General features: G+C 37.4%; 1 protein-coding gene and 1 long non-coding RNA gene across 2 annotated transcripts; one reads left to right on the forward strand and one right to left on the reverse strand.

The window, feature by feature from the left end:
• Window positions 1–15,702: 15,702 nt before the first annotated feature.
• On the reverse strand, window positions 15,703–32,058 carry LOC129245511 (uncharacterized). The gene is made up of 2 exons (XM_054883708.1): window positions 29,706–32,058; window positions 15,703–16,014 (listed from the first exon to the last, which is right to left on the reverse strand). The coding sequence occupies exons 1-2, from the start codon at window positions 32,056–32,058 to the stop codon at window positions 15,908–15,910; spliced, it is 2,460 nt and encodes an 819-aa protein (XP_054739683.1). The 3' UTR covers window positions 15,703–15,907.
• A 33,074-nt stretch (window positions 32,059–65,132) lies between these two features.
• Window positions 65,133–67,324, forward strand: LOC129245145 (uncharacterized). Its single transcript, XR_008582400.1, has 4 exons — window positions 65,133–65,263; window positions 65,365–65,462; window positions 65,514–66,355; window positions 66,428–67,324. It is a non-coding gene; the product is annotated as an uncharacterized LOC129245145 (long non-coding RNA).
• Window positions 67,325–72,089: the final 4,765 nt, after the last annotated feature.

A 72,089-nucleotide genomic window follows, 5' to 3' on the forward strand; every position in this document is an offset into this window, starting at 1 on the left:
TTATACGCAGTTTTTCTGGATGTGGTAAGGATTAATGTCATATAACCCCTTACCAAATTTCAGTAGTCTAACGTAAATACTTCCAGAAATACGGACTGTTAAAAAATCCATTTGCATGGGAGGTGCCACGCCCCCTCTTTAGTTATACGCAGTTTTTCTGGATGTGGTAAGGATTAATGTCATATAACCCCTTACCAAATTTCAGTAGTCTAACGTAAATACTTCCAGAAATACGGACTGTTAAAAATTCCAGTTGTATGGGAAGTGCCACGCCCCCTTTTTCGTTATACACAGTTTTTGTAGATGTGGTAAGGATTAATGTTATATAACCCCTTACCAAATTTCAGTGGTCTAACGTAAATACTTCAAGAAATACGGACTGTTAAAAACTCCATTTGTATGGGAGGTGCCACGCCCCCTATATATATCAAAATATTTTTTAGCCTATGACCATCCCGGTAAGGTATCCAGTTCGTGTTTCAAATTTGGTTACGATCGGTTTATTCGTTTAGGACGCAAGTCGATCTATAGATACATACATAATTTGAATTTTATATACATATATAAAAGATTGAAAACTTTTACCACGTGCAAATATAGACTTTGAAGTACTCTAAAAATAATATATTTTCTTTTAAATCTACATGAATTGTATTCGAGAACATGCCATATAAATCGCTGTACTTCACAAATTTAAATTTTCCATTTTTTTGACAGGAAGTGGAGAGTGGGATATATTTGCCTTTGGATTCCTGAATGGTGTTATATGTTATTTTCCAATACTTTACCGTGAAAATCAAACGTAAAAAACTTTGTTGTTGGTCTAGTGCCACCACCTTCAATAAATGCACTTTGAAAATTTAAAATTGTGCTTGCACTTCCCTTCAAGAAATCATTAGTGTGGCAGCTCTACAATTCTCTTTGCTTTGTTTTCGTGAAATACGGCAAGTAATTAACGCATACGCATACGTGCGCATTCAGCGGTAGCGCGATAGTGTCAGTTACTGTTTTTTTTTTGTAATTTTCTTCATTTTACATTTTCTCTTAATGCGATATTCTTGTTTTTATTTCTTTGGTTTCAATTCCCAAGAGTTCCGTTTTCGGAAAAATGCGAAATGTTTTGCGTGTGCACCTGTTAAAATTTTTCCTTCATTTATTTTCTGTTATGAGCTAAATTTTCATTGCTTTTCAGTGATTTAAATATATTTTTATGAATGCGAAGTTGTTTTCATTTTCAATTACGAACCTAACCTCAAAACCACTAATTTCATGTGCATTTGTTCCAAATTTGAAGAAAGCAATTTTGGCGCAAATTATTTATTGTCTCATTTTCATTTTCTTCTTGTTTGTTCCACTATTGGAATTTGTTCCAATACCATAGTTTTCTTCCTGTTTGCTTGTTCTCTGATTGGGGTTTGTTTTGTGTTTTCTCTATTATGTTTTTGCACGGTGAATATACGAGCGAGTGCGTTCAGTACAATGGTTTGGCTACAGGGTTGCACTGAGATATTTATATATTTTCATTGTGAGTTAAAAAGGTGTAGGTCAAAGGAAACGGTTTTGTAAAAATAGGATTTTTTTGATAATTGTAAATGAACCGCTGAAGAAACTGCAGAAAGAAATAAAAGAGATACCAGAGAGTGTTCGTGCATGGGGGGATATGCAGATTTCAAATACTCAGACTTTTCGTCTCCCCGAAATTGCAGATCCCTTTAATTTTATTATGAGGAATGTCATGAAAAAACAATGTTAAATATGCAATAATTCTCTAATCAATTAAACTATAACAGGAGTTACGCAAACTTTGAAATCTGCTGCTTGATTCTACACCTTCTTAAAATGATATAAATTGCTATGAGATAGGTAAATTCATGTACACAATTTGCGTTCTCTTAAAATATATTTTCAGTCTTTCCCTCGTTACAGGCGAATTTATTCACCGCTGAAAGTTGCATTCATTACTTCGATTTTTAAATCTGGTATCAAGAATGATTTAATAAACTATATTTAAATTCCCCACTTGCTCAAAGCTTTTCGAAAAAGTGGTGTGAGATAAAATATACTTCTTTGTAAAAGAAATAATTGATCAGCATCAACATGGCTTTGTCTGTGGGCGATCTACCATTACCGACCTGGCTGAGTTTTTTCAATTTCGCATTTGATAATTTAAAACTGGAAAGATTTCTCTTCATTTTAAAGAGCGATGACCGAATTATGGCGTTCGTTGAATGTTAATAAATATAAAATCACTTACTTTAAGTCTTTTAATACACACACCGATTACGTTGTCTGAATCGTTGATTGCCCAAATCTGCAGATGCAGCTACGCTTCGATATTCCCAAAGGGGTTTGTGTTTTTACTTTATGTTGTGCGTTAAAATTTTTGATGAACCCATGAAACCATTACTAGGACTCTTAATGAAATTAAATTGTTCTTGATTTCGCCCTTCCTAGATCTCTATTTTTATCTCAGCTGGAATTAAATTACTTTTAAGCCTTAGCTTTAAATATTATTTATTATTATTGAACATTCCAACCACAAAACTATCTAATTTGTTTATATTTTCTCCTTGTGAGCTTACATATCTCAATTTGAATTTTGCGCATTTTCATTTCAATTTTTTAAATAGGTATAACCTGATATGTTCCCATAATCATCTACATTTTTTCATTTTGAATTTGAAAAGGTGCAGTAAAAATAGCGCTAAACAAAATACTCTATGTCACTTAAATACCCACCTAAGAGCTAAGTAATTGCTAGACCATCTCAGCACAGTTAGTACAACTGCGGAGAATTCCAAAGAAATGAACGAATAAAAAAAAAAAAATAAATATAGAGAATCTTACTTAAGAGAAGTGATGCTCTTTTTTAATGCACCGAGGTAAGCGATACAGCGAAACAAATACAACCTATCCAAGACGACATCTCTTTTCGTTACAAAAAAGGTTACAACATTGGGCAAGTAATAAGATAGAGTCAGAATCACTCAATGTTTGGCAAACGGTTAGTCGGGTGAAAAGAAGAGGAAGAAGAAAATATCATGACGAGTTGTGATTGGCGATAACGAAGTCCGCTCGTATACACGAAGCAAATGCGGTGTCGATTCAAGAATGATACTCAATTCGTCCTTGTGTCCATTTGTCTTTGCAAACGTACATGCATACATACATATGTTTGCACAAATATGGCACATTTAATGTTTTGGTAAGATTTTGATTTGGCTATTTTTTAATTTAGAGGGATTTTTTTATAAAATATTTTTAATATTATACTATAAATAGATATTTTGGTTTAGTATTTATAAGATAGATAACTTTATACTTAACACACATATGTAAATACATGTACAAATATTTGTATATACCCATAAATGCTAATAGAAATTTTTCCTCCACCAGTCGAAATTATTACTTACTCAATGGTTACAATCTATAATTGAATACTTTTTCATAAGAAAACTTGTCTCAAAACTCATATTATATTATTATTATTATTTACTAGAGCACCGACCAGGGGCGCAAAGTGCCGAAACAAATAAACTCCATTAGCGTCGATTTGTAGCTTTTAACTTTATCAACAGTTGTGATTTCTCGTCCTCTACGACGAGAGCCTTACGTGTTCCAGTCCCTCAACATTTTGCTGATATCAGTAGCAGGTTCGCGGATTGTGTGACCAATCCATTTCCATTTTCATTCGCGAATCTCAATTTCAATTGGGCTTTGACCACTTAGAGTAAGGAGCTCGTAATTCGATAGCCAGTTATCTGGCAGCAGCTAAGGGAGCGATTTATAAAAAATGTTAAGCAAAGCTATGGAATTAAGAAGAAACATGGGAAAAAGTAGAGGAAAGAAGGGCAGCAAAAGTACTCACTAATCGCGCAAAAAAACAAAGCTTCAAAAATCAGCGCTTAAAAGCATTTCTCCGAATTAAATATATCAGTTAAGCGTCTTTGCTGGCATGGCTAACGTATGTGGATCAACTCCAAGGATGATAGATTAGAAGGTTTGGCCAATAACTATGGTGAAAAACAAAAGTATGAGGGGAAATTCGGATGCTACGCCGCGGGCATGGCGAAAATATTTTAAAGTTGTACTACGTAGCAGACCGTTGATCAGCTCTGAGCGAATTTACTAGATGTGCTGACATCACTTGGGAGGAGCTTCACTAAATTTATCTTTGCGCAATGACATAAGAAGATACAAATCATCACAGCAATTGTTTAATTAAAATTGATATTTTAATTGATTTGCAAATATAGCTCAATTTATTTAAAAAAACACAACTTTTCACAATTGGCTAACCACGCAGCAGCATTCGCGCACCATTTCGCAGCTTTGCACGTTTGTATGCGCCGCATTCGTAAACAAATCAATGGTATGAGCATTGGCTGTGATGATTTTTATTTTATATCATTATATATATAATTGGCGCGTACACTCTTTTTGGGTGTTTGGCCGAGCTCCTCCTCCTATTTGTGGTGTGCCTCTTGATATTGTTCCACAAATGGAGGGACCTACAGTTTCAAGCCGACTCCGAACGGCAGATATTTTTATGAGGAGCTTTTTCATGGCAGATATTTACGACAAGCTAAATTTTGTTAAAATACCGGCCAAGTGACGTGGAATCCAAAGTTCCCCTCAAAAATTGTTTTCACCATATTTAACGAGCAAACCTAGTAATCTATCATTCTTGCGTCACGGGAGTATTCGCCAGGCGAAATCTGCACGATAATTCCAAATACATACATACATTCATACACTCGTCAAATCTGTCGTTCTTCAGACGGCAACGAAGTGACATTGTGTTAATTTTTTTCGTACATCACTTACACATTCTTATTTTTTTCGCAAACAAACCGAATCATAACTCTTGCCGTCACCCCGTCTGTTAAATTCGCTGAGAGCCGGCTAACGGTCTGATATTGGCCACACTATAAAAATCATTTCCCTATGGATCAACTCAATAGCTGAAGAAGCTGAAACTGCAGCAGCAATCAGTAACTTGAAACTCTAAAGCTAAATACACACCAGGCAACCGTTGCAGCAACACGGCCATGTTGAAGCAACCGTTGCCTCGTGTGTAGCTGTGTTGCCAAATGATTTTCGTGTTGCTGCAACCGTTGCCTGAAATATCAAATAAATTTGGTTTTTGGGATAGGTTGCTGCAACCGTTGCTTCGTGTGTATCATTGTTTACTGCCTTTACTCGTTCAGTTCGTTGAACACAAGCGAAGAAGAAGGTTCGTGCGGAGTAAAATAAAGTGAAAAAGGAAAAAATGGCAATTGAAAATAATGAAAATTATGTTAATTTTATTAACGAATATAAAAATTTGAGAGAGTTGTGGGATATAAGTAGTGAAAAATATAAAAATAAAAATTTTAGAAAAAAAGCATACGAACAATTAAAAAATGAATACAATAAATTTGATAAAAATTTCAAGTACGCAAAAGAGTTTTCTGTTTCAAGATACCGCAAAGTTATTGCCAGTCTAATTTCTGCTGATATTGCCTCTCTCATTATGGTATCTTGTTTCGTTATTTTGGCCTTTACGAAGTCCAACAATTTTCTAAACAGGGCTTCGTCCATTCTCATGTAATTTTTATAGTCCGCTGGCTCATTTTCCTTCAGTTCTTTCAGCAGCCTCTCGTTCGAAAATTCGATTTTTTTTAAAAGCCAATTTTTGGACCAGATTTTTTTTCTCTTCTTTTGTTGTATCTCTTCTTCCTCATGTTCGTACAAAAGTTCGTCAATTATAATAAGAGAAGTAATTTTACGCATTTCGTCGATCATTTAAAAAATTTAATTTTACGTATCTTCCGCTTGTACCTTTCCTGCACCACAGTTATACACAATACTGAGATTGAAGCAACGGTCACAAAGTGTTTCTTAAATAAAGGCAACACGTTGCTTCAACGGTTGCCCCGTGTATATCTAGCTTAACACCGCTGCGCTCGCAAGTTCTCCGGAGCTAAAGGTCATCCCAAAATGCCAATCAAAAATCATACCCAAACCGGCAAAAACTCTACTTACCTATGCTGCTGAAAGTTGTCCTTAAAAATGCCTTTTCACAAATTTTAAATAAAACACCCGATTTTTTGTATTTTTTTGTAATTAAATCAGTTACAAATAATTCTTTTTTACTGATTCTACGCGCAGGTGACCTTCTTTATTTTTTTATTAATTTCTGTTTTATGCGTCAACATTTATTATTAATATATAATCTTCATTATAATACGCAGCATTTTTTACTTTTGATTTTTAAGTACTTAGTGTTTGTTTTTCTTTTTATTTTTCTTGTTTCTTTTTTTTGTTTTTACTTAATTTAGTCATTAGCAACAGTTAACATTTAGAATTACTTTTGTGTGTGTCCGTTTGTCATTTCTAAGTTTTTTTTATCAGCTTTTCAATATACTGTTATTACATTATTTATTAACAATTACATATTAATTAATGCTAATTTAGAGATTTTCTCGATTCAGTTTGTTCGACACTTTAGCAGTTAGCAGAGTGGTCGTTTCTTCTTCCATGCAAAGATAAGTGGCCTATATTTTTTATTGTACTTTCCTACATTAGTTTTGGTAATTACTTTTGCTTACAACTCATTACTCACACTAGTTTTTCTATTAATTTATTTAACATTACATTTTATACACAATTCAGCAGCTGTTGCCCAGTTTTAGAACATGAAACTACGTTTTTGAATCATTTCGGCTTGTCTCTTTGGAAATTCACTCAACTAAATTTTCTGCTGTTCATTTTGCAATATTCAGTTATGCTTCACGCACTGTTTTGCGCTAACAAATATTTTATATACACACTTGCAATATTCAATAACATTCGTTTGTATACTTGTAATGATCCGTTTAATCATTGTCTTGTATTTTTATTGATTAATCTAAACATATCTACTAAATTGAGCAAAACATTGACAAATTTACAGTTATTTCACTTGCTTCAACGACTTCTAAGCTGTTATGTATTTTTGTTTTAATTTCTATTTTTTGAAGTTTACTTAACATACACACACATATACATATACATATGTGCATGTATGTGAAATTACATCAGCCACTACCATTTCGAGTACAAAGTAATAATATTCTTTTAATTTTCCAACAAAAATATTCCAAATTATTTTGAAATTTGATTCGAACATTTATTTTAAAGTTCACTATTTTATTCATTCGTTTATTTAAAGCTTTCAATTCAACACTTAATAAAATCATTTAAGTATTATTTATTTAAATACCTCTTAACAACTTATGGTTGTTTTAACATATTTTTTAATACTTTTATCCTTTATGGTTAATGCATTCAATAAGTTTTTAATTCATTGACTAATTCTTTGTATTAAATCAATTTATCATTATTATTTTTTTTAATATTAACAACATCTATTTACCTGTGCTCATGCCATATGTGTCACGCACTTTAAACTTTAATTTTTACTTTAAATTGTTTTTTGTTCTGCATTTCATTCTTGTTTATAAATAACTTTTATCGGTGACAGGCACAATCTGACGCAAACTCAAATGTCTGACTTTGCTTATTTTATACAATTTTTCATTATTTCACTGGTACAAATACAATATCTTCGCTGCTATGCCATTACTAAAAAATGGGTTTAAAAACGCAGTTAATATTCATATTTATATTTTATTGTGTCGCAATTAAATTCTCGCATTGCAATTAAAAGCAAATAATTTACTTCACAGTAATAAATAAAATACAATTAACAGGAAAGAACTTTCAACCACAAACAAAAAGATTTATAAATCTGGCAACTATGCGACTACGTGGCTTTATGGCAATACCTCTCACAATAGTCGATCATCAATAATGTAGTTTCATCTCTAAGCTCGTTCCGCCGGAAATGTCGCGTGCGTTCGAAAAGTAATTTTAAATGTTTGTTAGAGTGATTTGCCCGTTATTTAAGTGTTAAAAATGTGTGCAGTGCAGTTTAATTATGCTGGGGCTATATTTTCAAAATAAGGAAAAGCCTAACTCGCTACTCATATCGCTACTCGCTCTCAAGCGTAATGCAAAGCGCCGTTGGGAATGCGCCGTTATTTCCATTTGTTTCTTTGCAATGTTCTCGAAGAGCATATCATTAAATAAAGTGCTCGGGTGCTGGTTAGTTTGATCATGCAATCAAATTGCGCGTAAGATAAAGCGACAGATAAATGCACAACGCCCATCGATAGCGCTGCCGAGTCTATGCTGCCAACTTCCTTTGTAACAAGGCAAGGTTTAACTTTAATACATACATAATTATTTAAAACAGCTTAGTAGTGCAACGAGCGTGCACTTAAAATGAGAATTTACTTATTTTTGGACACTAGTGAGGGCCATAAGTCATAGCCGTGTTTTAGCACTCCGCTCTTATTCCTTACTTTTTTTGTTTAACTGTCTATGCTAAGCCTAAGCTAAGAGTTTATAAATTACATACTACGCTTGTCTTTTACACACGCACATACGAACGCTCCAAAAATAAGGTCAGCAACCAGTTTGCCGCAAAGTCCAATGTTTTAATTTTTATTTCTCTAATTTGAAACCGTCAGTATAAATGCTTAGGAATAATGGAATTACCGAAACTGAATAATGAACAAATCATTATAATCATGGTAATTGCAAGGGAGCTCTGTGTTCTACTCAATGACATTTTCTATACAAAAATAACTACTGTAAGCGGCTGAAACTATTGCCTTAAAACTTTAGAGCTTTTTCGTTAAAAATTTATTTGCTTTTAACTCACTTTACTAGCTCAATATGTATTGTAAACAACGAATTACGTTTTTCACTATAAAATAAATACTTTTTTATGACAAATACGAGAGTGGAATATAGAGCAGATTCAAAGAAATTTTTATGTACATACAAAGCAATTTAAATATAAAAAAATCATTGTGATTATAATTCATTACTTTTCCAATTTTAAATACAAAAAAAATAAAAAATTATTTCATTTGGAAAATGTTCGAAAAAGCTTAGAGGTGTGTAGCAATTTCGTGTTAGTTTTTGTTTTTGTTAATAACGAAATGTTTGGAACACGCTTTCGATAGTTCCGGTTTTATATCCAAAATACCCTCACCCTTTCCTGAATAAAAAAATCCAACGATAAATAAAAATAGTAAATTATTTGTAAAAACTCTCTTTAGTTAATAGAGCTCGTTAAGTAACTAACATTTAAAATATCACCCTGACTTTCGATACTTTAGTTTTTTCATATTTGAAGCGCAATTACCCGAGCTCCAACTGTTTTGCAAAAAAAAACAAAACATAAACTCAATTCATTGCTTTGAGGAAAATGTATTTTATATATAGATTTGACTACGTCTAGAGCTTAAGACACCCTAATCAAATATCTTCCTCACTTGTATACCAGTAAATACCACAATTGGCTTCAATGAAATTTTTGATATTTCATATTAATTGTCAATATTTTCCGCGACTCCTTTTAAGTGGATACTCATCAAAGTTGAAGCTTTTATATTACTCACACTCGGCCCACTGCTTTCTTAACTGGCGCTTTCAAACAGGCTGTGTGTACGGTAATATTTAATATTAAGTGAAGTTTTTCCGCTTTTTTGAACTCTATAAGAATTTCACAACTTCTTTGTATAAATCAGAGCTGTAAAATTTATTTGAAAATTGAAATGTTTATATGGGTTTTTTCAATAATAAAGACTAAATAATTCGCTTTCATAAGCCAGGAATTAGAAAACGATTACGAGTATAATTAGAGATAATCAAAAAAGATATAATAAAAAAATATTATTTAATTACTTTTCATTATTTTTAAATATGTCTGATCATTTATACAATTTCACTTTTAAGAGACGTACTTGTTTGTTTCCCTTATTTACGAAATTTTCTTGGAAATACGAGTATGCAATGAGATGCAAACAGTGAGCAAAATAAGTGCCGATATAATTCACAAATCCCTTTCACGTAGTTTTTTATTTTGTTTTTATAACATTGCCAGTTTGTCTAAGTGTGCCAAGCTGCGCTCATGGCCTTAGACAGCGCCCCAACCACTTCAAGAGTAGTCGAGTCCTGTAAATCTAGGCTGAACTATGTCGGTAGACATAATAGCCTGATGCTAACATGGGTCCCGAGGCACGTGGGTATCGCGAGAAACGAGATACCTGACTCTTTAGCCAGACTGGGCTCTGAGGCCAACTTTTTTGGCTCGGATCCCGTTCTGCCACTCCCTTCTGTAGCCATCAAAGCCACGGTTAACAAACGGGTTACTCTAATCCACAAGCGAGCTGTCATGTCCGACAGACTGTCGCCGTTCCTCCTGTCACTAAGCAGAGGCGACTGTAGCAGGCTGGTTGGATGATGGACTACTTTCTATGGGCAAAGCACATGGAAAAGGTGGGCATCTCAGACAGTGCTCTTTGCCCAGCATCTGGAGAGGAGAATGAGACAGCGGACCACTTTCTGTGCGTCTGCCTCGCCTTCGCTCGATTTAGGCTTGAGGTCCTTGGCGCTGATGTGTTAAGAAGCGACCACCTTTGCTCTTTGACACCACAAGATCTACTCAGATTTCTTCGGAGATTTAAAGAAAATTAAAAAGGGAACCCGTGTGCTGTACAATGGATTTCATTGTGTCTGAGTGCTGCACTTGCTAGCCTGTCCCGACAAAAAAAAAATTAAAAAATTAAAAATTAATCATATATAATTAAAAATAATAAAAAAACACTATTTTCGGAAAAATGATTGCGCTATTTTCTTTTAATTATAATCTGTTATAGGCGCTTATGCCCTTTTTGAGTATTTGGCCGAGCTGCTCCTTCTATTTGTGGCATGTTTCTTGATGTTGTTCCACAAATGGAGGGACCTACAGTTTCAAGCCGACTCCGAACGCCAGATATTTTTATGAGAAGCTTTTTAAACGCAGCAATACGCTCAGAAGTTTGCCATTGCCTGTCGAGGGGCGTCCGCTATTAGACAACAACGTTTTCTATCATTTTGTGTCCTATTCCCGCATTGGATTTCGAACTCGTGTACTACCGAATGTTAGTCACGCACCTACGGTGGCTGCCAATTATAATCTATTACTAATCTTTAAAAAGTTGAAATAATTGTAAATAATCATTAAGCGGTTTCTTAAAACAAAAATTTTCCAATCGGTTATCATTACAACCAATAATCATTATTTAACAACTCTGACATAGACATACATAGTTATGAGGAAATGATCGAATATGAGTGGTAAAAAGTGAGGAAATTTAGAAAATAGTCTGAACTAATTTATAGTGAAAAAGAGACCAGTACTAAGACTATTCTTTAAAAAATTTAGGCGTAACCCTAAATTTCAGCAGTTTCTTGGACCATGGAATTTTGAAACTATTTAGTAATGTACGCGGACTGCTTACGTGGAAATTGCTTTTCCACATGGTGAAAAGATGTTTAGAGGTGTGCTCTTTAACAGGCCGTTATTTGACTCTAAACGAATTTAACAGAATCAGCTGATGGGCTGACGTCACTTGGGATGTGATTACATAAAAACTGAGATTTAAAAAAATAACGCATTGCCGTCTGAACAACGACTGATTGGATGAATGTGTGAATACATGTGAAATGATCGAGCAGAATTCGGCTGCCGAATTTCCCAAGTGACAAGGCAGCTGAAGTTCCCCTCACTATTTTCTTATTCACCACAGTTAAAGAGTAAACCTTGTAAATCTATCATTCTTGGATTTTCCAGCTTAATTTTAACCAGCGCGTAAGTGCCCATTTACACAGGGAAACATTTGGAAGGAAAACATTTTGTACAGGGGAGAAGGACGGCCGCGGAAGAGAGAAGGGAATTTATCTCCCATACTGGCGACACGTTTTGCTCTTCTTATTCGTATTTTCAATCTTAAAGCAAATTTTGACATTTGCTTCATTCGTTTTCTTCTTTTGTGGGAGAAAGTTCTGAGTTCTGTGTTGGTTTTCAATCAAACGAAAAAAATCAGCAATGACAAACATCCGAACGCTGCTTGGGATATGCAGTAGTAGTAAGTAGTTTGCTAGTAAAACAGGTATATTTAAAAAAGTTATGAGACATGTTTATGTTGAATTCTAATTTTTCCCCCATTTCCAGATACTCAAGTTAATTTGTAGTTCATCTATATATATAAAAGAAAGTCATGTTAGTTACACTATTTATAACTCGAGAACGGCTGAACCGATTTGGCTGAAAATTGGTGGAGAGGTAGCTTAGGACCCGGATACGGACATAGGATACTTTTTATCCCATTCGAACGCATTTCCGTGAAGTCACTATAAAATTTGGTATAACAAAAACGCATCTGATATGGAATAACAAACCGCAAATGACAGCTAAACGTAATTTTGTCTATGGTTAAGTAGAAAATTTGATAATATAAATTTTGTGAGAAATATATTATATAATCACAGTAATTTGTATTCTCTTTGAATCATCATTATCAATGCCGCGACCAAGACGATCGAATCTTTCTCGACAAAACCGTAATGCAAGAAGGCTACGAAACATTGCGAATGAAACGACTGAAGAAGCACAAGGAATTTCTCGTGAAGAGCGCCGCGTTAGTATGGCTTGACTTCGTGCTTCTCAATCACAAGAGCAAAACGAGGCAGCCCGTGAAACGGCTCGGCTGGCAATGCGAAATCGTCGAGCGAATAACAGACCCCAACAAGTATTATATATTTAGTAGTTCAAACGAACGTACCACTGTTGAATCGCCAACAAAAAGAAGTTTATGATACATTAATGAAGGCAATTGATGATGGAAATGGTGGTTTATATTTCCTTGATGCCCCTGATGGAACTGGTAAGACATTCCTCATGTCAGTAATTTTAGCCACTGTTCGTGCGAAATCCAACATTGCGCTTGCAGTTGCTTCTTCTGGAATAGCAGCCACATTGTTAGAAGGATGCCGTACGGCTCATTCAGCATTAAAATTGCCGTTAAATCTTCAAAAAATTGATGGTATATCACAAGGTGCTTAACTAAAGAGTGCAATCTATCAAAACTTCATTGAAATACTTGATTAATAAAAAAATACCTTAATAAAATCAAAAATCTGCTTTTTTATTGTCTCTAGGGCGGAACAAAGTTCGTCGGGTCAGCTAGTTGTTTATATATGAAGTATTTTTAATTGAATTTTTTTTTATTCAAGTAAAGAAAAATATATATATACATATGTAAATAAAAAAAGCAACAAATTATTTATCATTCAACCAGTTTGCATTTCTCATTGAAATATTTAAGGAACTGTTGACTAACGTTCTTCGCTTTACATGCTAGTGGGTTGTAGAATATATCCGAACCAGAAGATGCTAAAGTATAATATTAAATGTCAAAATGTTGTTGAAAACAATTTTACCCGTGTGACAACGAATGAAACATTAAAAGAGAATTTCCAGTGTCTCCCTTCCAGATGTCTCCGTGTGTAAATCGGGACTAAGTGTGAGCTATTTGAAAGCAAAAACTTGAAAGTGTGGCTGTTACGTTAGGTTAATTTTTGTTTTGCCAGGGGCTTGTTGCGTTTCATTTCAGTTTTTCATTGTTATCGTTATTTATTGTTAATGGTAAACAATTTATTTCCTGCTACTTAGCCAACTATAACTAGTGAATATCGTATTTGTTGCACAATTACATTTACTACTCGTTCATTTGTGATACTACTACGTTTCAAACTTTCTTCGATTTTCTATGCATGATTTCGCATTAAGTTGTACGTATTTTTTACGTAGTGAGTGTCCTTGTGTTTCAATGTTTTAATGTTACTATTTTGCTTTTTGGTTTTATTTTAAGTCATTTTGTCGTTTTTGACTATTTTTAGCACTTAAAAAATTCGATTTTTTCTTTCATACAAATTACAAATTTACAATACATAAGTACACACAAATTTACGGCAGATAAACTTCTGCTTAGGATATTAGTTTGTTTCCATAATTGATATAATAAGTTATTACATGGTAAGTAACAAATAATTTGCTGATTTGGCTCACAAAATACACCTGCATCTGCTTGGGTAACATCCAAGCGCAACTTTAAACTTTTGCATGTAATTTTTAAATTTATTTCATTTCATTATACTATATATACAGTAACAATTCGAATACAATTCATTCTTCTTTCCAGGTAGGTACCCATTCGGGGGCATAAGGCGGCGGTTGAGGGTAACAATCAGTTGAGGTTGCAGGAGTTGTTCATCATTCTATCGTTATTTACAAAACCAATGTACACCAATGTGTGGGTAGTATTTACATACTTATGCAGGATTTCAACAAGTCAACATTTAAGGTGCACATATACTTACGTAGGAGTAATTATGCAGTACAAAAAAAGAAAACATAAAGTTGGGAAAACTAAAAGAAATAAAAAGAAAAAACCTATGAATTCACGACATCTGTACATGCATATATACGAGTATGTACATGACAAGCTAAAGAAGGAAAGAAAGCCATAGCGAAAATGCAGACAGTTGGCGTTAATAATATTGCATTACATTTTGCGTCGGCGTAGAGGCACTACTCATTACTCCTTTATGCTGTATTCTGTTATTCTTCCTTGACTTTGGGTGAGTGCCCTTTTCCAATTTAGAAATTTTGTTGCGAAAGAAAATGAAATAATATTATTTTTGTTAAGCGAGAAGTGCGTGCCCATTAAAGCGCCCTAAATAGTTATTCGATTTTAAGAAAAGATTTTGAACGTGAAATATTTCATTTATAACTCAACCACCGCAAAATGCCTAAAATTTCATTGTCCTTTTATAAAATTTGGTCCTAAAACATTTGTTGTGTTGCCGTTAGCGCTTAAAATGTGGAAATCCGACATTTTGTAAACATAAATACCTATCAACAGTGGATGAACGCTTTGTTTATTTTTAATAATTCCGTCTCCGTACACCCGCACCTACACATATGTATCTACACAGAAATATGCGTGCGCATAAATTCACTTTGTTGGCTACCAACGGGTTTAGCCGAGGCGCAACAATTTCCATTTTTCGTATTAGAAAATTCCTTTACAATCTATGATCAATCAACTTCCGCTTTTTGCTTGCAAATATTTCCCCTTGCTGCCTTGGAGGGCGCGCGTTAAAGAGTTGCAGCGTCAGCACTTTACTGCAGCACTTCATATAACGAATAGTATGTTGAACGAGGCTGTTACGACGCTAGCAGATGGTGCTGATGATGATGGTTATAGCGCTGGTGATGCTGTGCATGCGCTGTTTGCAACAAAGAGGGCAGGGAAATTAGTTTGACACGTTTGTTGCAGTATCTGCAGCATGCGGCAGCAAAGCGGTCGGTATGCCATACCAATAGCGCTACGATTTGTTCACATAGGTAACCTAACGAGGTGTGACGCTACAAAATTTGGGACAATACTGAAATTGACAGTTTTGATGGCATTGCCGTCTGTTGCTTTGGCTCTTGTTGTGTAGCCGTGGGCGCAGTGTGTGAATGTGGCCTTTTTACACCGTTATTTATATATGCTTGCGCTGCTGCACTCTCCACCGACTCCGCTGAATATCGACTTTTTATTGCTTTTGCTTCTGTAGGTTTCCCGATGGGCCCATTTGTTGCTGCATTGAATGTCACAAGTGCATGTTTGGAAAAGGTTGCCATGGATGAAGATGTTGCTTTTAGTGTTGTTGTTGCTGCTGCTGCTGCCACTGCTGGACTAAACATGCCACCTCTTCCACTAACGTCACCTTCATTGTTGCTATCAAAATTTTCATTGCTTTCGGCGAAACGCGCTAAAAATCGTACAAACGCGCCACTCACGAAGCTCAGTACAGTGCCTTTATTATGTAGCCGTTCTTGTTCTTGATCTTGTTGCAATGGCAGTTGTTGGTGGTGCAACAATTGTGGCGGAAAATCTAATTTTCTGCTACGCTCCGCCGAATCGCCGTTGTGTTATGGAATTTGTTGTTGCGCTAGCTGGGATGCTGCTTCCGTTGCGTTTTTGATAGAGCGCGCACGATCCAATGTCTCCTTGAGTAGGCGCTCACTTTCTTGGCGAACTGTATGAATACGAGAAAAACGGGAGAGAGGTAGAAAAAGAGAACAATGTTAGTTTAGGGGTAAATCATTGGACAAGGACTTAATGCGAGCGTTAGCTAGGTTAACCAAAAGTACAAAAACAAAACAAAAAAAAAAAAAAAAGAATTCAGCATCGTATCTTACGCATTCGAGCTAGTTTTTTCAAGGTGGGGATGTACACTTTCTTTAATCACAGTCACTATTTGTTGGTTTTTTTGTATGTAGCTTTATGTCTGAACTGCGATTGAAGTAAATGTCTGTTGATGAGTATTCATAAACTCTCATCAATCCAGACTATTTACTTTAAGCACAGTTTAACATGTGTTGCGAAGCGCATTCGAAGTTCTAGGTTCTCAAAGTTTCAAAGTAATTAAAAGCTGTTGTTCAAAATGAGTAGTAAAAGTGCTTAGAATTAAAAAGATATTGGCTACAGCTTATCTTACCTCATTTATGCTTTTTTACCATCGAAACTACCATTCTGTTTATTTAGAATGTAATTTCTTATGAATTAGAAACACTAATACTTAAAAATTTCCCACAACATAGTCTTAATGTTGCTTAACATTTTTTACATAGAGAGGGAGAAGTGCCTGTTGGTAGAGTCTGTTTCACCAACGAACACAAATTGTTGATTCTTAGGAACTTAAATACATTTTTATTAATCATTTACACACACACATACATAAATATATATAGTTAAATATCAAAAGAGAACGAAATACTTAGTTTCAACACTGAACAGAAAAGGGCAGGATGCGCAGGTTAAGGCGGCATTTTATGCATGTACTTTAACATTAACATTGATACAACCCCCAAATTATTATACCTATTATAAATGTACCACAAGTTTTGCTATTTACTTTTTTTTCAATGACTTTTTATCTTTAACAAAGACCACAGTAGAACAAGTTTACAATAAAAGTGATAAAAATTCGACAGACTTCTCTCAAAATTTTTAATCAGAGTTAAAAAAAAATTATGTACGCAGTCTTATAGCCCAATAAATTTCAATGAAAATTAAATAAATTTTAATGCAAGTATGAAGCCGCTCAAAGTTTTCGTTGATTTTTGATAATCTTTTTCTTGGCGATATTTCGTATTTTCTCCGAATACGTTTGTCGGCCGCCTAGCGGAATTGTTGAAGCAATACTACCATTCGGAAGTGCACAGGTCGAAGATCCGGGCATGAAATACCTAATGACAGAAACAGTTTTTTCTGTTACCGATCGCCTCTCAAAATCAAAATGACTGAGTATTAATGAGTATCTACTTATGTACGTACATACTTAGTTTTTTGCACATTACCGTTAAAAATACTCTCGCGTATCAGGATATCACAAAATTTCTCAACGTAGTGAGTGGAGAAATGTTTTAAGTACAGTTGTAAAGTATTAGTCAAAAATGGCAAAAAACCTAAAGTCTATTTCGAAAATTGGAAAGAAATGAAAAATAAGAGGCTAAAAAATAATGAGGAAAAATATTCAGAAAAAAATAGGAGCGTGGAATTTAAATCAACGAATAGATAATTTCTTAAAATACTGATGTGGGCAAAAAGTAAGGTGAATTTGGTTGTAAAATGAAAAATCTTTATTTATTCTTGTAATCAATTTCATCCCCTTCAAAATAATCCCCTTAATCGTAAGCATAAATCCAAGTCTCATCTCCCGTAATGATGCATTTGAGCTTGTCCTGATAGTCTGAAAGCATTGTTTCACATACATCAACGCGACGACTTTTTTCCAAGAAATTGAGAGTTTTCGGTACCAAACGAGATTTGACTTTTCGCAGGCCCAAATGGTCTTTCAAAATGGTTTTCACAGATCCTTCTGATATTTCGATCATATCAGTAAGGTCTTTAACAGTCAACCGACGATTTTTGAGCACTAACTCCTTCACTTTATTGACGTGTTGGTCATTTGTTGACGTCGATGGTCGTCTGGAGCGCTCCAAGTCATCAACACGTTCTCGACCCTCTTTGAAGTCTTTGTACCACTTATAAACATTTTTCTGCGACATGATGGAATCACCAAATACCTTCTGCAACATGCTAAACGTTTCCGCAGCCGAAATTTCATTCCGCAAACAAAATTTGATGGCACTTCTCTGCTCAATCAAATTAGACATTGTAAAAATCGAAAAATGCACTCTTGGTCGTTTGGTAAACACAAGCGTAAATATATTACAGATAATGACATTCACATGAAAGTTGGCCCAGATGTTATTAACAGTGCTGCCAACTCATGAAAAAAATAACTAGAGCGAAATTTTAATCCCACGAAGTTTGACAAATAAATTCACCTTACTTTTTGCCCACAGTAGTAAATCACCCTATATTTCACTAAAGTAGAATTATGCCTGTTCTAATCTTATAATTCTCTAAGTGTTAACAAGAAGCCAACAAGAAGCCCAACTTCCACGGACGGCGGCGGATATGGGGGTAGCTTGGGCTAAGGCTTACAAATAAGTTGGGTAGAAATGTTAGTTCTAAGTAAGCCACAATAAGGCACAGAAGTGCACTAAAAAATAATTTATATAGAAACCTCTTTAAAGCTTCTTCAGGATTTATATCAAACCTTTCAGTACATTTTATTTAAAAGCAAAGGGTCGCTAAAACTTTTGAAGCGATAAAAACTATTTGATTAAGACATAAGAGTATTTTCACGTGCTTATGCCATTTATCTTCATTTGCCAACAATCTTATGCAATTCATGTAATAAAATCTGTATCGTAAGCAACTATGAATTATGTTCTAACTCAAATGATAAACTTCCATGTTTGCACTAAGGGATTCCCACAAAACAGCATACACATGGCATTATTGTATTTGAACACTGCTCGAGAAGCCTAGGAGTTCGAACATATTTTAAAAACCCAAGGCAATAACGCTTCTAACAAACAGTCTCCTTCCTCTTTGCTGCGAGAAGCGCCTCGTTGAATAAAATCACAACAACCAATCAGAAAAATATCCAGAAAAATTATTTTTACTAATTTTCTATCTCAAACCGTTTTTGAACTTTGCATTTGGGTCATAGTTGAACAGCTTATGCGGATTATGAAGTCTAGAGTGTGCTATAAATAGTGGGAAATAGGAAAAACTAAGATTTTTTAGATTAAATTTAAGCAAATATTCGATTATTAGTGTCGAATGAGACTGGTGGCGCGGCCTGGGGGCTGTGGGAAGGGAGTTCTATCATAAAAACATGCCTATAACTTTCATTGGGTGAAAATATGAAGGTATAAAAATTTTTACGTCATTTGGTGTTCACGTGCGTGAAAATAAAACAAAGAGGAATGGGGGAGAAAAGTCGTTCGATTTGGGTGCAGGACTAGTTTAAAAGGCAACATGAGCTTTCGCATTTAAATTTATGTTTTTTCCACACTTTTGTTTTATACAATGATTCTTTTTTTAAAAAAAGTTTATAACCAGTTTTATATCTAAATAATAAAATACTTTTTCAAACTTTAAATGGGTAAGAACTTCACTTTTCTTGATATGAAGGTTGAGATTATAATATATTATAATATGCCCAGTTGGCCAATTTTGGTAAGCAGAACTGACGCTGTGGGATGAACCAAACGTAAAGTTGCGGTGCCTTAATTAAGAAATTAATAAAAATTATTTAAAAAAAAAATCAATTTTCAAATGTATTTCAAGTTGATATCGAATGAAAAGGTTTGTTGGGAAAAATGAGATGTAGGCAAAAAAGTGAGTAAAAGCTCCGCCGTAGCTGAATGGGTTGGTGCGTGAGTACCATTCGGGATTCGGGGAACGTAGGTTTGAATCTCCGTGAAACCTCAAAATAAAAAAAAAGGTTTTTCTAATAGCGGTCGCCCCTCGGCAAACAATGGAAACCCTCCGAGTGTATTTCTGTCATGAAAAAGCTCCTCATAAAAAAAAATATCGGCTTGGAACTGTAGGTCCTTCCATTTGTGAAACAATATCAAGACGCACGCCACAAATAGGAGGAGGAGCTTGGCCAAACACCCAAAAAGGGTTTAAGCGCCAATTATATATATAAAAAGAGCGGGATTATATATGTACATTAGGGCAGGTCGATTTAAAAATCGCTCATTGCTCTGAGAAAATCGTATTCTACGGATCAAAATAAGAAACTTTGCCGAAGGAACCATACCTCTAAAACGAATTCTGATGTCCCCCAATTTAAAAATATCACCATTTTTGGCCTTTACATGAAAAAATCAGCTAAATGGATATGTTTTTTCTTTATTTTTATTTATTTATAATAATATTTCTTATTTATTTATAATAACATCTATTTTTTCTCTTAAGAAATTTATTTAGCCAGAACATATGTAAATGAAAAAATTAATTTAAGTGAGTTATAGAAAAGAAACTAAAAAGTTCGACTCAAATTGGGGGACATCAGAATTCGTTTTAGAGGTATGGTTCCTTCGGTAAAGTTTCTTATTTTGATCTCTAGAATATGATTTTCAAAGAGCAATGGGCGATTTTTTGCCTCCCCACAAATCGACCCGGCCTAATGTACATGTATATTCGAGTGCGTGTGTGGAAGTCATAAAGCCTTACATCTCTCAAGTTACATTTTAATTGTAAATTACCGTAGATATCTGCCTCATTCATAAACATGCGAGCATACAAATGCACTTGTGCACCGTTTTCCTTCACTTTCTGGAAATAATTAATTTGCGCACGGCATATTCTGTTTGCTTTTGTGTCACTACATCGGTCACTGTACACAAATTGGCGTACGTAACAGAAAACTGCAAAAACTGAAATTTCCAATGACAACACCAACAACAAATTTTCGGTTCGCTACAGTGGCATTGACTGGTTGAAGGTGCTCCAATGTTGCAGCTGCTGCGGCTTGCAACGGGTATGCCAATATGTCAGCCGACGAAAATTACGTAAATACATACACACATACATACTCGTATATGACAAGCCGTACTAAAATTTTCCGACTGCCTCAATGTGTTCGTATGCATGCGCATGTGTGCAGACAAATTACTGAAAATTTAATTAAAAATTTGTTTGCACGTTGGCTTTAGTGGAAAAGCATAAAAGCCACACGTAAAACTTAATAAAAAAAATACCAAAAATAGATTACAGTGTTATTAATATCTATAAGTATAAGAGGGGTAACGAGTGAGCAGTGACAGTGGCAGATAAAAGACATTAGCGCTGTGCTCTATGGTGGAAAAGTGCAGCAAATTCGATAATAGACAGATAGCAGAAGGCCAAAGTAAAAAATTTGCTCGACAAAGTTGCCTGAATGACGAATTTTTCGCATAGCTTTGCGGGGCACCTCAGGTACTAGGAGGACGAGTACATATCAGTTATGAGGTGAAAAGTTTTTGCTTTATTAATTTCATGCATGCGGGTTTGCAAAGCTGAAAGCGCCACTTTGCCGAAGGTACATACATAAAAAGCGTGGGATTATTGACTCATTCCGAAGAGCCTTGAAACAAGAGTAAATTTCATACAAAAGTTGCAATAAAGCTGGGAAAAGTGAAAGAAAAACAAAAAACTAAACATTCAGGTTCATATCACTGCCACGTCTGCCTCGTCTGCCTCGTCTGCTTATTTTTTACTCATAATTTCAGTTAATTCAATTAGATAAATAGCGGCGGAACTCATATTTGCACGCCGCCAGCATGTTGATGAAGTTTCTGAATGGAGTGTTGCTGGCAAACTTTTGTTCGTGGCAAGCTGTTCCAAGTGGCTCGTGGCTGGTTGGTTGCCATTGTGGTTAACAGTGTTGTTAATTTGTTTGCATTGTGCCGATCGAGTTGTACTTCAAAGTTGGGCGCAATGTAAACATGCCGTCCGACACGTCTACACTCTCATGGACGTACAGATATACATACATACCCACATAAACATGTACATATGCAGAAGTACATAGCCATGTGCGCATGTAACTATAAGTTTCTTTGTATACTCTGACACTGGCCTGCGCCTGCTGCCAATTTTCACTCAATTATAGTTTTTCTTGTGGGCAAATAGGTTTAAACGGCTTAAACTATTACAAGGGCAAGCAGGCAACCCGTAAGTGGGTATCTACATTGTATTTGATGGCTGGCCGACTACGAGCATGTGATGTGCATCTATGTGTGTGTGTAGTCAGGACCTAGGCATACGAAGTAAGGACTTAGGCTGCGGCTTACCAGAGCAGCAGTTTGTGGTTTTAGCTCCACATGGGTGAATTTTATTTGTTTGGAGTGTGATTGTTCTTGGAGATGTTAAGCGCCTCGGGCGGCAAAGTTTAGTTGATATTGTAAAGTGATTTTTATGCCAGCTAAAATTGTAGCTGAGTTTTGGGTTGTGGTTTTCAAAGTTGAAGTAGGCAAAAGCAAAAGGTTCGAAATATAAGTATTTATAATATTTGAAGGAATAAGAAAATTATATGGCGAGGGAAAAAACTGAAACATTGCTATGATATAGATGAAATATCAGTATAACTAAGAAATTTAAAGAAGAGTAAAAACACAGATTTTGTTATTAATGTAATGGGGGTTTCATTAATTTGTCAACGGCTTTTAATTAAAGTGCATAAACTTCTATCTAGACAATAGGCACTGTGTCGCTCGACTCGATAATGTATCGTCTTATTCTTGTGTTGCTTCCTCTGGTGTACGCCAAAGTAGTATCCTAGGCCCGTTAGAATTTGTCTTCTTCTTTAACTATTTTTCCAAGTGAAACTTCCTTCTATTTGTTTGAATAGACATGAGCTTTAACATAGCCCCACAAAAAATAATCTAAACGCGTTATATCGCACGATCTGGGTGGCCAATTGACAGGTCCCGAACGTGAAATAAATTGTTCACCGAACTCGCCTCTCAACAAGTCCATTGTTACGCGTGCTGTGTGGCAAGTGGCACCGTCTTGCTGAAACCACATATCATGCAAGTCAAGCTCTTGCATTTTGGCCAAAAAAAAGTTGGATATCATTTCACAGTTACGTTACGATTCGCAGCATCTTTGAAGAAGTACGGTCCAATGATACCTCCAGCCCATAAACCGCACCAAACTGTAACCTTTTCTGGATACATTGGTAGCTCTTGCAATTCTTCCGGCTGATCTTCACTCCAAAATCGACTATTCTGCTTATTTACGTACCCATTGATCCAAAAATAAGCTTCGTCGCTGAACACAATTTTTCGATAAAAAAGTGGATCTTAACAGAACACGCAATGAGATTAGTCCAGAGAAATGCGTGTAACATAAGCAACGAAGCGAATGCTAGAGGTACTTTAGAACACCTACTTTGGCTTACTCTTTGTTGGACTCGATAAATATGATAAGGATCAACATATTTTTCATCCTGAAGAATGTTGCTGACAAAATGCTAAATGGCTTGTTAAAACTCGCGAAGATGTGCATATTTTTTCGGCAGGTGACTGTAGAGATCGATATCTCGTAAAGTATCGATCAAAAATTTAGAGTTTATACTCGTTGTCAAACCAGAAGAATCGCGCTCGACTCTCCTACTGCTCTCAGAGAATACAGACCAACAATTCGGCATGCACGAGCATTGGAGCAACATTTTTCGTTCTGTACGTACCGCCGAAAAATAATTTGTACGACGAGGAATGTCATGCCGCCACGCAAAGAAAAGATGCTTGCTGTAGAGCCACGCTGCGATCGGGCGCGACGCGAGCCATGTGGGATCGCTATAGATGTATTATCAGAAAGAAGAAACGAAAGGCCGAAATACGTGATTGTGAGAAGCTTGAGATGCTAACCAATAGGAACAGCGTCCGACTCTAAAGAATTCTACTAGAAATTTCGGCGGCTTACAGAAAGTATCAAGACCGGGGCGTTTTCGTTTAAGAATGAACTCGGCGATCTGGTGACTGACATTCAGAGCACGCTTAAATTATGGAGGGAACACTTCTCGAACACTTCTTCAATAGGGACAGCTGCGCATGTCGCAGAGAATGTGAAGATCCCGATACCCAATCGTTAACGACGAAACTGTCGTTCCGCTATTCGACGATGACGGGGTGTGAATAGCGATAACGCGGCTAAAGAACAACAAAGCCACGTGGAACGACGGACTGCCGGCTGAGCCATTCAAACATGGAGGCGAGGAGCTGATAAAGAGCATGCATCAGCTTCTATGTAAAATGTGGTCGGATGTTGAAAATGACCTCTCCGAGCCGTTTGATAACAAACGAGCTTTCAGACAGGCTGACAGGCTGACTTCTTTAACCTGATGCTGGAAAAGATTGTGCGACCCGCAGAACTTAATCGCCCAGACACAATTTTTTTATTGATATCATAAGCCTTAACAAGCGCGTTGTTAGTTATGCCTTTTCCAAACTGGATAAAAAAGACAAGGCGAATGGGTCTGGCAGTGAACGAGGACACAGCGAAGTACCTCCTGCCATCAAACAAACCAACGGCACACTCGCGTACCGGCACCCAAGTAACTGTTGCCAGTTATGATTTCGAGGTTGTAAGAGATTTCGTTTATCTACGAACAAATCAGTACAACCATCCAACCAGTTCTACCGAAATTAAATAAAAGGTTATTTCTTTTGTCCAAGCACGGTTTATATATCTATTAGAAGAAATAATTTGTTTTTCAATTCCATATGAATTTTTCATGAGTTAATCCGACAATGCTAAAGGAAATTTATTCTTCGCGGTATAGAAAATAAAGCTCTAGGGTTTAATTTTCAAAATTTTGAAATGAAAATTTCAGAAGATATTCGCTAAATGTCTTTCTTTGTTGTAAAGTTTGAATAAAATATTTCAATTAATAAATTCGAAAAAGAGGACAATTTTTTTGCCTTCGAAACCCATAACCTTCAAAATAGAAATTTTCTGCAAAAGCTTTATTATTTAGAAGAGAATTTTTCCTCTAAGTTTATAAATATGCATTTAAGAATTCTTTCAATTCACTTAACCATTATCAAAGCATTCAAATTCAATTTCAATAAAATTGCAGACATTAAGTAGTGAGAAAGAAATTAAATGAAAAAGTATACTTAAGTTCAATTTGCTATTAGCGCCCCTTCATTAAAGTTTCATACCAGAATAACCAAAGCACATGAAAGTTGGTTGTGGACTTTCTCGTCATTCGACACATTTTCACCTGCACAGAATAATAAAAACTTGAAAAGCAAAAACTCAACCTAAGCAACAAACTATGAAATTTTGACTGTTGGTGACATGCAAGCTGATTTTCTTCTAGTTCTGCTGTTCTACTTTTCTGCAACGTCGCTGGCATCGACACCACAACGCTTTTAGGGAAAAACTTTTACCGCACCATTAAACACTGCCACTCAAAAGTGGACAGACTGTGTCAGCGGGCGAGAAAACTCAATGCAAGACGAGAGGAGTAGTGGAGCAGTGGTGCTACTTTTCATATTCTTCCTTTTATTCATTCGTGTGGAGAACATTTGACTTAAATGGTACTTAAAATTCAAAAAAAAAAAGTTAAAAACAAGACAAAACATCAAAGAAGTACCCAAAATTAGTAAAGAGAAAAGAGTAGAAAATCGTAAAAGAAAAAAAAAACATTATAATAAAACAAAAACAACAAGTAACTGTCGCACGAAAAACCATAACCAAGCTGAAGAAGTGATTGTGTGCGGAGGCTAGGGGTTGAGATGACCTGGCATATAAAAGTTTAAATTCACAACAGCATAACTGTCAAACGAAAATGTTGCTGTAAAGTACAGAAAAAGGACGAAAAAACTTTGATGTATAAAATTAAATAGTATTCATGCAACTTGCCGAAACTTTTCCTGGCATCGCGTGCATCGCGTAGTATCTAATGTAAATAGATGGTTACACAGCGGGAAGAGGAGCTTGGTGGATTGATGGGAATGTTTATTACTTACGTCAACTAAACTGCAATGGTACCAGCAAAGCACTTGAGAATTAATCCATTTAGTTGGAAGGTGAAAGAAATTTTATGAATTATGAAAAAATTTGAAACTGCTTCCTCGGTAAAGCGCAGGACCAAAAAGTACAAATTTACCACAAGTCTTGAACGCGCATGTTCCATCAGAGCTTAGATTAGCCAGCGACATAGTCCACGACTCTTGAATTCTTAACCTTTTTATGCTTTTAATTATCAAAATAAATCAAGGAAACATTTCTTTCAATCTGCGGGCTAATTTAAAGCCGTGATCTAACTCTTTCCAGTATCCGTGATAGGTATTTACAGGTTATAGCGCTAGATAACGATCTCGTGCCGAGATACGATTTGTCGATTGTCTGCTCACGCTTGTCAAGCATAACAGGCGTCTAAGCATTCAAATAAATAAATAAACCGTTCGCAAGTTGTTAAAGGAGATTTTTAACAAGCGAAAGATTGCCGCACTCGTCTTTTAGTCCCCATGCGACTTTGTCTTATTCGCCAAGATGGATTCGCACGTTATAGCAACTCATCAAGGTGGCGCACAGGGCAAGAAATCTGTAGCTGCGGTGCTGAACCAGTTATTATCAAGGGCATTTCCAATCGGCGGGGAGACGCCGCAATCATTGTGCAGTTAGAGGGAGACTACTGAAAATGCAGATAATAAAAAATTGAGTTTTATTGACCAATTGGCTACACCTCGTAAAACACTTTAATCTGATCCATTGTTTGCAGCTGTCGTCGCAGCATTGGTGCAAGCTAAGACTAGAACTAAGGCAGTGGATCCAACGAAACAATTCTGATAGTATGGTCGTCGAACAGGAGGCGCTCTGTTAGGCCAAGCCAATCAACGAAAATATCGATAAAAGCATGGAAACCGTGGAGTCGAGCCGGTGTATATGTGAGGAACTGAAAATCAGAAAAAAAAAGTTTGGAACCAATTGCATCATTTCTGATCTTAAGACGAAACTCCATGTGTGGGCGTCACACGAATTAAACCTTTTAGACCGAATTGTCATTATTTACTAAAAGATAACACAATTTACTAATTCTTCAAACGGATGGTATTTGTAATTGGCGATGAAAAACGAATTGTAACCAAAGAGAGAACTACCGCCAAACGATCGCCGAGCCTGGCTTAACGGCCGGGAAGATTTTTCCGCGTTTTTGGTGAGGCAAATCCTCAATTCGACATTCGAAGTGAGCAGATTGATCAGAAGCGGCTGCAATTGATAGTCGTAAGACTGTTGTGTATGTTATTTAATGATGCGCCAGCAGCTTCGTGAGCTTTGGTGGAAGATTCTTTGGTGATTGTTAGATTTAGTTTCGGATTGGCTTCAAGCGATTATTTTTAGGCATTTGAGAAATGACGCAAGATTTGTACTTGAGTTTTTTTTGTGGCCCCTCTAGCCGAATGACCTTGTACTGGGTTCGAAACACTCTGTAGGCAACATCGAATGATAGAAATGTTCTTTTTTCTAATTAGGGTCGCCCCCGGCCTGCAGTGGCAAACCTGCGAGTGTATTTCTGCCATTGGAAAATATATTCATGGAAAATCATCTGCTATACGTAGGTGGCACGAAACTGTGGGCCACTCCATTTGTAAAACAGCATTGAGACACACACCGGAAATAAGAAGAGGAGCTCTAAACACCCAACAAAGGATACACGCACCCGACGCTCCCACAACAGGTGGCAACAGGTGTGACAGTAGGTGGAAAACAGGCCACAATGATCAGGCAGTCGAGTTCGGGACAGGTTGCTGGAAAGCAGAACTAGTTTCAATATTAAAATTGTAAATACAGTTTAAGAGTGGATCCTCAGTAACTTGCGTTTTCTTTAGTGTGGCTGGCCCATTGATTTTTTAAGTGTAGTGGATCGGAAATCCTTATTTTATATATATAGGCCTCTCTGCTGCTTGGAGATCCATTGCCTAATCAAAAGGCAACCCATTAAAGCCTAGAATTTCGGAACTGATTTTCCCGGATGCCCAATTCATTTAATTTCCGGTTATATATAAATCGAAGTGTCAGCTCTTGGAAACTAACTTTTATAAGAATTTGCTTTTGCTTTATGTAAATTGAAAAATTATTACTTCCGGCAGTACAGTAGATTCTTAGTTCCTGTCCTGTTCCTATCTGCCCTTAGATTCAAAGCATCCAATTACTTTTCAATGGTAGATGAATGCCTTCTTTGAGTGCATATCTGAACCTACTCTGCTTTTTATAAAAGTTTCAGTAGTTAAAAGTCCGTTATTATATTATATTTATCTAAGTTCCTGGTGTGGAGCTATAGTCAATCTTGTTTGTTTGTTATTTGTTACATAATTAAATTACCGGAACCACTTGACACAATCTTGACCGCCATGCACGAACAATCCCTATAAGACAGCCAGTTGCCACTTTGGCCTATGAAAATAATTAAATGCATTTTTGGGTATGCTTAATTTGGCGTAAGGAGTGTGTGAGGAGAGTGATGAAGAGAGATGGGGGGTGCGATAAAAGGGATGCTTCCGAATATAGTAAAACATGCCAATTACCGTCATCATATTTACGCATCTGCAACCCGAGTGCATTGACTGCATTGTCAATAGACTTATCTAAAGTATTTTGTAAAACGCCCCACACATAAACACTCTCTTCTCTGACGCGAGCGCACATGCACTTGGATTTTTCACACTTACGAAGAGATCATTTGCATAAATTTCCAGCTAACACTTCCACATTCACTGCATTTTTGTGCTATTTTGTTGTTGTTCACTTTTGTATGATTGTTGCTTTTGTTGTTGTTGTTGTTGTTTTTCGTACTCACTTTAATATCACTATTTGCACAAGCACTACTATCCCTGCCAGCCTTGAGCCTGACTTGCCCTAAATGCTGATAGTGTTGATTGTCATGTGGCTACTGTCGAGCTGCAAAGTGACTTCAACGTGCAACGTTACTGCAGCATCAGCTATATTTTTTTCTTAGCATTATTTACAGCTGTGTACATTTTATTATTTGCACGTCATACCAGGCGGCAGAAGCCAACCGAGCAGCCAACAGCCAACAGGCAACAGCCAATGTCACCACAAGTGGCAACAACACTGGAAGTGAAGAGGATAGGACGACATTACTGGTGACAGTGTCAGTGTTGGTGGCAGTGGCAGTAGCAGCATTGTATAACCTACATTTCACGCTTAAAAATAAAAGGCCATATGCGCCTGCTCATATACACATACACACACACATACTTACGAGGAAGAGACAAAGTAGAGTTAAACGGTAGACAGAAGGCGGTATTGGAAGTGAAGAGGTGCTGGTTAGTTTTTCTTGGGCAGATGAGCTGGTGGCAGTGGCATGGGTAACGGAAATGTGTTATAAATGAGCGCAGCTGGGGAGCTGCTGTGTATTGTTTGTGAAACGTGAGCGCTACACCGACTGCTGCTCGCACACTATTTACCAGGGTGTATTTGTGTAGTGTGTGGCATGTCTCCCGCTTGGGCACAAGGCTGCAACAACGCCGTCGTGGCGTAATTTGCATAATAATGACAATGGAAACTATGCAATGTAGTAGAGTCACATATGTGTCTCTTCTGTGTGTGTGTGTGTGTGAGTGTGTAAGTGTGTGGTTGAAGGACCAATGACAATTCCATGCGGGTCAGTGCTTTTTTACAATGTCTAGCACAAACGACCAGCTCATGCCCCCACATTTGTGGTAACTCATTACATGCGGCACCTCCCCACTTCTTTACCATCTCGATTCTCCCCATCTCTTCCTCTCTTTCTGCCCATACCTCTATCGAACATGGCACATTTGAGACCCCAAATCGTACCGTTATAATGCACTGGCGTCTCGCGTGAAAATGTGTAGATCTTCTTGCTCGGTCCGTGATGATGTGTTGACTGGCCGGAGGAGTGCGTTAGTGTGAGTATCACAACCAGCACACTGGCGCATACCAAGCATAGGAACACTGTCATCACAATGCAAACGATTCGTTTTCGTTTCCGATCGGCTTCTTCCTCTTCGTCTGTTTCGTCACTGAGCGATTTCTTTTTGAGCGCCTTATGTGAACCGCCACTCATCGAAGCCTTTCGTCCGGCCACTTTGTGATGAAATGGACGTAGCACTTGCTCGAAAGCAGCATCGCTGAGTTCGTACGTCAGCGACGGTTTACGTTCGAAAGAGGGACGCTTCTCCTCCATAAAAGCGGTAGCCGCTGCAGCGGAGGTCGGCGTGAGCGCTAACGGACGTGGACTACGCTTGATATCGTCTACAGTGCCGCCGACCGCACTAGACAATGGACGACTATTGCGTCGGTGGGGTGATGTGAGTTCGAACTCGTTGCCTGTCACAGCGGGGGGCGGATAGGCGCCATCGCCAATAAAACTTTTCGATTTCTTGGTCGCACTGAGTGTTTCACGATAAGTGCGCAAACGCATGCTGGCGCTGTGTAATGCTTTTGCTTGTTTAACGCTGGCGCTGGCGTTGGTGCCCTGAAAGGCAGCCGCTGCGGCAAGAATGCTGGGACGCTGATGCACTTGCAGCTCTTCGAGGTTGTTTGGCGATAAGTAGAGTGAGCGACCGTGTTGCGCACCGCGTTTAAAGTGATAGGCGGCTGTGGCCGCCGCAGCGGCGCTATGAAGTTGTAACGCGTGCGGTTGGTGGCCATGTGCTGCGGCCGCTGCTGCTGCTGCTGCCGCAGAAGTTGAAGGGCGTCCATCCAATTCGAGACTCTGTGAGCTGTGTTGACGTGTGTGCGGATGTTCGCCCCTCTTCTTTAGACTACTCCCAGACGCCGAAGGTGGATGAGTGCCGCCGTGCGTCATAGCTGAGGCGCCGCTGCCATCCTCGAAGGAGCTCGAACTTTTGCGCGCCAGTAATATAGCAGCAGCTCGCTGAGCTGCAGCCACTTCCATGCCAACATCCTCCATTTTTGTGCTGCTGTTGCTGCGCGAACGCGACTCTACGAAGAGCTCATTTTCGAGCGAGAGGTTTTGCTGTGGAAAAAGCGTCGCCGCTGAACGACCCTCTAAGGACTCCATTAGTTCGTCGTTGAGCGATGGATGCCGTATTTGCGATTCGACTACTGACTCCGGTTTGATGCTAGGCCGGCGACCTGGATCGTTGAAGGAGCGGTGTGAACGACAACCTCGTCGACTGGGCGATGGTGAACGACTCAGATCTTTGCTCCCACCACTGCCGGGATGACCCGGCATTAGGAAATTGCCGCGCACCGAACTTGTGCGTCTACTCGACGACGCCGACGAGCCTTGCGACGCGCTCGCGGCGGATAGCAACATTTGATCTATTGTGGAGGCGGAGTCTTGTTGCGCGTGAAACGAGTGGGTCTTCTTCATCTGAAAAGTGGAAGCCGGATGTACGTCAATAGTATCAGAGCGACGAAACATATTCTTTTTAAGCGGGTGCGTAGCGCTGACCGTATGTCGATGCGACGACGGCGGCAGCATATAGTCATCGATGAACTGTATAGGCGAACTGCTGCCGCCACGAACGCCACCACCGAGTGCGCCCACGTCTTCGCCCAGACTACTGCTGCTGACCAAGTAGATGTCCGGCTGGTGTGCCAATGGTACGCGCACTGGCAACGGGCTAACCGCATGCGATGTGGGCGAGCTCGTCGAACTCGAATGATGATGCGCTTGCTGTTGTTGCTGCTGACGTGCTTGCGCCGCCATATTCTGAAACGTATGTAGGCTGTGTTGTTGTTGATGATGTTGTTGGCGTGCCGAGAGTGCAGGCGAGACGGCGCGATTGCCGTCAATGCCACCCCCACCAAGTATTTGATGCGCGGGTATCGCAAGTGTCTGCGGCGGTGCGGAGCGCAGAGGTAGCGGAGACGCGGAACGATGTATAAGCGGCTGTTCGACGATAAGCGAGTCGTCCAAAATCATCGTTGATGGTGAGCCAGTGCCGCCGCTACCGATCGGCGGTGCGTAGTTGTCGATTGCCATCGATAGGGAACGATTAATGGCTTTCAGTTTAGGTGGCTTTTTCTTGGTGGCGGGATTGTCGAAGGAAGACTTGCCCGACGTATTGTACTCATATTCAACGTCAGCAGCGGTGGCGGCGCCGTGGTGGGTCATGTAACTGTGGCCAGCAGCAGCGGTGGAGGCGGCGGCAGCATGTTGATGATGGTGACTACTACCGCTGGCGCCGCGCTCCATACGGTAGTAATAGTGGTAGTAGGGGTGCCTATTATTATAGTAATGTGCAATTGTGGTGCTGGAATGGGATTTGGCGGGCGGGAAGGGTTACAATTACAGTTACGGTGTACAAATACAACAAAATTTACGGTGACGGTGATGACCAAGGCGGTGGCTGCTACTCTTACTTGTACTATTACTTTTACTTTTAATTTTACTTTTACTTTTACGTTTACGCTTATGATAACGGTGATAAATACGTTTACGGTGACACTTAGAGTGCGTTGGTGTGACGACAATTTTGCGTTTATTTGCGTTGCTGGAGGATTACAAAAAGCTGGAGATTGGCTGAAGGTTGTGGTTTTAGTGTTGGTTGTAGTGGTGGTGCTGGTGGAGGACTGAACTTTATAAGCAAAATAAGTGTTGGTGGTATTAGTGACAAAATTGATTAAGGTGCTTATTTATGGTGATGGTTGGTGTCTTTGCTAGTTGGGTTGCTTGGGTGCGTACTTTAAGTTTTATAATTACTTTACAGTATGAGCAATACAAAAATCTATGTAATCGTGAGCGTACACACACTGGCACACAAATATCATTTAAAAATTATATTTGATTGTTTGTGTTTTTACTTCTAAGCGTTTGAGCGTATTTCTGAATCTGAGTCTGAGTCTGAATTGAGTGAGTGAGTGAGCGAACGAGCGAGCAATCAATCTAAAGAGCGATAGCAAATATGCAAAATATATTTTCTACGCCAAATATACACTCAAGCTGTTTTAATATTGCTTTTGCTATTTTTTGTTTCTATTGTTTTTGTTTTTGTTTTTTGTTTTGTTTCTGATTGGAAGCGCATGTGCGTGAGTTTTTCTGTGCTTTGTTTTTCAATACGATGTAAGCAAGCGTGATTGCGTGGGTGTTGGTAAGCAGCTACACACTACATTCAAGTTGTTGTGTTGTTGTTACCGATTGTGAGCGTCGTACATTTGTGAGCGAAACAATGAAAGTACGCGAAGGATAAAAATTAAACTCGGGAACGCCTGAGAGATGTTTCAGTAAAGAGTTGAATGCTCTGCTTTAATCGCTATTTGTGTCAGATCCTTATTGCTGCGCTCACTTCTTGTGGATTTAATGCAGTTAGTCTGCTGTTCAGCCGTTTAAAATTCATAGTTTAACGTTTTTATTTAATTTTAAGAAATTTTCAGTACATTTCTACTTTTGATTAGCGGTTGATGATATCATGACATAGTTAATTTTTTTTAATGTTTTCTTTAGATTTTTACTTGGTGTTTATGTTTTCGATATTTTTTCGTGCCATACACTCGTGATTTACGTATATATGTAGTAAACAGTTATCTGTATAATTAGTGCTATCTCTTTTTATACTTTGCATTTGTCACTTGGTGCAAGTTGCATTGTATTTGTTGTTGATTCAACATAACCATTTCGCTTTTAAATAAAAACAGTAATCACAACTAGAATTAGACAAGAAGAAGAAAAATACAAAAATACAAATAGAGAATATTTACTTTAGCAAATAAGTTAGTGCCCAAGGCAGCTGAGTGAGTGAGTGCGTGAGTGCGTGAAAATGCTATGAGAGGGTGGACAAATAAATGATGAAATACTGCGTTCATATTAGGCGCCCTCGATTCGCTGGGCGTTAGCAAGTAGCTGGTATAAATAAACATCTGTTGGTAGCGCCAGAACAGCGCTGTCAAAAATTACATTTGCTTGGAAGTGCTTTAGGAGCATTAGTTTTGTTGCTTCAACTCGTGACTTGTGATGCTCGCGCTCTGGCAGCACTCTTTGTGTTCTCGTTCTTCTCAATGTTGTTATTGACTGTAGAGCAACAACTAACAATTGCAAGGTGTATAGCAATACCAAACAAGAATTCGCACAGTTGAAGCAATAAAAGTGTCTCTAATGAAACTCTATCGAAAGAGAGTTGGGAGTACTGAAATTAGTGAGTTATATCAGTTTATGAGGTACAACTGATATGAGGTACAATCGCCACATGGAAATTTTTCGTCAAAGTGAGGAGAGCCTAGAAAAGTGGCGAATCGAAGGCGCCTATTAATGTGTTGTCAAACGAAAAAATTAAGTGAGATTATTTGTGTGAAAGTTCTTAAGTAGAGCGGTAGAGTGGGGTGCTAAAAGTGAGTGATACATCATGCGGAGGGCGAATGTGTGAGTCAAAATTGAGTGTTTTAATAAATTGTTAGAAAATATTACATCGTAAGTAGTGAGTTTATAAAGTACGTGTAATTAAGTAGTTTGGATTCTATTAAAGAGGAGCGGGAGTGCATTTCAATTTGTGCATTAGCTAAGTAATAATTGAGTTAAGAGTGAGTTGAGTTGAGTTGAGTTTTAAGTTGATTTGAGTTCAGTTGAGTTGAGTTGTGAGAGTGAGTTGGGTATAAGGTAAAAATAAAGGAGTAAAAATGCATTTAAATATGTAAGAAATTTGGTAAGTATACCATTTAAAATTAGAAAAATTATTACTAATATGAGTAGGTTAAGTTGATAATTATATGGAAAATTATAATTTAATGCCACTGTGAAAAAGTTTCAGTGTATGGGTAAAAATAAAACACTTTTAAAGGGAGAGAAATTACGATAAAAAATCTGAAGTCTGATCGGAGTGAATAAGTGAAATAAAAATGGCGTGAAATGGGAGTGAAAAGCTAGCAAATTTATTAGAATTAAGTGAAAATATACTTATAAGTATTATTTGGCTTAAAAAGGACAAATAAAATTGTTGAAGAAGTTAAAAGGCCATTGAGGCAACACGAGAGGAATTGAGTAGGTAAGTCTATTAAATAAGTGTTTTAATTAATAAATAATAAGCCTTATGTGAACGAGCGAAATAGGTGTGTATGTGTGCGTGCCTTTATGGGAAAATGTGAGAGGTTAAAGAATTTAAATGTTTTTTAAGAATTGCTAAAAACTATGGTCCATAAAATAGTGTAAGACTTGTATGGAATGATCGACACTCTTAGATAAATCGCGACTGAGTAATTGAGTAATTAAATTTAACACTGTGATTTGATTGAAGTAACTAAAATTAAATTAAAATTTTGTATATATGAGGTATGGACATTATATAACGAGACTGACTATTGAAGTACGTAGGCAATCAACGTCAGCGCCAACTGCTGTTCAGCGTGAAGCTTTCTCTATCGGATGCGATACTTCTCGCTGCTGTAAATTAATCAGGCTTTAGCTGAAGAAATGCTAGGTGTAGATTAGATTAGGTTGAACTGGTTTGCTTGCAGTAACTCATAGGCCGGTAAGTGTAAAAATATAGAAAAAGTTCGAGTGAAATCTCGCATTAAACTTTGAAAAACCGCAACAAAGTTTTACAATTTATAGAGAGAAGTGAACGACAATCAATGCTTATTGCTTGCAAGGGGTTTTGAGGGGTTTAAGTATTTTCAAGAAGGTTAATAAGTAGTTGAAGATAACTGAACTTCCGTGACACTCTTTTTAATCAAAAAAGAACATATGGAATAGGGCACCTCTTTGGCTGTTGAAAATCAAATTAAATATTAGCAAGGCAGGTTTGAAACGAGGGGAAATCTGCACCGAAGCTGGCACCTCTGTCTGCACTGATGGCTCTAAGATGGAATTGGCAGTCGAAGCAGGGCGTTTCTCTAAATCAGCAAATTTATATATTTCCTTAAAACTGCGGAATACTGCTGGTGTTTTTCAGGCAGAAACTTTGCGATCCTGCAGGCATGCAAAATGCTTAGGGAACGTGGGAGCGAGGGAGAATTAGCATTTTTTCCGATAGTCAAGTCGCGATCAAGACTCTGACGACGCTATGGTGCAGATCTAAACTGATCAACTTCTGTAAGGAGGAGATCAAATCTCTTGGGTGAGCAGGTAACATTTCTCTGATTTGGGTTCCAGGACATAGAAACAAGGAGGGCAAATAAATTACTAATAAGCTTGCCAGGTCTCAGAGGTCTCCTACCCGGCCATCGGCATTCATCTGACTGTCGTTAAAGAGGGATTGCGCAATTTATTTCTTAGGAAAGCACAGATCAGATGGGGCGCCATTTCTTCGTGTGCTATTTCGAAAACTCTTTGGCCCCAGTGCAATAGACGCAGTACGATCGGCACACCTGCATAAAAGCTAGGTTTACCAATAAACTCTCATTGCAGAAGCTGTGGGGACTTTTCAGAGAAGGAAGCTGTTGAGCAGTTTCTCTGTAAATGTCCGGGTTTGACAGCTAGACGATTAAGGTTACTGGGTGCTCCTTAAAGTATAAGAAAAAAAAACCACTTATTATGTGGCAGGACAAGCAATATGTTCACCACCAAGCCAATTGCTCTGGACAACGGATTTGGCTAAGTCATCGGATTTCGCATCGAGAGACTATTATCTGGTCCCAAAGTAAAATATGTATTGAAAGGGAAAGGATTTGGGTTCGTTGTAGTTCTGAAAAGGCACGCGTCTTGAAGGAGCTGGTAGAAGAAAACTTCCTGCTTCAAAATATGGAGTATATCTTTATTTAATAGCCGAGTCTCGTAAATAAATATATTTGATATAATTGAGCTAATGATAATGTACATAGATCCAGGTAATTTGTTTCATTGATAATAAAAAATTATAAAAAACTAATAATTATAAAGACCTTTAAAAATACACAAAAGTGTTGAAAAAAAAATTTGCTCGAGAGGTGAGTGCAAACTAAACCACTTACTTTCGGGGTAGATTAATAGCATATAAGCTATGTGTATTTTCTATGATATAATATTTTTTAAAGCTCCGCTTAACCCTTTAACAGCTCCTCCATGATTATACAAAATATAAAATGTAGTAGTAGTAATTTTCTTTGTTTTTTCTTATAAATATTGATTCTTATATTTCAAGAATTTATACAGTAATTTATTTAAATATATAAATACATAAAAAAGTAAACAATAAATTTCAACTTCAGACCGCTCGTTCACGGGCATCAGCTATCTGTTAGTTGGCTAAATGGCAGTCTAGAGTATTGGTTATCAGTGCGCGGAAGCATTTTGCCGAGAGTAAACGCGAAAAAAGAAAATCAGTAATGGATTTCAAACGTAATAGTGTGATTGCATTACATTTGGTTGGAAAATCACAACCAGCGATTGTTCGTGAGCTTGAGTACCTTAAAGTAAATATGGTGTTTATTTATCGCGCCATTACTCGTTACAATGATACAGGTAGCATCACCAAACGTCATGGAAGTGGTCATAAAAAGACTGCAACGTCACGTGAAATGGTTTAAAAAGCGAAGAAACGACTTGAGCGAAGTCCCCAACGAAGTGCCAATCAAATGGCGAAAAAACTGAAAATATCTCACCTTACCATCTGCCGCATACTGAAAAATGATCTCTCAGTTAAGATCCAAAAGGCGCATGATCTCACATCAAGCAGCAACAAGTTAGACTGACAAGTCAAATTGAGCAATTCATAAACTCGCTAAACGATAGGGTTTATTTCGTAGTTGCATTAAGCTTGGCATAATTTGAGCGGCGTAAGTTTGAATAGTTCGGCACACAGCTTGGATCAGCTTCCATTTTGATTTTAATGAGATGCACGACTTCGCTAGGAAATCGTTTCATGTACAATCAATTCTAGCTTTTGCTGAAGTATTTCTGGCTTCTAAGTGAAGACACTAAGATATACATATTCTGCCACCACTTTAATGTCTTCACCTTTGTAACTCCAATTTTTAAAGACCATCATCTCCGACTTGCTTGGGTTTACTTCCATATTCCACTTAGCGCAGCATTTCTCCAGGTTAGGAGAATGCGAGCACGTTTGGACAAATATTCAAAGTTCGTCCATTTCGAAACCATACAGGGAGAGGGGGAAATCAGATAGTTGGAAAAAAGAAGAAGGGGCTTTGGATTAGAGGATGACGACGAACAGTGGCTAACTACGTTCGTATTAACTGCTTCAAGCTACTGATGAATTTCACAAGATGTGTGATATTTAAACGCAACCAGCAGGATCGCAAAAGTGGGAGCTCAGCAGTCTAAATCTTTATCCGATGAGAGCGGGGAAGCTGAGAAGAAGGTGCTTTGATGATTTCACCTCGTTCTACAGGCAGCTTCTACCGAAAGGATATGAAGCAATCACAAATCTCAACTTATCTACAATGTCCGTTAAGTTTTCTCGAGCGCCCCCGATCTACCTGTGGCCAGAAGGATCTCGTGACTTCTCGCGTTTGCGCCCTAGCCCAGCGCTCGCTGAGTAGCCGCGAGTCCCATCTTTCCAGGAGCAGACCACAGATTATTTCTCCAGGCTATTAATCATGCCAGGAAAACAATATCATCGGCATAAAGAAGAAGATGTATATTCATGCCCTCAACCAATAGTCTACCTTTCAAATAGTCGTGCCAATAGACATTCACGTTTCACATCAGTGCAGGTTTCAAAATACTCGGATACTTCCTTTCTCGTCCAAATGTAAAATGTGTTTATTGAAGTTTGATGATTTGCCGAATTCAAATCTGTGGGCAAAGCTAAAATATTAAATTCAGAAGAGTTGCAGTCACACTCGATATTCCATTTTTAATTTTTTTACTTTGTCTACGTGCTCGGATTAAGGGACTCTAAAGACGAGTCATTACCCAGCCCCAGCATCAACTTCTATATATCAAAGCTCTCCCTGCCACCAGAGGGAGTCTCCCTGGTTTCCTAGGCTGACGATTGCACGATAATGGTGTCGGGCAATGACATTGATAGCCTGTGCGCTAAAGTGAACGTCTACCTCACTGATATTTTCCGCTTTTTCACTGCGAGCAATCTCCAACTTTCCCCCACAAAGTCCACGGCGATTCTCTTTACCACCTGGGCAAAGGAAATCAAACTGTAACTCAAGGTAAAAATCGATCACACACCAATTCCGACTGTTAACAATCCCAAAATTTTAGGTGTAACCTTTGACAGTTTGACCTTCTTCTCTGCGCACACAATCGCAATTGCCCCTAAAGTCCAAAATCGCAACAAGGTCCTCAAATCGCATGCCGGCAGCACTTGGGGCAAAGACAAAGAAATGTTGCTATCGACATTTAAGGCAATTGGCCGGCCGGTTCTAAACTACGCTGCGCCTGTCTGGGGACCTGGAACGAGTAACACGCAGTGGATAAAGCTCCAGACTTGCCCAAACACTGCTATTCGGACAGCGACGAGTTGCCTCCTGATGTCCCCCCCTTCAACACCTTCACAACGAGGCACAGATGCTCCCGGTAAAGGAGCACAATAAATTATCACGCAAACAGTTTCTGCTTGGGTGCTACCGCAGGTTTCACCCTTCCAGACTCTTGAGCCAGAGGCGCCTCCCAGGCACTTCAGGAGACACCTCCTCAATTACGCCTACGAGATCCAGGACAAAACGTACAGACATCTACTGGACCACACAGTGCTTAAACAGATATTAAACGACATTCATGGGGAGACCATTACCACCTTCTTAAGCTCCCGACCACCGAATGCCGTAATCGCAGTCCAACCACCACCTATAGCAGATGAAGAGCTCCAGCGTCCCTGTGAGACCCGTGTAACACAGGATATTGTAGCAGGTTAAACTCCTACTTATTCAGAATGGACCCCGACATACTAAACATATGTCCTGCATGTGAAAGCACCCCGCACGACACTAACCACTTTTTCACATGCCCACTAAACCCACTCATCTAACACCCCTCTCCCTCTGGACCCAACCTGTCGAAACAGCAAGTCTACCTTTACATGTGTTAGACGGAGGCGGCCGGTGATATACACTACTGACAAGGCTTAGTAGTGCTGATACAACAACAACAATAACGAAGTTAATACGAGGTCAAACTAGACTTGCATTTGAAACTGCTTTATTTATTTGAGACTTGTAAAAAGCTTCCAATTTTTCATGCTTGCGATTATTTAAAAAGATTAGGATACATAAATGGTGCACATTTACATAATTTTTCCGCATTTCTAGAGAGCCTCATACAAATATTGGGAGGTTGAATTAGTTTTAAAGGTTTTTTTCGAAGATTTGGGGCTTTATTGTGAAAAAACGGTACAAAATATTTTATTCGAAGTATTGGCCATCGCTAGCTACAACTTTCGCCCATCTTTCGGGCAATTTCCGGATGTCGTTTCTCCAAAATTCTGGCCGCTGCTTGGCTATCCATGACTCAACCCATATTTTGGTAGCCTCGTACGAGGAGAACCGCTGGTCCGCCAAATCGAGACTCATATGCCGGAACAAATGATAATCGGAGGGAGCTATGTCTGGACTATACGGCAGGTGGGATAACACTTCCCAGCCAAGCGTTCCAAGGTATTTTTTGACAGGTTGAGCAACATGCGGCCGAGCGTTGTCATGTTGCAAAATAACCTTGTCGTGCCTTTTTACCGTTTCCGGCCGTTTTTCTTTCAATGCCCGGCTTAAACGCATCAATTGCAGTCGGTAAGGATCCCCCGTGATTGTTTCGCCCGGTTGGAGCAGCTCAAAATATACGACGCCGACCTGATCCCACCAAATGCAGAGCATGATTTTCTTGCCGTGAATATTCTGCTTGGCCGTCGACGTTGATGCGTGGCCGGGCAAATCCCATGTTTTTTTGCGTTTTGGGTTATCGTAGTGGATCCATTTTTCGCCGCCAGTCACCACCCGATGCAAAAACCCCTTCCGATTTTGTCGCTCGATCAGCAATTCGCACGTAAAAAATCGCCGTTCGACGTCGCGCAGCTTCAACTCGTACGGGACCCAATGTCCTTGCTTTTGGATCATTCCCATCGCTTTTAGACGCTTGCAAACGGTTGATTTATCAACGCCCAATGATTCAGCAAGCTCTTCTTGGGTTTGGCACGAGTCCTCGTTTACCAATTCCCCCAATTCCGCGTCCTCGAACTTTTTGCGCTGGCCAAGACGCTCCTTGTCTTCGGTGTGAAAATCACCACTTTTGAATCGTCGAAACCAGTACTCACATGTTAAAATCGACTGAGTATGGTCTGGGTAGGCCTCCTGCAGCAATTCACGGGCTTGGGCTGTATTTTTTTTCAAATTGAAGCAGAAAAGCAAAGCTTCCCGCAAATTGCGTTTCGACGGCACGAAAGTTGACATACTCAGAGCACGAAAACACTGCGTTGTTTATACTTCAGCGAAAGATACTGATAAACAATGCCTAGGGATGAGGCTTTGTCATGAATATATATTCAGTATTGCCAACGCGATAAAGTGATAAATAGCGCCATCTGTGTGCCACCTTTAAAACTAATTCAACCTCCTAATATATAAATCAAGATCTCAAGTAGTGCACCCTGATTTGATCAAATTATAATACAATAATATATAATTTTTGTTTTTTTTTTTAATTAAATTTTTATAATTATTAATTAATTATAATTATTTTTGTAGGTTTTGTAGAAGAGTTACACGATTGTTTTGTTTATGAAAAAGCAATAAACGCTTTGTGGAGAAATACTTCATCTGGTATCGCTAGGGACCAAAAGGTCTATGCCTGGCTTAATGCCAACCACTCTAACCTAACCTAACCTTGTGGAGAAATAGTGCCCCCAAAAATTTATATTAGTTAATTTACTCAAAAGGTGTGTTTTCCAAAAACAAAAATAGTTGACAAGACACAAAACTAGCCATGGCATAACTATTTTCATAATCCTTTACCTTTTATTGTAGATTTCAGTTTGACTTCTTTTATTTCATCTTGTTTTAATTTCGATTTGCGTAAATGTTTTAATTTTCCCCATCTGCCATGAGTTCAACATTGCTGGTGTATTGGGTCAACCATAGTTTTTCTTTCCCCAGGTACAGTTACGTTTTACATACAAATTCGTGATTGATGGTTTACCTGTAAACCAATGAATTGCTATCGCATTCACAAACAAAATAAATAAATAAATTTTCATTCCTTCATCCCCATCTCCTTTACGCTCACCCCTTTTCACAACAACTTCCTCTCTACCTTTCCTCCCAAACTCACAAAAATACCCGCAAGTGCTCACGTTTGACAGGCGAGTGCCATAAATAATTTCAGTTCGTCAGTGTGCTGCGACAATTTGAAGCGTGTCGTGTCGACTCTTGTCATACACTCACCTTTCGACTACTGGAAGATAATTTATCATCTGCATCTGTCCGCACAATGACGGATATCCGTTAGTTGCAGACAGTGGTGTTGTTGTCGTTGGAGTGTGCAAAAATTAAACTTGGCTTGCTTCCGGAGGTTCGTCCGGGTGACTAAAAGCCAGGCTGTGGTCTGCCCTGCCATTAAAATGTGGGCTGAGTTGTACAGGATTTCCGTTGGGAGCTTCACTTTGCCGGATATTTTATAACCGGTTGAATACTGAATTCCAAAACGTTAAAGGAGTAATTTTGAATACTCCAACGCGTTTGATTAAGTACTTTTAGGTGAAATTAACATCTTTTTAATTATTCTCATTGGTGAAGTCAAGTTTTACTCAACCATGTGGGAGATCATTAAACTTAATCTTTTTCTATTTTTAAAGGCAATTTGGAAACCAATTTTCGGAATATAAAGGATGACAGCTTTTGGGTGGTTGCTATTGTTGTATAAGAAGCACAGTTGGTGGGCATGCTGCAAAGGTTTGATTAGTTGAAGAAGTCTTAAGATTTATTGATGTTTATTTTTGGAAAGAATATTAAAAGAAAACGGGTTGAAGAAATATGCACTTTGAAACTCCGCGCTTGAGCTACGCCTTACACCTTACCGAACTTTCGCCTCGTGAATACCATCAACGAAACCCAAGCCGCATTGCGGGCGAAGAGCGCAAGCTGCCTCGTGGGAGTCGCGTAATACTGACTTCTTCTTCTTGGATGGCGCAATAAGCGCCTGTGGCATCTTCTTCACTACATCTTTCAATCACAGAAAGGATCTTCCTTTTCCTCTGCCACAACCAGTACGTGCCTCATTGTATTTATATATCCAGAGTTGGTGCGTTTGTATCCTTTTTTCGACTAGATCTAGCCAGCGGCGCCGCATCATGCCTCTGCCGCTGTGAAGCTCGTTTTCGCATCAATTTCTTCATCTTCAACGAAGGACATAAAACGTTTTATGAAACCTTACACACAGAATACAGTATCATCCTTCTTGCGGGTGGGGTCAGAGAATAGTCTAGTAAAGTGACGTTTTTGTAAATTCCGATGCTGTCTGCATGCAAAGTAGTGTCCTCTCTCTCAATTAAAATGTTCTGAACATTAGTCCCCACATCGCTGTCTTAATTCTTACAGAAACTCTTTCCAGTTTCAAAACAATCAGGCTTCTCAGTTGCTTGCTTTAAAAAATACCTTTTCCTTCCGTTTTTTAACAAAAGGTAGCGTTTTTTACACTGCCTGCGTAACTCCGATACAGCGTGGCTAGATAGGCAGCGTCTTTTCTTTCTGCAGTGGCGTACGATCCTCACTGTAAGAGCTATTTTTGTTGAACTATTTTTTCGGACTCAACGAAATCCAATTTATTCTTCAATAGAGGTAAAAAATGGTCAGTGAAATTGCCCTTTTGCTGGTGTGGGCTATTTTAGTTGGTCCGTTTCTTTGATTTCGAAGTCAAGCTTTCATTATTTTCTTAGCCGTACGTTTTTAACGAGGTCTGCACGGATCTTGGCTACATGAAACTAGTGATCCTAATGGATGCTAGGTCGTTCTCGGATCGTTCGCTCATCTAAAGTACTGGAACCGAATGGGCCTAGTGGTGAAGGGAAACAAAACGAAGTACCTCCTATCATCAAACAAACAGTCGCATATCGGCACCCAAGCCACTGTTGACAGTTATGATTTCGAGGTAGTCAAAAACTTCGCTTATCTAGGAAACAGCATTAACATCGATAACAATGTCAGCCTAGAAATCCAACGGAGAGCCTCTCTTGGCAACAAGTGCTACTTTGGACTAAGTGGAGAACTGAGTCCTAAAGTCCTCTCTCGACGAACAAAATTAACACTCTACAAGACTCTCATCATACCCGTCCTAACGTATGGCGCAGAAGCTTGGAGAGTTGACAATATCAGATGAGGTGTTTCTTGGAGTGTTTCAGAAAAAGATTCTGCGGACGATTTTTGAACATTTGCACGTTCGTGACAGCGAATATCGTAGACTATGGAACTGTGAGCTGTGTGAGCTTTACGACGACATAAACTTAGCGCAGTGAAAAAGGTTCCAACGGCTTCGTTGGGGGGGTCATGTCATTCGAATGTGTACAAACGCTCTAGGTCTAAAAGTAGGAAGAGGAAGGTCTCCTCTGCGTTGAAAAGATCAGATGGAGAAGGACTTGCCTTCACTTGGTGTGTCCAACTGTATTAAACTCGGCTAAACTCGCGTAAGCGATTATGAGGAAGAAGTACAAGGACTAAAGTTACGTTCCTTGTTCTCGCTGTTGGTACTTAACAGCTTCACAGACCTTAGAGCGGTCCTAGTAATAACTACAATTTCTTAAAATTTCACATTCCTCTTTTAGAGAATTTACATGCATTCGCTATTCCAAAATAATTATGCATGCATTTTGCAGTGCTACAAAACTATTAAATTTTACATTGATTGAAATATTGAAGTTCTTGTGCTTATACTTTTGTTCAAAACTAATAACAATCGACTAGAAAAAATTCAACATTATTTTACAGCACATGAAAACATTTTTGTCATAGCATAAATTAGTTCCAGCCACTAAGCCGATGATGTATTCATAAATTAATATGTTTGAATGCACGAGGGCTGCGGAAATTATTCTAAAAGCATACCATAACATTTTAGGTCAATTGAATTTTCTGTGTTTACACTAAGCTCCTCAGAAATTGCTTTGGGCGACAGTTGTGACCAAATATCCCAACGCTTATGAGTGCTTGGCATATGCATATGCATTCGAAAAATATACTTCGCTTTGAAATAAATGCCCGAATTTGAAATTCAAAATCACTTCTTGAAATGTGCGAACCTTCATAGCTGTGCATTTACATATTTAGTAATGTACGAAAAACTACAATTTTTATTGCACCAGAAAGAGTGGTTAAATGCCGGACATGTTTTGTCTAATTTTACTTTTTTATTTACCATTATTAATTTTACTCTGATAAATACAATAAATTCTGATTGTATGAAAAAGGATTCAATCGGCGTAGGGGAAGTAAAGTAAATGTCTCTGCTAATGAAATGAGCACAGAGAAACTTTAGCCTCTGCTCATCTTATATTAGTTCCTTACTGTTAACTCACTGCTAAAATGCTAGCTTTTAAAAAGTGAATTCTAGCAGCGAAACCTTTCACAATTTTTTCATTTTCTCTGTGTTGCGTCCAGCTATGGAGTCCAGTTCACTTGATCTTTAAATCACAGAAGTAGTCTTCCTCTTTCTCTGCAACAACCACTAGGTACCTCATCGAATATTTCCAGACCCTTTTTTCGACAACAAGTAGACAGCTCAGACGCATGTGAAGAGCCTAAGGCGCTGTGAAGTTTTATCCTTTTCAAAGATCTAGTAAAGTGACGTTTCATTTCACAAATTTGTAGCTTTGCATCCTTTTCCTTTCTCTGCATTTATTTGTTCCCCTTTACTTTTACTTTAGATTAATTGCTTTTTATTCTCTTCCCTTCGAGGTATTTGAGGGTGCCTATAGACATGCAATGGTTTTATTTTTAATTATCCTTCATTTAGTTTGTTCATTAATTCATTGTCGAAAGAATTTTTTTGCTAAATTTCATATTTTAGCAGTTGCGCTTAATAAATGAAGAAAAAAAAAAATAAAGGACATAATCCATAGAAGCAAGGGAGGAAGTCAATCGAAAATAATCAGCACAAATGTAATGTGTATGCAAATGTGAAAATTTATTTTATATTTAAGTAAGCAACAATGAAGCCAACAACAACAACAAGCTTAGCCACAACAGAGCAGCCACACACTCAGTAAACCACAATTCAAGAGTAGCGGTTGAGAACAGCTGGAAAAGCATTTGGCTGAAATGAATCCGGATAAGAAGCTGAAGATAAAAAGTGGGTGAAACCTGAAAACGCCTTTGTTCTTGTATGAGAAAATCCTAACACGCTTGGGTGTAAATTTAGTACACACAAAATAATTCCAAGTTGTAAACAAGGTTTTGTGAGAAGCACTTGAAAACCAACTGAAATAGGTAGGTACGAGTACATGTGGGCATGCGTGAAGAAGAGCCAAACTACTTTGTGAAATGCGTGGATGAAAGTAAACAACTTACACCTGTGTGTGCACGAAAGCGTACTTCTCCTACTCTATATTTACCTTCATCGGCGTGAAAATTTTAAACACTGATACAATCTTTATTTGTATAGTGTGAGCACCAAAGTGTGACAATGCACAAGGGGAAATATGTTTCGGCGGGCATTCACGCATACATATACAAACACATATCTGCAATTGCGGTGACTGGAAAGGTGGCTAGCGAAAGGTATAGCCAAACAATGATGAAGCGACAGAGAGCTGCCAAATTGTGGAAGAGAAATAGTGATGAAGTAGTACATTGAATCCACGGATTCACGGATGAGCTGTAAATCTCATAACAAAGCAATTTGTATATCCTTTTGATGGGCGACAAGATACGAGGGAGCATCAAGAACTCCGAAATCATCAAATGATAACACATAAGGGGAAATGTTAGGTATATATATAATGTTAGACGTATGAGTGGGAAACCTACAACAGACAGATATGTTTGTGTGCGTACAGGTTCAATTTGCCACGTGCTTTGTACGAGTATATCAGATGTCTTTTTCACGCGCAGGCAACTTGTGCTAACCGCATCTGTGCGTATTCGTATTTGGTTAGGGGTTCTGTCCGCAATTGCCATGCGATAAGTGGTTTGAAAATAAACCGCTAATGTGGCTGAAAATCTGTTGCATACGTTTTGGTGATCTTTTGATGTGGAAAGTGTTGCTCTGGCATTTTAAAGACTGACAGTGTTTAAATCTTGCAAAAGTGGTAGAATTTTTACTGCTGTTACTATTTTCGTTAACTTTAAATCGCTTTAAACATTATTGAGAGCCAACATATCTAAAGTAAATAAAAATTAAGAAAGTATTATTTAATATAATTGAAAGAAAACAGTAAGAGTTCGGTAGATATTTTCTAAATCTGGTAATTGATATTTTAATGTTGCTGCATGAGGCTGTGTGTAAAGTAGAGTTTGCACAAAAAACAAACAAAGTGTGAATGGTGGAATTAATTTCCACCACAGACCAATGATTGTTGGATGACAGATTATCAAGTTTGGCCTTCAGCTTTGGTGAAACTCGAAATTGAGCTAGTTCGGCTACCATCAAGGATGATAGAATGCAAGGTTGCGACTACCGAATTCGCTGTGTCGTCAGGCTACATGAATAAACAAACAAAAGAAGGGGCAACTAGTTGCTTGTGAAGTGGAGAAGAGGAAGATTGTGAAGAGAAAAGCAATAGAAACAACCAAACACATTCTTGCCACGGCGTCTTCTGCATAAAAAAGCATTTGGAGCTTTATATTAATTTATGCTTTCACAATTTAACACACGGCACTTCATTTTCCTGTAGTTTGTTTAGCTTAAATCTCACAAATCTCAATATTACCAAGTCATTCACTGAATTTGTGCAAACAAGTGATTTCTTCTCTTTTTGTTTGTTTTGTTCGTTTGTTTTGTAATGGAAAGGAGCCTGACGTCAAATTTGCCAAAATCACGAATAATAAAGTAACTATTTTGGAATGCGACACGTTCAGTATTCAATTCGCCATGGACTGCGACGTCATCGGGGACTCGGTAGCGGAATTCCTCCCACTCATTTCACATGTATTCCCACACTCGTCTACTTGAGCGTAAGCTGTGTAGATTTTTTTGTGTATTATCAACCCAACTTCAGTTTCTTTTGAGGAAAAAACCGCAGTCGTGATCCCTGCAACGTCAACCCATTAGCTGATTCTGCCAAATTCGCTGTGAGCCGATTTACGGTCTGATATTGGCCACACCTCCTGAATTGTTTTCACCATGGTATATAGCGATGCTTTGCTGTATTTGTGCATCGACTTTATTATATACAAGGTGGCGCAAAATTAATCACCCTGTCCAAAGATTTATATGTAATTTTCACAAATGGCGTCATATTTGACACTGGGAACTAGACAGCTATAGTATACTAGCAGATAAGAAAGCCCGTAAAGGTCAAATTAAAGATTTCACTCTAGAAGGCACTCAAAAGCTGTTTTTATTTTGTAAAAAAATATTTAAAAAATAAAATGATTAATTTTGCGCCACCTTATATACATATATAAATGGCGCTTAAATCCTTTGTTGGTTATTTGCCTGGGCTCCTTCCCCAATTTGAGGTGTGCGTCTAAATATTTTTCCACAAATTTAATTCGTGAACCAAAATTCCCATATATCGAAGCCAGCGGCTAATCATCTCCATTCTGAAGAGAAATTGGCTTCGGTGTGCATATTATCGCATTTTCTATAGACCAAGTCGAGTGCGAATGTGTGTGATATAAGGGCACTCTGCCCTTCGAGCATAAGTTAAATCCAAAGGTCGTGTAGTTATGAGGTAAGCTGTGAAATTTTAAGATTAAAAAGTTACATCTCCATGTGGTTGTGCAAGTGCACTTGTATAACTTTTATAGATTGTGAGGGTTATAATCACATGAACGAGGATTATTAATTTTGATTCCAGTTGGCCATTGTGGGTTCCATTCAAACTTTTATATTGCAGTTTAGAGAATGCAGAAGAAAATGCTTATCTTTGCACATAAATGGGAAACATTTTTTTCTTAAATTTATTTGTGGTTTAAAACATTTATAAAGAGACAGAAAAGAAAGTATTTATTTTTCTACTACATGACGCGGATTTAAAAAATTATTCGAAAAGTAGAATTTATGATCATATTTGGGGCATATTTGGAATTTATATTAGTTACTTGAGAATAAATACAATATAACCAGAGCGTTTTTTCAGCAATATAAAAAAACCCTGTTGACTTAAGTGCAGTAAAACAGGATTAAAAAATTGGAAATATTTAGACTACGCGTGGGGTTCCACATCGCATTTCTCAGTCGTCATCAGGGGTTTTAACTATTTGACCTGCTGAAGTATTTTGGTTTAGCTTCTTCTGAGCATTTTTCAACTTGTTTTTCCATAATTCTCCGTATAGTTGTGATCGGAATGGGACTCCTGTGACTATTTAGCTTTTTCGCTATAGCTCATAAGAAACTATGTGGAGCTGGAAGCAGCCTGTTCCTGTGTCCTTCTTATTGCCTCTTCTATGAAAATTGATCTAGTTGATGAAAGCCAAACGTCAAAAGTTTCTACAATTTTTTTGTCTTTCCACAGATTTTCCAAAGTATCAAAAATTTATATCTTCAAAAAATGAATGATTGTATTGTTTGTAATGAATGTTTTTAAAAACGATTCAGCCGATTGTGAAACAATTAAAGTGTGCTATTGAGAGCACTACTGGGAACGTTTATGACATCTACGCGATGCATGTTGAATAAGGAGAAGAGATTTTGCTCAAGACAAGAAAAAAATGGATGTGTTAGGTGAAGTTGAGATCGAGATATTCCAAAAATTTTCTTTTTAGTCCGATTTATTATAATAAGACGTACTTTGAAGACAAATTACTATAAATGATCTGAAAACCACGTAAGTTAAGCGCATATCCCGAAATGCTTGAGGAAGATGGACAAGACAAAATGTGATTGACATATAAGTAATATAACTAATCTAATACTACCATATTCGCATGTAATCCCAAGTACCTGGCTACGCGATTGTTGAGATCAATTGTCATTTTCGCAACTCATGCTTCATCCTTCACTCTAACCATTCGATTATAACGGCAAACTAATAATATAAGAATCTCTGATTTACATTTAATATGTATCAATGAATTTGCAAATTGCACGGTGGTATGAAGAACTTCAGATAAATCGATTTAACGAAATTGAATTGTAAATGAAGGTATTTATAGAGCCATAGTTCGCAGATGATTTCCTTGAATTTTCACTTTCGATGGTTTCGTTTCGCATTTGCTTTTGTGTGCCATATTATCCTGGCCCTCTATTCAAACTTTTCATGGGATATGCACACAAACACACACACGCACATACACAATACATACGTACGCATGTATGTGTGAGTGTTGTGTACAAAGCAAACGCATTAAAATTCAAATTCATGCATTTAGCAGCACTCGCTGTTGCCCTGATTGTCATGCTGTCATCGTCTATGTTGGCGTTAGTGGTGTTGTTGTCACCACTGCCTCTTCGTTTGTCGCCAACATGCTTGCCACCTCCGCACGCACTCCTCACACCCGCAAGCAAGTGGAAACTGCTACTTGTCTCGTATGCTGTCGTCATTGTCGTCAACATTTGCCTTTGCTATCGTTGATGTTGCATTCCACATCTCTACTTGTACTGCCGTTACATGTGTGTTTGTGGGTTTTGTGCTTGTTGCTTTTAGTGGCATTTGTAGCTCGATTGCTGACACCGATTGTTGTTGACATACACGACGCACATCCACATATCCCTGCAGTCGAACCTACTAGTTCTAAACTACTTACCTTACAACCAGTTTGCTTTGCAGTTGTAGCAGTTGGTTCGTGAATAATAATGCTGCTGAGTGCTAGCAGTTTGTGACTTAAAAATGGTGAAATCGTACGAAAGGCCTTTAGTCAGTCTGATTGGCATCAAGCCAGTTAGCGAACTAGTTCATAATAGGCACAACAACTTTTAGACCGATTGGTGTCGAAAATAAGCAATTTTCATCGAGTTGCAAAAATCAATAAAAACTGGTAAATGAACGCTTCAAAAATATTTTATTATTAATAAAATATTATACAAATTTGTTCTGCCAAATTTATTGTTTGACTTAATATTTAAAAATAATACTTTTTTATTATTCGTTCCGAAACTAAATGCAAGCAACTTCGTATAAAAGCTACGAAATATTTGGCACATTAAAACCCAACGAAAATAAAAAGAACAAATATATTGTGATGAAAAATTATTTATTTCGATACACCTCTTATTGCTTATTTTGCAACTAGTACAATTGTAGCCACTTTAGTCGGTTCGATTTTTTGCATCAGTTACCAATTCAGGCATTGCAGCTCGTCGTTTCACTGCATGCATTCTGCTGACGTGCTCACACAAATACATACTTACTTACATATGGCTGTATGTATGTGCATGTCATGCTTTATTATCAGTTTAGTTGGTTTTTTGGTAGCATTTCAATGCGTTGCCGACTAATTTGATTCGTGTTACAACTCCTGCTCCCTGCGCCAGCCAGCTCCTGCGTACTGGTTATTTGCTTCCTTTGTCACCATCGACTGATCGCTATTTCGTTCATTGTTGTTGACATTGGCTGATATTTGTTGTTGTTTGCCTTACCGACCGTTATATTGTATTTCTTTCATCGCCACATTTCACCAAATCCAATTCGACGAGGAGAATAGCAAATGAATGGAAATAAAAGCAAACACCGAATGATGAACATTTGTGTGCGTGTATGTGTGCATTTGTATGCAACGCTGGCAAGCGCACAACTCACGCACATTGCTTTTATCATTTTTGCTTACGAGCTCCATTCAGCAGATATTTTTTTCGTTTCGGAGGAGATGTCCGCCCCGAAATCCCGGACTTTTGGAAATCTAAAAATACCGTGACTATTCGGAATTGTGTATGACTTTTTTACATCGAATGCAAGTAAGAAAATTTTCACCACAAAATTATTTCTTTGTGAAGAAAACGAACTTTATTTGCAACGCTGGTTGAGGTTTAAGAGCTGAGTTTATATTTGGCGGAGAATTGTGTTTTTAGAGAGAGAAAAAGTAAAAGCCAAAAATAACCGACACACACAGCCGTTAGCCTTAAGGATAAATTGCATATGGCTTCAAATAGCAGTTCACGAATTTCAGGCTGAATAGAGAATCCTATGATATGTCAGTAGCTTTGTTTAAGGAAATTGGTATGTTTTCAAATGATGGTGATAGAGAAAAAGCATTTAAACTTCCATCAACAATCCAGTGATGAAGTAGAAGGGCGTTTCTCACCAGCTGGTGCCAAAACACACAGTAATTTAATCTCAAAATTATCTCGCAAAGTGATGGAAAGGGTAGGACCGGCTGTCTTTTGTGCGCAATTTGATCCCCAAAAGTCTTTGAGACTGCCTAAATACTAATTAAAAAACCTATACCGCAACAAAAACAGCTGAATTGGCTTTGAAATTAGCAGCTATTAAGGCTCCTTGGACTACCTCGGAATATATTCAACAATGCAGATCCAAAATGGATGAACTCTGCGGAAATGGGCAGGTCACCATTTACTAAACACTAGGACACAAAGGAATAAAAGAAAATGAGAGAGCCAGGAGCTCGCTAAGGCAGTTATTTGCTTGCCGAGATTTAGCACGTTAGAAATATACCCATCACTCTTCTTTCTGAAAACGGAACTAGCTCTGAACACGTCGTCGATATGGGAACACCCAACCTCTTACAAAACTGCCAAAATTACGCTAAGGACTTGGAACATGAAAACCATAAACTTTATTTTATCATTCTCTAGAAAAGACTGCAAAATAGTATTGGTTAAAATACTGTACTGACGGGACACTTTCTCACTCTACCTCACACAGCCAAAACGAGATTAGTCCAGAGCGATGCGTCTAATACAAGCAACGAAGTGAATGCTAGGGTACTTTGGACCACCTATTTTGCCCTGCTCTCTGTGAGACTCGACAAATGTGCCTAGAACTAACATTTGCTTCTTTCGTGAAGCGTCTTGTTGATAAAAGATTGAACGGCTTGTTAATACTTGCGACGACGTGCATTAAGAATTACATACAAATATTAGTTTGGAAAAAAGGAAACCCATTAATCTAAAGATCGACCATAAAATAGATTTAAACTATTTTCGCAAACATTTTACGCAAAAATAATGGATTTCCCAAACTAATAATAATTCGACTCGAAATACATATCAATGGTAATACAATGGACCCTAGAGGTCTAAGTGAGATCTCTTTACAGATCAGCCAGCGCTACTTACCTATCTCGGTAATACTCGTATATTTTAAATATAACAAACTCTGTACTTCATTTTTTTTCGGGACAAACTCGGGACCCCGCAATTACAAAACAAGATCTTGAAAATTTCGGGATCAGTAAAATCGCGAAAATTGCCATCCCTAGTACATACCCACATAAGCGACATTTTTCAAAGTGCAATAAATAAAGTTTCGCATACGTTTACAAATGTCTATGCATGCAAGTGTAGCTGCAGTTGGTTATTTCTGCGGCCTATCCGCTTAAGCATATTTTACTATTACTTTTGTCGTTTCTCTTGCAACTGCATTGTTTTGTTGTAGCATTTGTTTCTGCATCAACATTATCTTAAGAATTATTTGCTTGCTGCCAGCAGTTGTAGCTCCTCGCTTGTCAATTGCAAAAGTTGTGGATGCAGATTTTCTTCCTATTCCATGTCATTTTTGCTCATACAAGTTTTGTTGGCTGTGAGTTTTCTTGCTAATTAAACTGTTTTCCTCTCGACTCTTTCACACAAATATTTTCGAAGTGATTTTTAAGTGATTTAAATGCAAATTGCGACACTACAACTTTATTTACACTCACACATATGCACCATCAGTACACATACGTATGCCCATTTATAAATTTATGGCTCTTAAATGCAATTCCTATGCAGTGCATCTCATAGTTTATGGTTGAGAGAATTTATTATGCTTTTTGAGCATTTATGAATTTAATAAATTTTCCAATTATGTGATTTAAACAAAGCATCAAATTGAATCCTTGCTCGTAGCAGACAGTAAATGCATGTGGTTTAACCATAAATATTTCAGATCTAATTCAAATGGGCTTAGAGTAACTAGTTGAATTTAAGGAGTATTGAGAAAATTGTATTAGTTTTCGTAAATTTTGCATGCCTTCAGGCGGTATGCTTTGAAAACCAGTGGAATTGTATAACAGTTTGAACAGGTATGGGATGTGGTGAGGATCAGAACGCCTGTTTTTTTACCGTACGACGGGGTGCTTTGAAAAGCAATAAACTTACTTAAAGTTTATCAAAACTAAGATGCAGTCCTATCAAATTATATGCAATGTTGTATTCAAGGGAATCTTTTTATTTCATTCACTACTCCTTAAGTAGTTAGCGAATCGAAAGCAGCTGAAGAAATCTGAGAAATTACTACTACAGCATCGCTCGCTAGTATTTTACCAAAATTTTGCCATTTTGGTTATAAACTTTCTTCTTCAGCATATTATCCAGATTTAGTTCCCTGGTGGTATCCCCACTTTTCAATATAAAAATAATCGCTTAGCGGTAAAGAAATTTGGGTGAATAAAGTGATCGTTGACGAAGCAAGCACCTATTTTAAGAGCCTCGAGAAATCGTTTTATTTGGAAGGCTTGAGAAACGTTGGATGAAGTATGTTGAGCCAAGAAAATGTATCGAGTTGAAAATTATGATATTTTTTTGCCTAACAGAATGTTTTTTCTTTTAATTTTTCTACAAAAAAAAAAAACAATATCGAGATAAAAAAAATTTATGAACGGAAAACTTGTTTGAATAGCATACCATTCACTGTAATAAGAGGGCGGAAATGTGTACTTTTAAGTTTGATTTTTGGTTTCATTTTCTGTATTTCAGATAAGAAATTGTACCATCGTTTTGGTTTCTATAGGGTTACCTAATAAGAGGTGATGCTTTCCATTTCAATTCCCGAATAGCCCGGGACATGTTCTTCGATTTCGATGTAACTCAAATATGTTGCTCTCTGTTCAAAATAATGAGAAACGTATTTTTTTGGTCGCCAGAAAAATTTTTTTTCAAGATATATAGACAATTTTGTTTTTTTGGCTCAAAATCGATTTTTTCATTATATAAGATTTTTTTTTAATTGCTCATAACTTAGTCAAAAATGAACCGATTTTAATGATCTGGGTTCAAAATGATTGTCATTACTTGCACGAGCGACTTCATGTACAAACAATAGCAAAAAAGTTTTTGAAAATTTTTTAATTTGCAAAAAAGTGTTTATGTGTTTCATAGATTATGAAAAAGCATGTGAACCTGTTGAGCACGATAAGCTGATTACGATTCTACAAAACATGAATATCGATACAAAAGAAGTTAAATAAATACAACATCTTTATGGGAAGCAGACGTAAAATATAACGAAACAGAAGTAAATATAAACAAAGAAAGTACTGATGCAATTCCTACACTAAGATGGGTTAGACAAGGATGCATTTCCTCGCCATTACTATTTAATAACTACTCTGAAAGAATCTTCCAGGAAGCACAAAAAGGGTTTCAAGCTAGTATTAAGGTAAATGGGAAAAATATTAACAATACCAGATACGGTGACCATAGACCGACAATCTAGTCTTCTTCGGTTTGAAAATAAACGTCAATACAACTAAATACGTGGTCGCTTAGCACGTTGTGACATGCCCCAAGAAATAGTTGGATTAACGAGAATTGAGATCCTTCGAAAGAAATAACAGAAAAAGAGAATTAGGTGTATCAAAATAATTTCTTTTGAAAAACGCATTTATAAATATTCTTGAAATTTTTAAATGATTTATTTCGAAACTCAGTTCACTTCTTCTTGATATTGTAAAGGTTTTTCCAATAACAGATGTTATTTGTGAATGGATTGGACTATCGAGAGATGATTAACGATTTTTTATAGCCGGAATTGGATGGTATTGATCTGGACAACGTTTATTTTCAACAAGACGGCGCTACGTGGCACACAAGCAACGAAACCATTGATCCTTTACGGGAAAAGTTTCCGCACCGTGTTATCTCTCAAAGAGGAGATCACAATTCGCCACCGAGATCTTGTGATTTAACACCTTGTGACTTTTTTCTTTGAGGCCACGTGAAAGGGAAGGTCCTCGCCAACAGCCTAGGGTCGATTCAAGACCTCAAAGATGGGATTCGTGAGGTTATCGAGGACATAGGGCAGCCACTTTGCAATTCGGTTATGGAAAATTTCATGAAAAGGATATTGTCCTATTAACGACATACCTTCATCTTTATAATGAAATCTACATCCGATCATTTATATTAAAAAATAAAATTTTTCTTTGAATATCAAAATACCACCTCTTATTGGAAAACCCTTTATAAGAACGTCAAAAATAGTTGAGCTTATCTCCTAAGAAATTAAGTATACGCAATGGCGGCCTCTGCTTACATTTTCCCCAAATGAGGCTTCAAAGTTGTTTAGAAAATTCAATGTATGGGAAAAGGAAAAGCTAGGTACATTTTATTGGACAGACAATTCGAATCTTACTGTTCCACTGCGAATTCACAAATATTTCAATAACTTGATAAAATAAAAAAAAAATATTATAGTATTAAGTTCCATTAATATATCAGCTTATTGTTTAGCATTAATTAATGATCCAAATAATTGAATTAATAAATTAATTAGTTGGATCATGATTCTGAACCAGTAAAGGTGGTTGGGGCATTCCCCGACTCAGCCGACGCCTTGCTGTTGAATAACTATTTGTTCAACGATGCGATTTGTAAAGACCCCAGTTCAGTGAGCTATGAAATTGGTGTGATTAATGTATGTTTACCTTTCTTTTTCATATTTTTTCAGATATTTCGCAGCATTAATTAATTGTTCTGGCTGCAGTACCGCAGGGCGTATGAGTAATATGTGGGCATTTGCGCATTGCCACTGAAGTCACATAATTGCAAGAGCATTCATTTTAGCACATATAAACGCATATGCATATCTACGAAAGCTTTAAGAAGGAAAGAAATTGTGAATGTCAGTATATCTAAGAGATAAAGCATTAATATATACCGTTAGTAAATCTGGCTGGCTCAAGCCTATGCCCTTTAGCAGGGGTACTATTTCACGCTGCGAATAAATGTCCACAGTCTTTTAAGATATTATCGCACTTTTTGTTGAAGAGTGTCTACACAGGTATGCATTTTTTTTTTTGCATGTATTCGTTGCATATGTGCATGCACATATTTTTTTGATATTGCTTACATGCACCGAGGATATTTCTCATTCATTTACATAGTAATTTTTATTGTTATTCGAGAATTTAAAATTTTGTGGTTTCTGACTGTGATATCTGGTGTATGTTAATGCGAATATATGACTACAAATTGCAAATCTCACAGTGCTCTGAATGAGATAACCACAAAAACACAACATTTGAGGCTTACTGCTAATGCGCTGATTGCATTAAAGCGAGCAGCATTACAGGCAGAATGCACATTAAAGCCAATGGCTATGGCAGTGTCTGAGTGTGTGTGCATGCATGGCACTTCCAACTGGCACACAGCTACCAGCAACTAGTGCATGCTGCCTCTCTTGTTGCACTCAAATACATATCCAAGGTGTCCATCACTGAGCTGTGCGGTCAGATGAATGCGAAGAAGTATCTGCAAGTAGCATCCGATGAGCAGCTGATGCGAAGTGCTTTAAAGCAAGGGAGGAGAGCATTAAGTGTGCAAGTGTGCTTACTGATATACACATATGTGTGTGTAGGTATATGAGGGTTGAGTAAGCGAAAGCCAATGCTGGTACTCCTTCAATGGGCGGCACGTGTGCGCTTTGGAGTGTATCGGTCAAGCCATCCTAGTAATTTCGCTGCCCTGCTTACTTATGCAGATCTCATGCCAGAGGTTGGTGTGTGGGAGTGGGAGTGGGAGTGGGAGTACGAGTAGCTTAGTGAAAGGGACTAATATAAAGTGTTCATATGCATCATTAGCTTTATTTATAACAAGAGCTGTTGGACGTTCAGTATTGGCCCAAGTGCATAATAGTGTCGGGAGCCGAAATGATTGGGCTAGGCATCAATCAGGCACTCAGCAAAGCATACCATCGCCGGTTCCCGCTTTGTATACACTCGCCTACTTAGCCAACCAACTGTGCAGGCATTAAACTTGTTCTAATACAGTTGAAGCTTTATTTGGGGATACATAATTTATGCTTTTGAAAGTTCAGTTCAGTTTTATGAGGCAAATTGAATAGGTCCATTAAAACAAATTGTATGTTATGTAGTTACTTTCGTACTATACCGTTCATACCCCTATTTTTATTTGAATTTATTTTGCTGCTGCTGCAACTTATCTGAAGTGTGCTAAAAATGACAATTTCAAAAATGTTTTCAGTGGAAAAAGCGCAAAATCGCAATGAATGTTAATACTTCGAAGTACTTTGATAACTTTGCATCAAACTGCAGAAAAAAGCATTGGAGAAAGTTGCTCCAACTTCTTTCAGTTCAACTTGGACCCCTTCTTGGCAACACTGGTCAACTAAGTAAATAAGAATCAACAACTTTTGCCACATAACTTTTGTTTACCATTACAGCTATGAAGCAGAAATGTGTAAAAGCAAATAAAGTTTTGCGATAAATTCTCAAAAAGTATCCAGTGGAAGAGTAAAGATCATGAAGATGAAGAGTTATTCAAAAAGTAGAGAAAAATCATAGAGTAGAAATAATCAGCGAGTTGCAAGAAATGTGTCGCTGAAAAGCGCTAATAGCTACAGGCACTAATACATACGTTGCTATTATAATACAATAACAATTCAACAGATATAAAAGGCAGAAAGCATACTTTTTCCATCTACCACGTGGAGGCGATTAGCGGAAGCAGAAGCGCTACAAGCAGGGCGCATTTGGCGACAAACAAAAATCTCAGCTTTGAATAAATCTAATTTTAGCTTGTTTATTGAGGCCGCTTGTACCACCTAGGAACTACGGGAAAATATATATATAATGTATACGGATAGCAAATATTTCAAAGCTTTATAGAAAAAGAAGAGAGACTAGTAACAAAACAAAAAAAAGAAAACCGAGTGCCAAATCAAATCATTCTGTGCATAGTTATTAGGGTCTATACATAATTTGGAACTTTATTTCATAAACTACTTTCATATCATATTTTCTGTAATGACTCTCACTGTCATCCAAAACATAAACAAATGTGGAGCCACACTCACACATTAACCGGATAAGAATGAATCCGGTTTTTTCAGACGAAACGGCATATACTACTGTGGGCAAAAAGTAAGGTGAATTTGGTTGTAAAATGAAAAATCTTTATTTATTCTTGTAAATCAATTTCATCCCCTTCAAAATAATTCCCTCTCGATGAAATACACTTATGCCAACGATTGTTCCTATCGCCGAAACATGCTAAATAGTCCATTTCCGGTATAGCCATCAGCACCTTCTTCGATTCAGCTTTTATCTCCTCAATCGACTCGAAACGCGTTCCCCGGAGTGGTCTCTTGAGTTTTGGGAATAGACAGAAGTCACACGGAGCCAAATCAGGCGAATACGGTGGTTGCGGAACGATATGCGTGGAATTTTTGGCGAAATGGTCACGAGGAACGAGTGCAGTGTGAGACGGTGCATTATCGTGATGCAAAAACCAAGAGTTGTTGGCCCATAATTCTGGTTTTTTTAGACGAATTGCTTTAAGTAAACGACGCATAACGTTCAAATAATATTCCTTATTAACAGGCTGGCCAGGTGGAAGGAATTCATAGTGCACCACACCACGAAAATCGAAAAAAACTGTCATCATGACCTTTATTTTTGAACGACTTTGACGTACTCTTTTCGGTCTGGCCTCGCCTTTAGCACGATATTCGCTTGATTGGTCGGTTGTGACCTGATAAATGACCTGGTGCGTGCGCAGCGCTTGCGCTTTCGTGTGGTCAAGGCTGCTCTTCATGGAAGGAAATAATTTATGATTGGATAAGTTTAGTATCACAGATAGTGTCATTTGTATCACAGATTACAGAAAATGAGTTCATCAACAAGCTGACAAAAAGAGGTTTATCCACCGATCCACTGTTGTGATCTTACAACCTGGTCTACCTCTAGGAGGCAAATAAACAAGCGAGTATACTTGGCGCGTGGTAAGTTCTGCAGCACCTTTTGAATACCACTTTAGTAGGAACAAAGTCAGCTGGTTGAGCAGATTCGACTTAAGATTACCCAAGGGATAGTTCACCTATCGTATTTGGCTGCTTTAATATCTGCACCTAATGAACTTTGCCAAATATCGACTAAGTACGAGGTGTGTGCAAAAAGTATCGCGAATTTTATGTTTTTTCAAAAATTGCACTTGTGCCAACGTTTTTTCCAATCTTCGAAGCACTTCAAAAAATATTATTTTTTTAACTTGTTCAGCTCCTCCGGCATCGAAGTCTTTATCTCGCCAATCGTCGTCCTTTCATGGGCCTCTTCAATTTCGGAAACAAGAAAAAATCACAGGAGCCCAGATCTGGGGAATACGGTGGCTGTGGCGTCATTAGTGTGTTGTTTTTGGCCAAAAGGTCGCGCACAAGCAACGATGTGTGAGCAGGGGCGTTATCGTGATGCAAGAGCCCACTTTTGTTCTTCCATAAATCCGGGCGCTTCTGACGTATGGCGTCGCGCAAATTGCGCATAACTTGCAGATAATATTCCCTATTTCACCTTGTGGCAAGAACTCATGATGAAAAACGCCCCTACAATCGAAGAAAACGGTAAGCAAAACTTTTAAATTCGACCGAACTTGGCGCACTTTTTTCGGTCTTGGTTCATGCTTCCATTGAGATGTTGTTGTTGTTGTTGTAGCAGCATAAACATTCGCCATACTTACATACGGGGAATGCTGCTGGAGTGACAGTCCTTGGCCGGATATAAATCCGGGTCGTTTCGGTAACGTAGAACCGACTGTCGTGGAGACGTCCATTGAGATGATAGAGCTTTGGTTTCCATGTCATAACCATAAACCGACGATTCATTAGATGCTTTCCATTTCAATTCAACCGGGCTACTCGGGTCATGTTCTTCGATTTCGATGTAACTTAAATATGTTGCTCTCTGGTCAAAATAATGAGACACGTATTTTTTTGTTCGCCCGAAAAAAATTTTTTTCAAGAGTTATCGGCAATTTTGTTTTTTGCCTCAAACTCGATTTTTTTTAATTATATAAGAAAAAAATTTTTTGAAATGCCCATAACTTAGTCAAAAATGAACCGATTTTAATAATTCTGGGTTCAAAATGATCGTAATTACTTACACAAGCGACTTCATGTAGAAACAATTGCAAAAAAGTAGTTGAAAATTTTTTATTTAGTAAAAAAGAAAAAAAATTTAAATTTTTTCAAAATTCAATATTTCAAAAACAGCATTTTTTTTTTTTTATAACTTTTTCCAAATCAAAAAAACATCTCAAACTTTAATTGGGCTGCATGCCTAGTAGCTAAAATGCGTTGTTTTTGAGTAATGAATTTTTAAGTAAACACCCTGTTTCGCACTTTTTGTTTTTTGCAAAATAAAAAATTTTCAACTACTTTTTTGCAACTATTTCTACATGAAGTCGCTTGTGTAAGTAATTACGATCATTTTGAACCCAAAACTATTAAAATCGGTTCATTTTTGACGAAGTTATGAGCAATTAAAAAAAATTTTCTTATATAGATTATTTCCATTTCAATTCAAAAGGGCTATTCGGGACATGTTCTTCGATTTCGATGTAACTTAAATATGTTGCTCTCTGGTCAAAATAATGAGACACGTATTTTTTTGTTCGCCCGAAAAAAATTTTTTTCAAGAGTTATCGGCAATTTTGTTTTTTGCCTCAAACTCGATTTTTTTTAATTATATAAGAAAAAAATTTTTTTAATTGCTCATAACTTAGTCAAAAATGAAACGATTTTAATAATTTTGGATTCAAAATGATCGTTATTACTTACACAAGCGACTTCATGTAGAAATAGTTGCAAAAAAGTAGTTGAAAATTTTTTATTTTGCAAAAAACAAAAAGTGCGAAACAGGGTGTTTACTTAAAAATTCATTACTCAAAAACAACGCATTTTAGCTACTAGGCATGCAGCTCAATTAAAGTTTGAGATGTTTTTTTGATTTGGAAAAAGTTATAAAAAAAAAAAAAATGCTGTTTTTGAAATATTGAATTTTGAAAAAATTTAAATTTTTTTTCTTTTTTACTAAATAAAAAATTTTCAACTACTTTTTTGCAACTATTTCTACATGAAGTCGCTTGTGTAAGTAATAACGATCATTTTGAACCCAAAATTATTAAAATCGGTTCATTTTTGACTAAGTTATGAGCAATTAAAAAAATTTTTTTCTTATATAATTAAAAAAAATCGAGTTTGAGGCAAAAAACAAAATTGCCGATAACTCTTGAAAAAAATTTTTTTCGGGCGAACAAAAAAATACGTGTCTCATTATTTTGACCAGAGAGCAACATATTTAAGTTACATCGAAATCGAAGAACATGACCCGAGTAGCCCGGTTGAATTGAAATGGAAAGCATCATTAGCAATGTTCATGCGATGCTGCTTTTGGTCGAAATTGAGCAGTTTTGGTACGAATATTGCGGCGACCCGTCTCATGTCCAAATCATTGAAAAAAATCGAATGGCAGAGCCAATCGATATTTCTAGGTCCTCAGCAATTTCTCTAACGGTGATTCGACGATTAGCCAATACCGTTTTCTTCACTGCGTCCGGCTCGCTGGCACGCTTTTCGTCGTTCACATCTTCTCGGCCTTCTGAGAACATTTTGTACCGCCGATAAACGTTGCTTTGGTCCAAAGTAACTTCTCCGTATGACATAGTCAACATTCGAAATGCATATGCACACTTAACTTCATTTTTCACACAAAATTTGATACAGGTTCTTTGATCCATCTTTTGGAATAGGTAAAAATCCAAGACGAGCCCAAACACGTGCAAGCAAAGCAGCTGTCAACAATTAACTGAACATTCAAAATGGCCGAACTCGTCGGCATGAGTACCAACATATCGCCATAAAAAAATCGAAATTCGAATATATGTAACCTGCGAAAATTCAAAATTCGCGATACTTTTTGAACACACCTCGTATATTTGGAGAACGACGATACAACTGCATGCGTTTGTGGGTTTGTCTAAATGTGCGGTCTTCACTGGATCTGTCAGTAGTCGAATACACATGAGGTGATAAAATGAATACTTGAAAGAAAACACCCAACACCGCTAGCAAAAAAATTGTTAAAAATCCAACGAAAGTAACTTCAAACTTGCGCTTGAAAAGCTCAATGGACCATAAACTGTATGCTCGAAAATTTTCTAAAAATTCTGTTTAAAATGTTTGAAATTTTAATGGAAATTTACAGATTTCACAAACATAAAGTTTGGATTTTTAAGAGGTTACATTATATAGAAAAATATTTTTATTAAAATATATTTAAATTAAATGGGAAACAAACAAAAAAAAAAAACAAATTGTCAATAAGACCCTGTGTATATTTTTTATTTAAAAAATTTACAAAATTTTAACTAGCTTTAAAAACCGAAAACCGGATAATTGTTTTCCACGAAAAATAAATTGTCAGATGGCTTACGCCGTTGTCGTTAAATTATTCTAAATATTTGTTTCTTAATACTAGAATAAGTATTTATCAAAATTTTGTATATTTTATTTTTATTTGGAATAAATAATATTACTACAAAACCTTATTTTAACTACAAAATAAATTACTATAAATATCTTATTCTTTAATTGATTTTTTGAGCGGTAGATTTGTGCAAGAATTGAAATTTTTCTGGTTTATGTCGCTTTGTATAGAAATCCAACATCACTCATACGCCCCGTCGTTACTTGAAAGCGTCTAAGTGGCATCTAGCAATGCGATTATAGCGATATTTTTTTTATTTTTATTTATAGCTGAGGCCAGTTTATTAATTTTAGTTGCGCAATAATCTATGCCATCTTCCTCATCAGGTCGATTAGAGTTACGTCAATTCCAAGAGCTCGTAATAAGCGTATTGTTTGCTTCCATTCAATTAATTTGCTTATACTTTTGTTGCTGTATAGCATAAGAAGTACCAAATGATTAGGCAACAATGCGAGAGCTTTGTTTAATTTTAACTAATTTATTACAAAGCGTTGATTTCCACTAAGCATAACTTTTCTGAAACTATATTCCACTGTGTCTGCGCGGTTTGCATATGCAGAAAATATACTTAAAAGTAATTATTTACTTAAGCCTATGCTTGTTTGTAGACTGGAAACTTCATTTTAGTTAACTAAAATGGCAAATAAAGAATTAAGAAATATTTCACGCTCAACGGAGCGTCGAAAAGGCTCATTAAATTTTAATTTACGCACATTATTTGTTTTACGTATTCACGTCGTTTTTAAAGGTGTATATGTGTAAGCGATTTATATATATGTAAGTGTGTATGTGCTGCCAGTTGGGCTATAAATTGTTCTGCCAATTTTCTTGCGCATATAAGGAGGAACTTTTACATTGCCAAATGACGTAGCATGCTTTTAGGCGATAAAATGTGTCGTTAACACAAATACATATACGCCGAAGAAATATGTATACACTTATAAATAAATGTTTAAGAAAATAGCAGCCCAAGCACGTTTCGGCTTATCCGACCGCAAACAAAAGACGTTGACAAGCGCTCGCAGACAGACTCCCTCACCTAAAGCTGGTGGAAATGGTAGGGAAATTCACTTTGTAACACGCACAGAAATATATAATAGGTACAGTTTTGGTTAAAAAAATAGTGACTAGTGTTACAGGGAAGCAATCAGTGGCGATGTAGGATGTCAGCGCTTTTGGCGAATCTAAGTGGAGCTGGGAGATCCGCTTTTGAGACGTCCTCTAGACCCTCAAACAATGGGTCTCCCAGGCATTTTAAACGCGTTTTTAATAATGCCGGACAGACGCACACAAGGTGTTCTAAAGTTTCCTTAACCTCCTCTCTGCATTTGTCCGTGTTAGCAATCCCTCCTCTTCAATTGTAGTGCGAAACCTTCTCTCCCAATTAAAGTACGGAGTCATGTACATAGTCTGTGCAACCTGAACTCCACTTTCCTATTGAGCTGTGTCCGAAGGTTCTACAGGTGAATTACGCGCACTTACTTTTATTTAAATTAATTTAAGTAAAGAAAACCATACTATTGTAATGTAATATTTTTTAAGTATATCGTTACTGCTATTTTTTGCGCCTTTGCCTTTCTTCTGTGCATGCTTCTATTGCTGGGATAGCAGCTGTACTTATATTTGTGTAGTTACCTTCGTAAAAATATGTTGTGACAGACATACGTTGATGTAAAAAAACACATTTTACATATTGCTTTCGGAAGTGTTGGGGATATTTTACGCTTTGTTATGGAAATTTACAATTCTTCTTAAGGAAATTCAGGTAGCTGGTAAACCCTTGGGTAAGTTGCGTGGCGTGCTGAGCAGTGTGGGACACTTTTTTTATGTTTGCATTTTTTCCATTTCATTGAAATGGAATTTTTCCTGGCTTTTCTGCTTAAAGTGATCTGAAATGTGTCTCATGTCTTATCAAATCCTCGAATGCCTGAGTGCTTATTTTCTAATAAAGACAATTTGTCAAGCGTCTGCGTAACTATCGAGGTAAGAATTTACCTTTTTTGCGGAATTTTTTTATTTATTTTTTGGTTGTAGCTATAAAGTTGCATGTAAATAGAAAATAACTGAACTGCCGTTTAATTTGAAATATCTTGGAATGTCACTACCGTTGTAAAGATCATGAAGCATCACAAAATTATTAGTTAAAAAACTCTGCCGAACCCCACCGAAGTGATTTTAAGGCATATTGTGACCGCAAGCTCGCACACATTGGGTAACACAATGTGTAAATAAATTCAGAGAAAGAATTTTAAGCACCCCGTTATCATCGCCCAAAACATACTAAGAAACTTTGCTCAAGCAAAAGCAGCAATGTAACAGTTCTCACTATACAAACACATATACATACATATATATCGCCTCATACAAATGAAAGATGGAAAATACTGTTTGCCTTTTCTGCAAAAGAAAACTAGCAATTTTCGGAACAGCTTCTACGATTTAAGAAACGGATCTCAGTGTCATCATAGCTTCAAGACTTTTGCTGAAGAGCAAATGTTTGTTATTAAAAATATATCTTTGGTTGTTCAAAGAAAACAACTTAGTACTATTGCAGGAAGGCCGAATTCCTCGAAGAATAATTGCATCATCGCTTGCAGTATTTTCAAGAAGTATTATTGAAACATTTCCTGGAAAAAAGTGCCACATACGTAATCCAGTGACACATAGGAAAACAATTTTGGCTCAAACTACTTAAAGGAAATTGGTTTTTCGATTTATCAATATTTTCTGACGCACACATTTCAAGGCCACTGGATGTAAACTGACTGCCATATCTGTGTAAATTTTGAAAAAAATAAATAAATATTCGGAGAAAATGTGCATAACTGCAATGTATGAGAACAGTTACAGGAAATGAATATACGCAGAGTAGATAAGTATGTAAAACGTTATAGCAAGTGTCTGGTAATACTAGATTTAAGAACATGAATATATTTTCCATTTTCTAGTGTCGCCATTCTTGCGTGGCGTGTGCCATTCTCCAGAGTAGGAAAAAATATGAAAAATCGTTGCGGCTTGTGATGATCAAACAGCGCTGACTTGTATGAAATCTGAACTGCCATAGCTGAAAATATGATACGATTTGTAATAATGGAATTGAAGTGATGACGGTTGTGTTGCACAAGGATTGCTGGTGACTGTGGCATGAGTTTTCACTTAGCAAAAGCTGTGATTGGTTGTATTGTGAATGCCAACTGACAATTTGCACTTACGCGTACAATAAAAAGCCACAACAACACACAACATCCACTTTAAAGCCAACAGAGTCCCGAGTAAATCAAGTGTAGCCACAACAACACCAATAACACATCGAAGAAGATTATATAGCTCCAAATAAAGGTGAGTTCGCAGAAAAAGCAGAAAGTAACACACAAATACTTATCTATGTTAATACGAGTGTATGTCAAGTTTGTGGCAGCAGGAAAGATACATTAATGCTTGGGAAAATCTTCAAAGTTAGCGGAAAAGCACGAAATGGATTTATGCTGAATTTGTGCGGCAAAAACTGTGGTGTTGAATTAAAGTGGCAGGAAATTTAAATATGCTAAAGGGCTTGCAGTTAAAGAGAATGGGAATGTCACTGCGTTTTCTATACAAACCTTCTCCACAGATAACAGAACGCGACAAATTAGCAAAAATATAAGTCAACACGATTAAACGCAGACCAAACTTGCCCAAGACTTGCCCAATCCAGATGATCGGATATTTTAACGTGGATTTAAAGTTTTCACTTTTTGGCCAAGAGTATCACCAATTAAGTTATCGAAAATATGATGGATAAAACGACTTCCAACAAAAATGTTTGTCCTCAGACTCTTACAGTCGACAAATTTTTTGTAGTAGATTTTGAAAATAGAAAAAATCAAGTATCGTGCAGTGGCTGAACTTTTATTTTTAAAAGGTTTAAAAGCAAATGAAATTTATGAGTGAATTTTTTTTTTTTTGACTTTATTTTCTATTCTGTCTATACTTACAATTCTTAGAAGACATTTTACAAATATTTGGTTACATTTAAGAGTGGCTTTGATTTTAGTATTAAAGAAATATTTCCAGTGAAATATCCTTTCTAATAAATAAATTCAAAATTTTATAGATGGCTCTTGGACGAGCTGAATTGGTGTTTTTCTTTTCAACCTTAAAAAGATACATGATAGTGACATGAGGGTAGAGGCCAGTTCATTTGGGTGCGATTGAAGTCGATTTCGGTATTTACTGGTTACATTTTGTACTTCCTTTTTTATTGAAGGGATGTCTAAGTCCCGATGAATTTGGGCATTTGTCACGTACCACGGAGCGTTGACTAGGGTGCGTAGAGTCTTGGGCTGGAAACGCTGCAGGATTTCCAAGTTTGAATTTGACGCAGAGTGAATATTGAAAGAAGAAATATGAGTTGTTGAATTTAAACGTGGTCGTAGAAGCCTTGAAGACGATCCACCTCAAGGACGTCCAAAAACAGTAACAATCATATAGAAAATCGTAGAAAAAATTGAGAAATCGTAGAGTGATTGAAAGAGATTTAATAAAAGCCAGAGGCATCTCATTGGGCGGTGTAAGCCATATTTTGACTGAAGCATTTCTGCATTCGCTAACAATGGAACAAAAATACATTCGAAGCGATTTTCTCATAGAGCGTTTTCAAAAGCATAAAGCAGATTTTGTGCATCGTTTCATCACTATGGACGAGACATGGGTCTATTACCATGACTCTTAATCCAAGCAAGAGGCTACAGAGTGGTGTGAACCTGGGTCTTCGCCTCCGAAACGAGTTGATGTCCACAAATCGGCCAAGAAGATGTTAACATCAGTTGTTTGGGATGCGAAATTGATTTCGTTTGTGGATTACTTGCAAACTGGGAAAACAATAAATTCTGAATATTATTGTAATCTTTTAGACCAGCAAAGGGGAAAAACTCGTGAAAAAAGACCCAGCTTGCAAAAGAAAATAATTCTTTTTCATCAGGACAATGCACCGTGTCGCAAGAGCATTTTGACAATGACTAAAATCTATGATTCAAAGTTCGAATAGTTCATGCCTCTAACGACTTCTATCTGTTTCCAGATCTAACAAAATGTATGCGTAGGAAGCGTTTTTCATAAAATGATGAAGGCATAACAGCAGTGGGAGCGTATTTTGCAGCCCTTTCAAATTCTCACTTGGATGGAATTCATGAATTGGAATCTCGTTAGGACAAGTGGAATTCCCATAATGTTCGGGGGGGCTGTACTGAATAATAAAGTGCATTTATAAGTTTTGCAAACACTTACACTTGTGCGCGGTACGGCATATTGATTCGAATGGCACTCAATTTTTAGGCTTTGCATGATACCTATCTAAATAGTTAGTATCGACTCTGAGATCGAAGTCCAGAAAATATTTCCCACATCTTTTGATGCATCTAACCAGCCCTCTAGCGAGACTGTGTTTAGTCTTCAAAGGTCATATAAAAATCTGAAGCGTATTCTTCGAAATGCAAGGTGTTTTGACCAAAATTTTTTAGAGTCCATAAAGATTTATTTAAATATAACTTTTTAAAAATGGATTAAAATATTAGTTCTATCTCTCTGCCCTCTATTCACGTTATGGCCCTACTTGCGTACACGGCTCCCGCTTTGCTAAGTTTCTCCCGTTTTTATTTGCTTTTTTATCGACCAATCAGCTGTCGAAACGTAACGCAGGATTGCAATTGAGCTATAGTGGGATTTACTCCGACTGTGCTACCAGACTGTTCATTGCACAAGGCAATTGTATATTTATTAGATGCTGATACCTGCAACTTTCTCTCAACCAGAATTGCTGGGACTAGACGGGAGATCTTTTTTAACGTTTATTTTAGAAATTCTTGTGCAAATTAAAATTTCGTCATGAATTAAAACGACTTAGGATTATTAGTCACTTTAGTTGGGAAGGAAGCTTCGAAGCGTTGCCAAAGTCGATTTTGTAGTCAACTTCTTTAATCCATTTCGGTGCTAATTTTAATACCTGAGTGAAATGATTTCAATTATTAATGATTTCAATAATGTTTGCAATGCAGAAATTCTACGAAAATAGCAGTTAAGCTCTATTCAACTGAAAGGAATTATTATTATGATTTTTTCTTTTGCTAAACCGAACAAAAAATTTAATATTATTTTAGTTGATTGAATGATGAATGTACTCGTACACCGCTTCCGTAATTCCCAATATGCGGTTGATAGTTGGGTTCATTTGTAATTTTAAACCCAGCTCTGCCAAACACACATACATTCATACTTACAAGTATAACTTTTTTGTTGGCTTCATTACATTGCCTATTCGGGCTTATAAATATTCGATGTGCTTGTATGTGTGTGTGCTGGTGAAAATTTTTGTACACATTTATGGCTTTTTGTGGGATCATTGTGAAGTGCCCACTGTCGTTATATTATTATGAATTCAGTTGGAGTTGTGTGTGAATTTGTATGCAAATGGCTGCAAGTATGAGTGAGTGTTGAGCGGCTCGCAGCTGGCGCTGATGAAATATTTATGCGAATTCAATTTGAATAATATTGAATATTTCATTTCCAATAATATGCAATGGTCAGTTGGTGGAAAATCGTTGCGCCACACAAACAAAAATTAAAAAATAAAAAGTAAAACAAAAAAATAAAAAGGCAAGAAAATGAGCTGATTGCTATTTTTTTCATAACTTTTGCGTAACGAATTTTTATTAACTGTTCATTTGTGGCCAGTTACTTAAATTACACGCACGCACATACATATGCATGCAGACTGTGGCCTGTGAAATTTTTTAATTTGCGTGCAGGTTTATGCGTGTGTGCGTAACTGACTTTGATGTGTTCGAGAAATTGACGTTGACATTCGAGTGGCGACTGCTAAATTGCTTGTCAAAAGGCATTTGTACGAATATGTGGCAAGTACACTCGTATGCACACAAATGAAAGCAAATACCTACATCAGAGTATCCTTGGGCTTACAATTACAAATTTAAAAGCTTGCATACGTGCATTCATATGTAAGTGTGTGAGTGAACCCATCAGCTTGACACTTCATTTCACCTTTGACACATTTCTCATTTATCGGTGTTGAAGGCAAATTACTTTCTACTTTGAAAATCTCATTTATTTTCGTTTCGAAAATTAATTTCTGTTTGACTGTAAAGCCATTAATATTACGGAATTTACTGTTTAAATGGTCTAATTAAATTTGCAAATAAATTAGCTAAAAGTGAGAAGGAAAAATTAATTTGACACTTTTATTTGAACTTTTGAAGAACACTGAGAAATAAGAAACTGAAGAGCCTTCGGATGGCTGCACAGTACACATCCTCACATATTAACAAATGTAAAAAAAGAATCTTGCAAGGGAAATAAAGCAAAATTTGTAAAAGTCAAAGTGATTTCCAATTAATTCCCTTTAAGTGGGGGATATGAAATCAAAGGCGGTATACATATAATGCCAGCAGCTGGTTACTATGGATATCAATGATACCCGACTTATTCAAAACCACATAGATTCGCCAACAAGGCTTACACCATTTATTTGGTACTTGGTTGACCTCCTTCTCTTTTTTGTTGGGTGCGTCTTGATTGGGTGCCAAAAGTGCCGGGACCTCTCAGTTTAAGCCAACTGCGAACGGCGAAAGAGGTTTTAAGGGTTATAGCCGAAACACACTCAGAGATTTGCCATTGCCTGCCGAGGAATGATTGCTATTAGGTTTGCTTTAAATAACTTGGACTCTTGTTTTATTGCGCCACAAGCCCAGAAGTTATTCAGTAATTTCAAGTAGTCACGCAGTCCAGGATTTGAGTTAGTCACAGTGGAAGTATCAGGTCAGTCCATAAGTTCGTGCGTATTTTACCCATAATTTCACTTTCGTACGATTTTTGAATACAAAAAATTATTCGCAGAATATAACGGAACTATTTATATTTTCTGTGATATATTGTGCATTCAACAAGTGATTTTAATCGCTATTAAAACAACTACCCAACAAAAGCCTGGTAAAATTGGCCAATCCATTTAATTCACTGATCCGACATCCAAGCCTGTGAAAAGCTGTGGAGATAATTATATTGCCAACCAAAAAAGGATCCACATATTGTTCCTTCATACCAGACAATCTCCTTGTTGCCACAAATTTCAAAGCTATTGGAAAAGCTCATTTTAAATCGCTTAAAACCAATCATTGAATCTCGTAATATGATGCCTTCATACCAGCTCGGATTGCGTTGCTCTTCACCATAGACCATAAAATTACCAATGAAATAGAAAAATCATTCGAAGAGAAAAACATGGGCTCAACAGTCTTCCTGTCATTCAGTCTTCCTGGACGTCACACAAGCATTCGACAAGGTTTGGCAAGAAGGCCTTATCAACAAATTGAACTCATGCCTTCCACTTCAACACAGTGCCTTTATGAAATCTTATATAATTGAAAGCTAATTTCGCCTAAAATGCATGGGACTTCTAAATTAGAGAAAATAAACGCTAATGTGTCGCAAGGGTGCGTCCTTGGACCCTTATTTACCTTCTGCTCACGAAAGTTGTACCATTACCTCTAAGAAATTATGGCCGCCACTTTTGCTGACGACACAGCAACCCTCGAAACAGTAAAAACCGCCAAAGAAGCG

The sequence above is a fragment of the Anastrepha obliqua genome, chromosome 4 (assembly GCF_027943255.1).
Source record: "Anastrepha obliqua isolate idAnaObli1 chromosome 4, idAnaObli1_1.0, whole genome shotgun sequence".
NCBI classification, from domain to species: Eukaryota; Metazoa; Arthropoda; class Insecta; order Diptera; family Tephritidae; genus Anastrepha; species Anastrepha obliqua.

Coding starts and splice junctions, on each gene's coding strand:
- LOC129245511 (XM_054883708.1), bottom strand. CDS start 32,058: ATGGAGCGCGGCGCCAGCGGTAGTAGTCACCATCATCAACATGCTGCC. Junction 16,015..29,705: donor GACGCCAGTGCATTATAACG/GTACGATTTGGG, acceptor GTATTCATACAG/TTCGCCAAGAAAGTGAGCGC.